Source organism: Physella acuta, unplaced genomic scaffold, assembly GCF_028476545.2.
Source record: "Physella acuta isolate Inbredline_101_S28 unplaced genomic scaffold, ASM2847654v3 ptg000576l, whole genome shotgun sequence".
Taxonomy (NCBI): domain Eukaryota; kingdom Metazoa; phylum Mollusca; class Gastropoda; family Physidae; genus Physella; species Physella acuta.
The window spans coordinates 2,304-55,893 of NW_026732095.1; the positions used below are offsets into that span (position 1 = coordinate 2,304).

The 53,590-nt window shown below is 37.4% G+C and overlaps 3 protein-coding genes across 6 annotated transcripts; all 3 read left to right on the forward strand.

The window, feature by feature from the left end:
- The first annotated feature begins 840 nt into the window (after window positions 1-840).
- Window positions 841-22,657, forward strand: LOC131946936 (mucin-5AC). The gene is made up of 34 exons (XM_059307986.1): window positions 841-1,051; window positions 1,407-1,430; window positions 1,659-1,743; window positions 2,309-2,415; window positions 3,392-3,476; window positions 3,588-3,700; window positions 5,068-5,079; window positions 5,263-5,344; window positions 6,201-6,307; window positions 6,488-6,572; window positions 6,680-6,792; window positions 6,924-7,100; window positions 7,465-7,549; window positions 7,729-7,850; window positions 8,666-8,722; window positions 9,977-10,061; window positions 10,337-10,452; window positions 10,873-10,920; window positions 11,274-11,327; window positions 11,907-11,991; window positions 12,620-12,735; window positions 14,272-14,295; window positions 14,644-14,728; window positions 15,523-15,638; window positions 15,904-15,957; window positions 16,655-16,687; window positions 17,087-17,110; window positions 18,046-18,130; window positions 19,302-19,426; window positions 19,851-19,898; window positions 20,510-20,591; window positions 20,788-20,909; window positions 21,774-21,803; window positions 22,451-22,657. Exons 1-34 carry the CDS (start codon window positions 1,012-1,014, stop codon window positions 22,549-22,551), a joined length of 2,727 nt encoding a protein of 908 aa, XP_059163969.1. The 5' UTR covers window positions 841-1,011; the 3' UTR covers window positions 22,552-22,657.
- A 1,349-nt stretch (window positions 22,658-24,006) lies between these two features.
- LOC131946942 (uncharacterized) lies at window positions 24,007-35,904 on the forward strand. Of its 4 annotated transcripts, none has more exons than XM_059307998.1 (3): window positions 24,007-24,029; window positions 28,495-29,023; window positions 32,469-35,904. In XM_059307998.1, the coding sequence occupies exons 2-3, from the start codon at window positions 28,769-28,771 to the stop codon at window positions 33,015-33,017; spliced, it is 804 nt and encodes a 267-aa protein (XP_059163981.1). In that variant the 5' UTR covers window positions 24,007-24,029; window positions 28,495-28,768; the 3' UTR covers window positions 33,018-35,904. The 4 variants fall into 4 exon arrangements, with proteins under 4 accessions (XP_059163981.1, XP_059163979.1, XP_059163982.1 ...); XM_059307996.1 differs by lacking the exon at window positions 24,007-24,029 and adding an exon at window positions 25,675-25,886; XM_059307999.1 differs by lacking the exon at window positions 24,007-24,029 and adding an exon at window positions 26,356-26,515.
- Window positions 35,905-42,682: 6,778 nt separating this feature from the next.
- Window positions 42,683-51,675, forward strand: LOC131946935 (uncharacterized). The gene is made up of 12 exons (XM_059307985.1): window positions 42,683-42,790; window positions 43,862-43,968; window positions 44,831-45,121; window positions 45,382-45,537; window positions 45,817-46,126; window positions 46,502-46,680; window positions 47,310-47,453; window positions 47,760-48,030; window positions 48,422-48,552; window positions 48,910-49,052; window positions 49,190-49,279; window positions 49,620-51,675. Exons 2-12 carry the CDS (start codon window positions 43,870-43,872, stop codon window positions 49,810-49,812), a joined length of 2,007 nt encoding a protein of 668 aa, XP_059163968.1. The 5' UTR covers window positions 42,683-42,790; window positions 43,862-43,869; the 3' UTR covers window positions 49,813-51,675.
- Window positions 51,676-53,590: the final 1,915 nt, after the last annotated feature.

Below are 53,590 nucleotides of genomic sequence, written 5' to 3' on the forward strand. Positions count from 1 at the left end.
ACACATATAAATACCTATAGGGAATATATGTATATATACATATATATGTTAATGTATACATAGACATAAATATCTATGGATATCTATGTATCTCTATGTATATCTATGTATATCTATGTATATCTATGTATATCTATGTATATCTATGTATATATATATATATATATATATATATATATATATATATATATATATATATATATATATATATATATATAGGCCTATATGAGGTAGGCAATAAATATGAAGAATTCGCTAATAGTTTTTATCTGTTCCTATATGACTTAACATTTCTTCCTGGTAATTCCATAACTGGTTACATTTCACACCTAGCTACTGTTCAAATAATTGCCTGATCTCCATAACCAATCATTGATCTATCGATCAGACCCTGTGCTGAATGTGTAACTATTGAACTCATCTCTGTGTCGAACTTCGATGAAACAGTACCAAGTTCGTTGCAAGTCCCCTCTATTTGGAATTCTCACCCATATAACAAATTGAACTAAACTCATCATCCTATATAAATATATATATATATATATATATATATATATATATATATATATATATATATATATATATATATATATATATATATATATATATATATATATATATCCCACTCTCCCACATAGACCTACAATGAATAAGCCACCCGTCCCTATAGATCCGGCACCTCCCATAAGCGTGACTAGAGAACCAACCCACACCCCACCTTCCTTGTTTTGTGGTGCCCCACACAAATCATTCCTATCCCATACACCCAAACAAGTCCGCAGCCCACTGCGTCTGAGACTGGTCCTACGTCATCATTACCCCGAACTCCTGACCAGCCTTTATTTGATTAGCTACGTCACACATCAAACAGACCTTGCATGACCTACCCGTTGCGACACACTAACGCGATACACTAAGTAGAAACACGCAAGGTAGAACTCAACTCAAAAAACCGCAGTAACAAAAGGGTTAATAAAGGAAATTAAAAACAAAATAGAAAATAAAAACAAGATGCTTTTCAATATTCTAGGACTCCTTCTTTTATTTAGAGGTAAGTTATTTTAATTTAAAAAATTGATTTGATTTACAAACGTAACCTGCCTTTATGTAAACAAAAATCCTGTTAAAATTTGAAATTAAAAATTAAGTGATAAAAAAGAAATTAAATGACCCATGAAGGTTTTCACTAATTAAAGAAAATCACGTTTAAACTTAAGCATTTATTTTTTAAATGTTACTTTTTATGTTTTAAATGTTTTTATTAAAAAATTTACGATCTTCAAAAATGACTGAACTTATATACGGGCAACAAGCCGGTGTTTTAGAGCATAGCAATTTAAGGAGTTTAATGAAAGAAAGTAAATAGCTTAGCTATGATTTATTTTGTTTATTTATTTCATCATCAGCTACCTTCGCCCAAACAACACCAGGTACGTCAGGTGGTTAACTTAACGGTACACATAATTAATTTGACTAATTACGCAAAATAAAATTAAAACCACAAACAATTTTAATATTAATAGCTTCTTACTCTTCATTAGACCTATTATAATTAAACATCAATTATGTTACCTGTGATAATTAATTAATTAATTAATTAAAGTTGCTTTTCTTGGTTTTTCGACCCCGTCACACTCCATTGCCCCCGCCTATCGCAGACTGTAACACGCAAGAACAACTTTGTATGGAAACCTACAGCAGCAACCTACAGCAACATGGCGACAACATCACACATGTCTGCAGGTAACGTCATACACCTTCACTGCTCGGTTTTTGTAGTTAGCAAACTTATTGAATTCAATTCTGAAGACGTCCTCTGTGATTTATCTCAAACAGCCTTTATAGATAAATAGTATTAATTTTTTTTTTAGTGTGTTCATTGTTTAAATTTTACAATACTAGATGAGCAGAAATCAATGCCGAAATAATGTGTAACATTTCATCCCAAGGGCTTGTTTATAATCTTCAGTTGTTAAAACACACGAAATTAAGTTGTTATAAGCAGCATGTTGAGTTTTAGAAGGTCTAGAATGAAAGCTTGGTTGTAGATGTAGTGTCAATCTAAGGAGTGCATGAGGTGCTTTACGATGCTAATCATACCATATAGGTCTTCGACAGCATTCAAAATATAATTGGAACGTACTAATAACCAAGACTACCCCCCCCCCCCACACACACACAACCCCCACACAGACACCATCACCAGCACAAACATATCCCAACTAAAACTCTGCCTGTGTTTAAAATTATTCCATGTAAATATTTAGCCTGGTGAAATATTTACATTTTCCACATATTTTTTTTCCAGCGGTCTGAAAGATTTTGTTGCATGTGTCAACACTATCACATGCAGGACGGAGGAATATAAAAAACAAATAATACAGCAGGGGAAGATGATACTAAGTGTACCGTGTCGTAAGTACTTCCTGTAGCACGGGGGTGGGGGGGGGGGGCAGTGGATGCAATAGGTGGGGGGTGGTTGTTTGTAGGTAAATTAATGAACTGTTGATGTAAAAAAACTAATACAGCAGAAAAAACAGAATCAAAAGAACTAAAAATAGAATGTGGGAGAAAGATTTAGAAGACATAAAGCTAAAAACAGGCTAGGTACGGCCGGCTGAGGTGTGTACGCATTAATACACCTATTAGATGCTAGTTTAAACAAGATGGCCGCCACTACGCAGATCTTGAAACGTTTCTGTTTGCTCGCTTCATCTAGGCGTGAGTTTGTGCAAATATTGAAATACCCGACCTAGATCTAGATCTAGCTACACACACGAACGAATCCGATAGATGTGATAGTGTGATAGATAATTAAAAGTTTTACCAACTGTCCATACACTTGTGATATACTTTAATTCCGATTTATTTTTTGTATGTGAGTTCATCTATTCTATTTAGCAGCCTAGACACTTAGGACACTCAACACCACTTGTGACTCAGGTTTATACTGAGGTTTATATCACACATCGTCACAAATAGCCAGACCCCCCTAAAATGACGTCACACCTCAGCCTACAACGCCCCCCCCCCCCCACTCAAAATTGTAGTTGAATTTTTTATTAAAACATCGATATTTTTTCCACAATCTTGTCTGAACTCTGTCAACATAGAGTATTTTAATCAATTCCTATTACAATTTATTAAAACCGTTTTCTAAAACGCGAAATAACGGCTGAAGCTCGTTTTCTTACATTGCTTTTTTTTTTTTTTGAAAAGTGTGACGTCACACCATCAGAACCCCCCCTCCCCCCATCCCCCTACGAGTGTTACGTGATTTATGGACGACTCCTAACTTCTTGATCTCCCGTGGTCTGAGTAATATCCAGGGGGACTCTTTCGTTTATATTTTTTTTTTTAAAGGCTAATTTTAAAACTTGTTTTTTTTTAGCTTGTTTTGAAAGCCAGGACCAATGTTTGTCAACATTCGTCGCTAGAGTATACCCACACGCCAACAACCAGACATTAGTCTGTAGGTAAGAAAACAAAGCAATAGTTTCTACATTCGTATACGGTGTTGATGTCGGTGTATGTAAAAACTACTGTAATCCTTCTAAAACTTTCCTTTCTCTATTGTATCCTCCCAGAGACGTGAGCGACTATGAGAAATGTTTAACTGGACTCAACTGTTTGTCGCAGGCAGAGATAAAGAATTTGGTCAACCAAACTCAGCAGCTGGTGTTGAAGGGGACAGTTTGTGGTGAGATAAAATGTTGAAGGGGACAGTCTGTGGTGAGATAAAATGTTAAAGGGGACAGTTTGTGGTGAGATAAAATGTTAAAGGGGACAGTTTGTGGTGAGATAAAATGTTGAAGGGGACAGTCTGTGGTGAGATAAAATGTTAAAGGGGACAGTTTGTGGTGAGATAAAATGTTAAAGGGGACAGTTTGTGGTGAGATAAAATGTTAAAGGGGACAGTTTGTGGTGAGATAAAATGTTAAAGGGGACAGTTTGTTGTGAGATAAATTGTTAAAGGGGACAGTTTGTGGTGAGATAAAATGTTAAAGGGGACAGTTTGTGGTGAGATAAATTGTTAAAGGGGGCAGTTTGTGGTGAGATAAAATGTTAAAGGGGACAGTCTGTGGTGAGATAAAATGTTAAAGAGGACAGTCTGTGGTGAGATAAAATGTTAAAGGGGACAGTTTGTGGTGAGATAAATTGTTAAAGGGGACAGTTTGTGGTGAGATAAATGTTAAAGGGGACAGTTTGTGGTGAGATAAAATGTTAAAGGGGACAGTTTGTGGTGAGATAAAATGTTAAAGGGGGCAGTTTGTGGTGAGATAAAATGTTAAAGAGGACAGTCTGTGGTGAGATAAAATGTTAAAGGGGACAGTTTGTGGTGAGATAAAATGTTAAAGGGGGCAGTTTGTTGTGAGATTAAAATGTTAAAGGGGGCAGTTTGTGGTGAGATAAATTGTTAAAGGGGACAGTTTGTGGTGAGATAAAATGTTAAAGAGGACAGTCTGTGGTGAGATAAAATGTTAAAGGGGACAGTTTGTGGTGAGATAAAATGTTAAAGGGGACAGTTTGTGGTGAGATAAAATGTTAAAGGGGACAGTTTGTGGTGAGATAAAATGTTAAAGGGGGCAGTTTGTGGTGAGATAAAATGTTAAAGGGGACAGTTTGTGGTGAGATAAAATGTTAAAGGGGACAGTTTGTGGTGAGATAAAATGTAAAAAGGGGACAGTTTGTGGTGAGATAAAATGTAAAAAGGGGGCAGTTTGTGGTGAGATTAAAATTGTTTCCTGTGCTTTCCGTTCCTACATAATCAAATCACTCATGTGATAATATCTTGAAAGCCTTGAATTTGGTACTTGGACTTTAAAAAAAAAATGTCCCCGAAAATATAACTTTAACAAGCTAACCTACATATTGCTATATATTTTAGACTTATCTGCTTAAATTAATTCAATGTAATCAAATTTTTGAACCAGATAAAACATTTTTAAAATAATACGTATCTTAATTGTCTTTTTATTTTTAGTTTATTGGAAAATAATTTTGCAAACAACTATTAACACATGAAAATAATCGATTTTTTTTATTTTTTCTCTCACCGATTACCAGCTGCTCAACCAGGTAATTTCTTTCATTATTTTTCCATTGTCTTTATTTACCTAACAAAAAAGTTTAGACTTAACCAACATAAACTTCGAAACAAAGACGCATTTGAATAGTACCTTTACGGGCCTGATGAATATAATGTGTGGTCAGTTGTATGTTTTAATGAGATTAAAATTACACATTCTATATTCAAAACAGCTTGCGATCTAGAATTCCAGTGTTTAAACACTTTGAGTGAAAACTTTGCATCACACGGAGAAGACCAGGCATTAGTTTGCAGGTAAAAATTTGGTAATCGATTCCATCATCTGCATTAAACACGACTATCAACTACACATTAAAATCGATTCTCGAATTTTTAATGACAAGTTATTTGTAGAAATTATTCCACCATTTTTACATTTACCAACGTCCGGAGATATTCAAGTGTTTAAACACATAGTTTTGTAGAAATAAACTAAACGAGCTGACCCGCTTCGTATCATACGCCGCTATTTAGTTGTTTTTTTTCTACTTTTCAGTAATTTATAATTTGTGAATTCGACAGTACCAATGCTGCCATTGAAAATATTTGCTTAAAAACACTACCCCCCCCCCCCCCCCACCCACGTGAAAGCAGCCTCCTCTTAGTTACCTCCTCTAAGTTTAAAATCGTTTCAAACTAAATTATCTGCCCCTAATAGCCGTCACCAAACCCGTCTCTATGATTGTAAAATGTAAACAGAGTGAACACCGCTCACCAGATCATGTGGGGGTGGGGTGGGGGTGGTAGTGATAGAGAGGAAGAGAGGGGACTGCAAAGGCGCGCTTGCAGCTTGTTTTCTAACTGATCCCAGAAGAGAATTATATATATAGATCCTTTTTAGATTACAAACTTCTTGAGATATTCAAGTGTTTATTTCATACAACAACAATATCAACTGCAAAACTGAAACAGTGTTTAAACACATAATTTTGTAGAATGGACTAAATTATTTTTTAATTCTAAACGTCCCGAGTTTTTCAAGCGTTTAAACACAAAATTTTGTTGAATTAACTAAATCTCTTTTCAATTCTAAACGTCCCGAGTTTTACAAGCGTTTAAACACAAAGTTTTGTTGAATTAACGAAATCTCTTTTCAATTCTAAACGTCTAGAGATACCCAAGCTTTTATTTCCTGTATCAACAATATCAACTGTAAAACTGAAACGGAGAAATCCTTGTTGATTAAACAGGGCAGAAGTCTTTTGGGCTTTCCATGTCGTAAGTACAGAATTTTTATTGACAGGTGGTTGGGTGGGTGAGTTTCATAAATGTGTGCGTGCGTGCGTGTGTATGTGCGAGTATGTGTGTGTGTGCGTGCGTGCGTGTGTGTGTGTAATTTAATAATAAGAGTAGCATAACAGACTGTTAATGTTAGTAGCTCTATATTCCTCTTTTCAGCTTGCTTGGATGGTCAAGACAAATGTTCCTCAACGTTTGCTACCGCCGTATACCCCCACCTAAATAACCAGACATTAGCTTGTAGGTAAGAGAACAAAACAGAATATTTTGTCACATACACATTATGTTGTAACAACAACATCGCCTGTATAAAGCTACTGTGTCTTACTTTCCTCTATTGTATCCCCTCAGAGACGTGAGCGACTATGAGAAATGTTTAACTGGACTCAACTGTTTGTCGCAGACAGAGATAAAGAATTTGGTCAACAAAACTCAGAAGTTGGCTCTAGGGGGGATCATCTGTGGTGAGGCTCAGCGCTTCCTTTTACATTAGGAAACTCATGTACAATTAACGACAGAACAATTTTAGTTTCGCTTATTTTCGTTTTACGCCGGTCTCGTAATAAATAGATTACTTCTCGTTTGTAACTTTCAGAGACGACAACACCATCAACAGCATCAACCACAACAACAACACCATCAACTACAACACCGTCAACAACATCAACCACCGCACCGGCAACAGCATCAACCACAAGAACAACAGCATCAACCACAGCAACAACAGCCACCACAAAGTCTCCAGGAACTACAACTAAATCTTCTGGAACAGGTAATTCATTTTAAATTGTTTCAACTACAATATTTTATCTTTATTCACTCAAAAAAATCTCACCAAACAAGTTTTACGTTGTTTCATATATTTGTATTGTACTGTGGTATTGTTGTATCATATATTTCTATTGTACTGTGGTATCGTTATGTCATATATTTTTATTGTAACATGGTATCGTTGTGTCATATATTTGCATTGTAACGTGGTATCGTTGTATCAGATACTTGTATCGTACTATGGTATCGTTATGTCATATATTTGTATCGTACTATGGTATCGTTATGTCATATATTTGTATCGTACTATGGTATCGTTATGTCATATATTTGTATCGTACTATGGTATCGTTATGTGTCCCCAGCATGCGGCACGGGTCCCCAGCTGTGCCAATCAAAGTTCGTTCAGGCTTTCATGTCCCACGTGACAACACCCCAGCTAATGTGCACGTGAGTACTGCCTTCCCTGCTCGATTTGCTATATTTAGCTTACAGATCTTTGTCTAATTGTCCTACCCTCCATGCTATGATCGGCTCTACTCACCTGTCCCTCTACCTCCCCACCCCACACCCTCCATTGAACGAGTATTACATGTGACCTCTGAACTCAAACCATGTGACTCTCCCAGAGACCTTAAAGATGTGGAACTTTGTCTGCGTGCTCTGGGATGTCTGAGCGAGACAGAGCTACGAACCATACTGGACCAAAACAAAAATCAGCTGATTGTTGGGGGCGTTTTGTGTGGAGCTGGTAGGTTTTCTGAGCTTTTTCATTTTATTCTTCAAACCAAACTAATTATTTGAATCTAAAAAAAAAATTGTTAGCGGTTTTACCTATGACAAAAACGTTCCCGTCCTTCGTCACTAAAAAATGTCTCCTGCTAAATTAAATTGTGTAGGAAAATTCACGAGTTTCTGATATCTTTTAAGCACAATTTGAGTTTCTGGTGGAGCTAAGATGTTCACTGTAGAACCAGCACAATTAAAAAAAAACACCATGGCTTAGTCATGTCTGTAACCCCACCCCATAAAATCCCACTTTACAAAAAACCCAACCCACACCCCCCACCATCCTACTCCACCATTCCCCCATTCCCCCACCCCACCCCACCATCCCCCCCACCCCACCATCACCTTTCCCCACCACCACCATTCCCCCACCCCACACCACCATTCCCCCACCCACCATTCCCCCTCCACCACAATCCCCACCATTCCCCCACCACCACCATTCCCCCACCCCACCATCCCCCGCCACCACCACCATTACCCCACCACCACCATTACCCCACCACCACCATTCCCCCACCCCACCATCCCCCGCCACCACCACCATTACCCCACCACCACCATTACCCCACCACCACCATTCCCCCACCCCACCATCCCCCGCCACCACCACCATTACCCCACCACCACCATTACCCCACCACCACCATTCCCCCACCCCACCATCCCCACCACCATTCCCACCATGCCTCTACACTTAGTAACCCCCACGCTCTGATAACCCCCCTTGACATTGCTCATATTAATATAACAATATATTTTTTTTTAAATCTCCAGATGGTAACGTGACAATCGTAAGAAATACACCACCACCAACAACCCCGTCAACTTTAGGTTGGTGTTCCAGAATATCGTGTGTGTGTGTGTGTGTGTGTGTGTGTGTGTGTGTGTGTGTGTGTGTGTGTGTAATTGTGTCGTGTCTTTTTGTGAAGTTATTGTTTTTTTTTTTAAATAATATTTAAGGCTGTAATAGGTGAGTCAATTTTTCGATAAGAGTAGGGGAGTGTTAAAGGATTTATTCCCATAATACCGCGTTTACACTTGCGACATGTATACTATACATGTCTAGAAAAAAAAATTCGCAATAAGTGAGTAGGCTCCCCTATTATCTTAGGCCTTATAGCAACGTTTTTTTTTCCCTTAAATGTATAGTATACATGTCGCAAGTGTAAACGCGGTATAACTTTTAAGCATCGACTATTATGAATGGTGTGCTAATGGAGGCGACCGAGTTCACTAGAGTCCTTCCATAAGACTTTTCTCGCTCGGGTCCATTTAGTTGGAACTAATGGCTTACAATTTTTTTTTCTTTAATTTTTCAGTAGAACTCTAACTCAACTGGGTAAATGCTAGTTGGGTGATGAGTAGTTTGCGTTAAGGGAGGGGGTGTGCTAGAATGTTACATAAAATAAGTGATTCTAGCCTATAGAAATGTTACATGGGGTAAAGTCTGTTGGAAAATATCCCGGTTTTTTTTATGTTTGATATTATGTGCAAGTTCCTCAAATAAATTAGGAAGAACTTAAAACTGTGTTTTTCTCAAACTAAAATTTAAACACTAAACTAAAATATGCCGAGAAATGTCTTTGACCTTCGTGGTCGAGCAATTTTAAATTGAGAATTTCATTGAATCAAGCAAAACATATATCTCCTTTTTTTCTTTCAATGAGAGGATTTGGTGCACATTTGTTTAGTATGAGAGGTTTTTGAATATGTCATTAAGCCATTTGTTTTTCTTCCTTATTCCTTTGATACAAAGCCTGACAATGAATTACATCAAGTCAGGGGCGTAGCGAGGGGGGGGGGGGCGGGGGGTGCGGACCGCACCGGGTGACACCATTTAGGGGGGTGACACCAAGGCAAAAAATAGCAAAATATAGAGAGAAAAACTCGAGGGGGGGGGGTGCAAATCGAAAGTTTGAGGGGGGGGGGGTGCAAATCGAAAATTTGAAAGTTTGTCCCTGGGAAGGGTCTCTATGCCTCTGGGGGGGTGACACCATTAAGTGCCGCACCGGGTGACATCCGACCTCGCTACGCCACTGCATCAAGTGACTAAAATATAAAACATTGCCCTTGTTTATTTTACAGCATGCAGCACGAAGAAAAACAACTGCGTGGCTAACTACGTCATGACTACTCTATACGACGGTTACAGTAACTCTTTAGTGTGCAAGTACGTGTTCTAGACTAGATTCTTGTGTACCCGGCCCAAACTTTGGTTCTACACCCCAACAGTAAACCTTCACTCTAAACACAACCCGAATCATGGGTCTGTCCCTAGCACTCACCCCAATCATGATGTAAGGTTCTACCCCATACCATAACCATAAACCAAGGCATTGTTGCACTTTAACCACGCCTAACCTAACCTAACAAAACCTAACAAAACCTAACTTAACCTAACCTAACCTAACCTAACTAACCTAACCTAACATCTTGTCCTACTAGAGCCCTGGTTGTACTGGCCGAGTGTATGGTCAACTTGGACTGTCTGAGTGTTGACGTCATGCAGGCTGAGCTAGACAGCAACTATCAGGATCGGAAGAACGGTGGCTATACTTGTGGTAGGTTTACTATTGGCTACACTTGTGGTAGGTTTATCCAATGGCTATATTTGTGGTAGGTTTATCCAATGGCTACCCATGTGGTAGGTTTACACACGCTTACTTCACACATGTAGTAATTTTTATACAGTTGCTCCAACCAGTGCTAGGTTTTTTAGTCCCGTTACAGCTTTTTGTGTAGTCTTACATGCACGTAACACTGGTTATACAAGTGCATCGCCCTCCCATACAGATGCTTATCATAAAACGAGTGCTTTTTATATTATCCAAAGGCTATTTGTAACCTTCTGTAGAAACCACTCAAATCTTTACTTTTAAAGTTTAAATGTAAAAAGTGTACTATAAATTTAGTTAATAAAAATTATAAAATAGTCAAGGAAGTTTCCTAATAAATTTCAAGAAAAATAAATTTCTCCTCAGATTATGTCACAGTTCCAAAGAAAACAATAACTACAACAACTATCCAGGGTAAGCTCTCCTATTCTGTTGTCCAATGCTTCATTCAGATTGCTGATAAGTGTATCGCTGAAGACAACGCAACAATATCTTATTTTAATCTACTTAGATATTATTTTTTTTAAAGTAAAGAACTCTTTGTTTTTATTTTTTTTAAACCGTTTAGTAAACTGATCTCTACATTAGAAGCCCAAACAAGAGAGGAGAATAAGTTTAGACTACAGTTTAAATTAGATAAAGCATTTCATAAAACATTGATAATCTGTACTAGATTACTTGTGTCATAATATTGTGTTGATATGGTTCTGTGTGCCATTAGCGTGTGCTAATTTGACAAATAATTTATGTCTCCCTTACCTCTACAGTTGACAAAACTACAACACCAGCCACTTTAACAACAACAGCCCCATCAAGTTTGTGTAAGTTTTTATGTTTACCATCTCTCATTTAGGTTGTTATTGTTTTAAAAAGTGAACATCACTGGCACTGTGGTGTGATACTCAAGTATCTTGCGGTACTAGAAACTGATTTCATTGACGTTCCGACCTCAGGTCTTCGTCAGATCTAACTTCACAAAATTCACTAATACATCAAAGTAGTCATCCATGTATGAGTCAAGAAGAGCGAAGTTGTAATTTATTGCATGTATATCTTGATGTTTATTGTGCTCGTCTACCTGATCTCCAGCCCACTATTTAAAAGTAAAGCCAAAATTTCTCTTTAGACCTAGCGATCCATGGAGCAGATGAAGTAGAGTTCATATGTTTCTTGACCTTGCATAAGATGGGATAGTGTGATCAGCACTATGCCCAGCCTCCTTTACTTTCCCTAACATAAGCCAGGTATCCATCAGAGTTGGATGGACGCCCTACATTCACAAGTCAGATCCGAGATTCAAACTCGAGACCTTCTGGGTTACAGCCAAACGTTCTACCATGTGACAACGCTGTCCCATAACCCACTTTCCACTGTTCTGTAAATATTTCCAATTTCCCCAGCGTGTAAAGTCGACACAGATACCTGCTCTGTGACGTTCCAGAAAAGTTTTTTTACCCACACGTCAAGTCCTCAGCTTTTATGTGGGTAAGTTTCCATTCTTTGATTGCTACAACTACACTAAATACACACGTTTCTGTCTTATGTGGGTAAGTTTCCATTTTTTTACTGCTACAACTACACTGAATACAATTTAACTGAAAAATATGATGCTGACCACATATGTATAAAAAAACATGACGCAGCGGTTTGATATGTGGTCCAACCACTGTAGTACATACTGCCAGGATTTTGTTTGATAAGTTTTATATATATATATATATATATATATATATATATATATATATATATATATATATATATATATATATATATATATATATATATATATATATATATATATATATATATATATTAAGTTAGACATAAATTTTTTTTAATGTAAAACTTATGACATTACGATGGTGCAAAGCTGGGGATATGATATTAGTTTTGTGTGAAACTGGTGACATGACATCACGATGATGTATGACTGGTGACATGACATCACGATGATGTTTGACTGACTACATGACATCACGATGCTGTATGACTGGTGACATGACATCACGATGATGTAAGGTAAGGGACATGACATCACGATGATGTATGACTGGTGACCTGACATCACGATGATGTAAGACGGGTCACGCGACCTATGCCTATATATGCACAGTGATCTGAGCACGTTTGAAGGATGTCTGAGATCAGCGTCGTGTCTGAGCGACCCCGAGCTGAAGAGTTTGGTGGGGCAGAGGCGGCAACAGGTGTTGGGCGTTGGCGTCAACTGTGGTAGGTTGCTTGTGGTTGTCGTCTGTAGTAGGTTGGTTGTGGTTGTTGTCTGTGGTAGGTTGGTTGTGGTTGTGGTTGTCAACTGTGTTATGTTCGTTGTGGTTGTGGTTGGTTGTGGTTGTCAACTGTGGTAGGTTGATAGTGGTTGTCGACTGTGATAGGTTGGATGTGGTTGTGGTTGGCAACTGTGGTAGGTTGGTTGTGGTTGTGTTCGTGGTAGTCAACTGTGTTAGGTTGATTGTGGTTGTGGTTGTCGACTGTCGTTGGTTGTTGTTTTGGTTGTCAACTGTGGTAGGTAGGTTGTGGTTTTTGGTTGCGGTTGTCAACTTTGGTAGGCTGGTTGTGGCTGTCAAGTGTGGTAGGTTGGTTGTAGTTGTGGTTTTGGTTTTGGTAGGTTGGTTGTGGTTGTCAAGTGTAGTAGGTTGGTTGTGTTGGTTGTGGTTGTCAACTGTGGTAGGTTGGTTGTGGTTGTGGTCGTAGTTTGTTGTGGTTGTCAACTGTGGTAGGTTGGTTGTGGTTGTGGTTGTCGACTGCGGTAGGTCGGTTGTGGTTGTCGACTGTGGTAGGTTGGTTGTGGTTGTCGACTGTGGTAGGTTGGTTGTGGTTGTCTACTGTGGTAGGTTGGCTTTTATTGTGGTTGTCGACTGTGGTAGGTTGGTTGTGGTTGTCGACTGTGGTAGGTTGGTTGTGGTTGTCTACTGTGGTAGGTTGGTTGTGGCTGTGGTTGTCGACTGTGGTAGGTTGGTTGTGGTTGTAGACTGTGGTAGGTTGGTTGTGGTTGTCGACTGTGGTAGGTTGGTCGTGGCTGTGGTTGTAGACTGTGGTAGGTTGGTCGTGGCTGTGGTTGTAGACTGTGGTAGGTTGGTTGTGGCTGTGGTTGTAGACTGTGGTAGGTTGGTTGTGGCTGTGGTTGTCGACTGTGGTAGGTTGGTTGTGGTTGTGGTTGTCAACTGTGGTAGGTTGGTTGTGGCTGTCTACTGTGGTAGGTTGGCTTTTATTGTGGTTGTCGACTGTGGTAGGTTGGTTGTGGTTGTCAAACGACAAAAAACAGTTCTATAAATAGTTTAATGGAAGTAATACGTAAATGTTTATATCAGAAATTTAATCTTAACATTATGTCTACATTACTTTATAGTAAAATGTTTGGGAGTCATCAATAAATTACGACATGTCTTTCAAAATAGCATTTCTTTTTCAAAATATTTACTCAACGCGGTCAACTGTATGCTGATCCATTTTAATTACTTTTACACAGAAATTCTCAGTATATCCGAATAGCATCTAAATTTAGCTACAACAAATGAATATTAAATTAAACGTGTCACGTGACACATTCTGAATCCCCATCACTGTTCTCTGCCATTGCCACAAAAGTCTAACCTCCTCCCTCCCCCCCCTCCCCCCCCCCCCTCCCATACTTGTCTAGAAGAATAAAATAATTTACAGACTGCTCTAAACATTGTATTTGAATCAAACTGACTTACGTTGTAAATATTGTAAAGCTGTTTTCAAATGTTTTTTTTAATTTTTCCTCAGGTGGTGTGCCAATTAGTGCAGCAGGTAATTACAAACATGTATAACATTTAGTATATTAAAAAGCTTTTAGAAACTTTTGTTTGGGATATGCTTTCTATTCCACCATGGTAGCTATTGATAAAATAGTATAAGTATAGTGCAGTCCCTTTATAATAGGTCTAGTACAGTGAAAATGAGTGTTAAAACATTAGGTGCTTGTGTCGATTGTTTCTTGTTATTTTCCTAAAGGTCATGCCATAAATTTAGTGCTATTGTTACTGTCCTACCCAGCATGCCAAATGTTATGGACCTGACTGTTATTGTTTTCATGTTGTCCTACCTAGCATGCCAAATGTTATGGTACTGTTATTGTTTTCATGTTTTCCTACCCAGCATGCCAGCGACTGGAAGAGACCTGTCTAAACAAGTTTATCTTAGAGACGTATCAAGTCGGATACAGCAACGATCTGGTCTGTGGGTGAGAAAAATCGTTCTAATTGTATGCTAATTTATTCAGAATTTTTCACGGTTGAAATTTTATGTTGGTCACGAGCTGCGATTAAATTATTTAAAATGTTGAAGAGAGTGTGAATATTATGAGGTTTTTTTCAGCTGACATCGATCATTTTTGTTGTTACAAGAGCCTTGTTCTCTTGTAATCAACTTCTTTAAACCAGAGCCCTGTTTACATTTAATCACATTGAATCACCAGAGCCCTGTTTACATTTAATCACATTGTATCACCAGAGCCCTGTTCACATTTAATCACATTGTATCACCAGAGCCCTGTTTACATTTAATCACATTGTATCACCAGAGCCCTGTTTACATTTAATCGCATTGTATCACCATAGCCCTGTTTACATTTAATCACATTGTATCACCAGAGCCCTGTTTACATTTAATCACATTGTATCACCAGAGCCCTGTTTACATTTAATCACATTGTATCACCAGAGCCCTGTTTACATTTAATCACATTGTATCACCAGAGCCCTGTTTACATTTAATCACATTGTATCACCAGAGCCCTGTTTACATTTAATCACATTGTATCACCAGAGCCCTGTTTACATTTAATCGCATTGTATCACCAGAGCCCTGTTCACATTTAATCACATTGTATCACCAGAGCCCTGTTTACATTTAATCACATTGTATCACCAGAGCCCTATTCACATTTAATCACATTGTATCATCAGAGCCCTGTTTACATTTAATCACATTGTATCACCAGAGCCCTGTTTACATTTAATCACATTGTATCACCAGAGCCCTGTTTACATTCGCCCAATGTCTAGTGGACATGGACTGTAGATCTGACCAAAACATCACAGCCAGCATTAGAGAGCAGCAGCAGGATCTAGTGACCAGGAATTTCAAATGTGGTCAGTAACGTCCAGCCACACCGTATTTTATGCTCATTTTTTTTATCTTACTGACACTATTGTGTTGTGTCACAATGTTTGTGTAGATAAACATTCACAAATATAATGCTGCGTGCTTTTTCTTTAACACTAATATAGAATATAATTTTTAAGTAGATTGAATTAAACTATGTTTTAATCTCATTATTTAATCAACCTTATGCATATTTTCACCGAAAGGATTTACAAGTTTATAATCCTATAATCCCCTTTTTGCTATCACCAGCTAACTTCTCCCTACCGCCACGTAGTTTAACTTTGGCCCCATCAACAAGTTCAGGTGAGTTCTTTTATACAGCATCTCACTGGAAACTTGATTGTCCTTGTCCTGTTCAAATATTCTACAACATCGCACAACATCGTTCTATAGCATCGTACTACAACATCATTCTACTACATCATTCTACAACATCATTCTACTACATCATTCAACTACATCATTCAACAACATCATTCTAGAACATCGTTCTACAACATCATTCTACAACATCATTCTACTACATCATTCTACTACATCATTCTACTACATCATTCTACTACATCATTCCACAACATCATTCTACTACATCATTCTACTACATCATTCTACTACATCATTCCACAACATCATTCTACAACATCATTCTACTACATCATTTTAGAATATCGTTCTACGTGATTCTACAACATCATTTACAACATCATTCTACAATATCATTCTAAAACATCATTCTAGAATATCATTCTACGTGATTCTACAACATCATTTACAACATCATTCTACAATATAATTCTAAAACATAATTCTAGAATATCATTCTACGTGATTCTACAACATCATTTACAACATCATTCTAGAATATCATTCTACGTAATTCTACAACATCATTCTACAACACTATGGTACATAATTTTGAATTATGATTTAACATCATTTTACTACAATCTTGCACCCTAATACATGTAAAACATGATGTTTTTTTTTATTTATCCCACAGTTGCCACTTCAGTAACGACAACTCCATATTATGGTAAGTTAGTGTGTTTTTATATACTTGTGTGTCTGTGTATGTGCGTGTGTGTATGTGTGTGTGTGTGTGTTTCTAAATATTGTTCACCATCGGTCTATAACATTATTCTCTACCATGAATGTAAGACATGATTGTACCACATCATTGTACCACACCATTGTACCACATCATTGTGCCACATCATTGTACCACATAATTGTGCCACATCATTGTACCACATCATTGTACCACATCATTGTGCCACAGCATTGTAGCACACATTGTAACACATCATTGTACTTTACATAATTGTACCCCATCGTTGTACCACATCATTGTACCACATCATTGTACCGCATCATTGTACCACATCATTGTACCACATCATTGTATCATTGGAATTTTTGTTTTACTCAACAGTCAATACTGCACTACCAAATGACGGTAAGCTATTGTATGGGTGTAAGCGTGTCTGAGTATGTGCGTGTGTTGTGTGTCGCTCACTTCCTTTTTCGTCAAACCTCCGTCCTTGTGTCACCTCTCTGTCATGGTGTCACCACTCTACCATGGTGTCACCACTCTGTCATTGTGTCACCCGTCTGTCTTTGTGTCACCTATTTAGGATCTGTTCTGGTATTTAATTAATTTACCACACTCACCTGCTTTTTAATATGAAAAATTCTCACAATATACGTTGTCCTGTATGTTTGGAGACATTTGCAACACAACTCCTATTATATCATTTCAAAATTTTCTCATTTTCGGTTTACAATTCTAAGTGTATTAAATACAACAAATTATCAATTAAGAGTTTACCAATGGTAACAACTTTCCAATTGAGAGTTCACCAATAGTATCAACGTTCCAATTGAGAGTTCACCAATCATATAAAATGATCAAATGAGAGTTCACCAATGGTATCAACTTTCCAATTGAGAGTTCACCAATGGTAACAACTTTCCAATTGAGAGTTCACCAATGGTACCAACTTTCCAATTAAGAGTTCACCAATGGTAACAACTTTCCAATTGAGAGTTCACCAATGGTACCAACTTTCCAATTGAGAGTTCACCAATGGTAACAACTTTCCAATTGAGAGTTCACCAATGGTACCAACTTTCCAATTGAGAGTTCACCAATTGTATCAACTTTCCAATTGAGAGTTCACCAATTGTATCAACTTTCCAATTGAGAGTTCACCAATGGTAACAACTTTCCAATTGAGAGTTCACCAATGGTACCAACTTTCCAATTGAGAGTTCACCAATGGTAACAACTTTCCAATTGAGAGTTCACCAATGGTAACAACTTTCCAATTGAGAGTTCACCAATCATATAAAATGATCATTTGAGAGCTGACCAATGGTATCAACTTTCAGATTGTACAAGAAGTATTTCAGCATGTCTATCCAATTATTCCAACGGCGTCTTGCTACACGACAACAACAACAGCCTCATCTGTAGGTGAGATCAACATTCGTGTTTGTCACAAGTCTGTTCAATTACTTTCATTTGTCACAAGTCTGTTCAACTTTCATTTATCAGAAGTCTGTCCAATTACTTTCATTTATCACAAGTCTGTTCAATTACTTTCATTTATCATTTCAACATTTAGCACACGAATGTTTATTTGATTATCTTATTATTGAAGCTGATAGTCAAGTTAAGACAAAAATACTGTTATACGCTGAAAGTGTGAACTTTGTTGAAAAGTCTGTTTTCCTTTTTCTTATGTCTTACATGTATCGGTCATATGGTCACATGACCTCTAAAACTCTATAAATAAATTAAACTACAGATTGAACTGGTGCGGACGCCAACTCAAAATATTGAGTTTTAAAAAACTGACTTTTTTTTCACTCTCTTGTATTCCCGCATTAGAATCCGAGTATAAAGGTTACATCGACATGTATATTTTTTTTTAACTTTTACATGTATGACCCTAACCCTTTATTCTGGACATAACCCTAACGTTGTAATTAAACATTAGTATCAATTATTTTTACAGACTTTAGTTAAAGTGAAATCTTATAAACCTGTTTTTAACTTTCTCTACTGTAGCTGTTTCTTACAGATTCAGTATGCGATGGCTTCTAAGACAACGCAATCATATTTTAGTTTCAATTTCAAGACATAATTTATTCAATTAGCTATAAAAAAATAATTTAAATGTATTACTATTGACAATAACAGAAGGATTAGTACAAAGTCCATTTTGATGATTCGAAACAGTTGATGCTAAAAATAAAACACTCTACTGCCGCATGATTTCTTAGTAACTAGATCTACTAGAGTTTGTAAGCAACCATTGGAGTGGGGCGGGTGTCGATTTAATTAACAACGATAGAATTTTAAATTTCAGTGCCGACTTTTTTGTTGAAATTAGGTTGGATTTTTTTTTCAAAATGCAGTGTATAGTTATATACATTATGTCTTATTGACTGTTCTCACTTAATCAAAAAAAATGCACAAAACATTCAGCTTAACATCTTCAGCTATATATCGTCAGTTAATAATATTTGTACTTGTTGTTTGGAGAGCTTGGCATAAAGATTTCTATCAAAAAATGCATTTCATTATTATTTTATATTACTTAAAATGAATGCAGACATTCCTTTTATTCTTGAATTTGTAGAGATCTGACGTCTTTGAGAACCTGTCTGAGTGCGGTGAACTCATCTTGTATAAACACAACACGCATTGAACTGTTGGTTGATCAGAGCCAGCTGAGTCTAGAGATGAAGGGATTCACGTGTGGGGGTGAGTGAGGTGGGCTCACATGTGTGGGGTGAGTGAGGTGGGGTGACATGTGGGTGGGGGGGGGGGGGGGGGGGGTAAGTCAGGTGGGCTGACGTGTGGGGGTGGGTCAGGTGGGCTGACATGTGTGGGGGCAAGTGAGGTGGGCTGACATGTGTGTGGGTAAGTCAGGTGGGCTGACATGTGTGGGGGTAAGTCAGGTGGGCTGACATGTGTGGGCGGTACTTATACTCTGTAATATGTACAATATATATATATATATATATATATATATATATATATATATATATATATATATATATATATATATATATATATATATATATATTTATTTATTTATTTATTTATTTATTTATTTACTGATTTATATTATATATTTATTTGCTTATGTATTTACTTATTTATATATGAATCTATCATTCAACAGAATCGAAAAGGTCTACAACTCCAGCTGCACCAGTCAATATTCAAAACCGTAAGCAAAACAGAGTTATAGCCCATCATTAACAACTTTTCTTATCTCGCGATTTCCATTTACGTGTATTCTATTTTTAAAACATCACCAGAAAAATTATTTCATGTACTCAACTTTGAGGGACAATTGCTCGTATGCAAATTAAATCACTACATTATTCAAAAACAATATTAGCTGTCTATTAAATACTCCAAACTTTGTATGACTAGCCACTGTTCATTGTAAGTGTGAGTGATTTTATACAGGTTGAAACTGAAAGTAATGCTACTAAAAACTAAACCTTGAAAAGTAATTGTACTAAAAAGTAAAAATAAAATCGGTAACAAAATGCAATCAGCCCTACAAGAGGTAGGTAGTCAACGGTGCAGATGAAGCAGAGTTTACCTGTTACTGTTGTAGTCAACGGTGCAGGTGAAGCAGAGTTTACCTGATGATACGAGATGTAGTTGTTGGAATAAACTAAAAATTAGCCAACACTCCCTTTAAGTAGTCAACATTGCAGATGAAGCAGAGTTTATCAGGTACTGTTGTAGCCAACGGTGCAGATGAAGCAGAGTTTATCAGGTACTGTTGTAACAGATGTTGTAATAAGACTGCCACTTGTTCCTCAGCCTGCAAGACAGGTGTTCAAACATGCTTCAACAGATTCCAGACTGCCCTTATAAACCTGAACAGCGTGTCTCTCATTTGCGAGTAAGTTGTCAAATTATTTACAACGACTGACATCACATTGTTACTAAGCAAAAGACGAATCTAAATATAATCACAGCCTGGTTTCATAAATATATATGAATGTATCTGTGTATATATATATATATATATATATATATATATATATATATATATATATATATATATATATGAATGTATCTTGCACCTTATGTTCCAGCTACACCAACGTATATCTCCAGTGTATATTCAACCTGAATGGGTGTGGCTACAGCACCACCTACAGAGCCGCCATCATCGATCAGACACGTGATCAGCTCAAGGCCAGTAACATCAATTGCCGTACGAGTCAATTTTTATTTTATTTTTAGTATGTCTCTACACTCTAGATACGCCACTGTCTGTCTCTCAACACTAGATACGCCACTGTATGTCTCTACACTCTAGATACGCCACTGTCTGTCTCTCAACACTAGATACGCCACTGTATGTCTCTACACTCTAGATACGCCACTGTATGTCTCTACACTCTAGATACGCCACTGTATGTCTCTACAGTCTAGATACGCCACTGTATGTCTCTCAACACTAGATACGCCACTGTATGTATACATTCTAGATACGCCACTGTATGTCTCTACACTCTAGATACGCCACTGTGTGTCTCTACACTATAGATACGCCACTGTCTGTCTCTCAACACTAGATACGCCACTGTATGTCTCTACACTCTAGATACGCCACTATATGTCTCTACACTCTAGATACGCCACTGTATGTTTACACTCTAGATACGCCACTGTATGTCTCTACACTCTAGATACGCCACTGTATGTCTCTACAGTCTAGATACGCCACTGTATGTCTCTACAGTCTAGATACGCCACTGTATGTCTCTACACTCTAGATACGCTAAAGAAGACTTGTTATTCAGACATTTCTTCATTATGAAGTAGGCCTAGATCCTAGCTAGTAACAAAATGCCCAATATCAATAGGTAAAAATTTGACAACAGCAGCTAGAACTTGTAGAAGGGCTTAATTTAACTGTGATGACTGAGTTTGTGAAAAAAATTATGGGAATGGAAAATGTGTTCTTGTGTGAAGCCAAATTGTATATTTTAACATTTAGCATTTAGTTTCAATATTTTAAAAATTAGACAATCTCACTGAAATGTAATTATTTTATTTACGTTTTTTCCCCCAGCTTTCCTTTCACAAGATAGTGGAGCTAAGAGTGAGTTTTTTCTTGTTGCATGAATACATTTGCTTCAAATCAATATGAGATTTTTTTTTTCTTCCTCTCTCGTTTTATACATTTTTTTTATTTATTTTTTTTTTGTTAAGAATGATGCATAACAATTTTTTTAAAAACGTAAATAAGGCTTCATCAGTGGCGTAGCCAGGATCGTCTCAAGGGGGGGGGGGGGGGGGGGGGTTCCAATTTTTACCCGGGGACAAACTTTCGATTTGCACCCCCCCCCCCTCAAATTTTCGATTTGCACACCCCCTCCTCCAATTTTTTATTTGCATCCCCCCTCAAACTTTCAATTTGCACCCCCCCCCCTCAAACTTTCGATTTGCACCCCCCCCCCCTCAAACTTTCGATTTGCACCCCCCTCATACTTTATATATATATATATATATATATATATATATATATATATATATATATATATATATATATATACCGAGGGGTCTATGGGGGGTTATGACCCCCCCCCTGCCTACGCCACTGGGCTTCATGATGGTTTAAAAATGAAGATGTAGAAAGTAATATTCCCCAATACTAAGTTTAACTGATTCCCAAAATGTATGTTTTAAAATATATTTTTGATGCATGATACTCTAGCCACTGTCAAAAATTGTTTCATAATTTTGCAGATGTTTATTACAACAGCCAGCAATCAAGCCTGATGTGTAGCCGGTCTAATTTAATGATTATTGCCTTTGGAGTTCTCATAAAATTAATCTCAATCTTGTGATCAACACCTAATTATTTCTTTGCTGCTTTTGGTCTTTCTCGTTAAAATTATTTAAAATTTTGTGATAGCAAAAAATATTGTTTACATTAAAAATGTTTGGTTGATTTTTTGTCTCTTTCGTTGAATAACTTTTTTTAATGAAAATTTTTAAAACAACTTAGGCTACAGATTTTGACAACCCTGCCTATGGCTACACTTAAGTATGAAACAGAAACTCATTAAATAATTCCAAATTTTAAAAACAAATATTTTTTCTGCCATGTGGCAGTTGAAGTAGAGTTCATCTGACATCGACACATGAATGTATAGTGCGATCCACATTATGTCCAGCCGCCTTTACTTTCCCCATAATCAAGCCAGGTACCCACTAAAGCTGGGTGGACTCTGTGATGTCTTAGAGACTGAACTCGAGACTTTCGGGTTGGTAACCGTGCGCTCGGTATCTCGACCACACTGCCCCAAACAACAACATGCGGACTCTATTTGGGTTACATAAGATACGATAACAACAACCAACAACATACGGACTCTATTTGGTTACATAAGAAACGATAACAACAACATACGGACTCTATTTGGTTACATAAGAAACGATAACAACAACATACGGACTCTATTTGGTTACATAAGATACGATAACAACAACATACGGACTCTATTTGGTTACATAAGATACGATAACAACAACATACGGACTCTATTTGGTTACATAAGAAACGATAACAACAACATACGGACTCTATTTGGTTACATAAGATACGATAACAACAACATACGGACTCTATTTGGTTACATAAGATACGATAACAACAACATACGGACTCTATTTGGGTTACATAAGATACGATAACAGCATTCTTAAAACATTGTATGCGTGTTTTAATTATTATGCACATGTCAAGACTAATCTCACATTTTCATCATCGCTTCTCACAATATGCATAGCAACATTTTATTGGTGAGCAGTGTGAACGCATCATAGATCACATCAAATTATATCGCTTCATAGATCACATCAAATTATATCGCATCGTTGATTCACATAAAATTATATCAAACGACAGATTACTATACGTTTTTCAAATGCAACCAAATGGAGATATGTGTAAAGTTGTATTACTGCTCTGTTGTTTTTTATTCATGTAAAAATGTGTCAATGATATCAATTTACATAACTGCTTTTCATTATGACTAAATTATACGTTACATTAGCTGTTTGTACAAGAATAGTTAGGCACGGGCTACCAATCAATTAATTAATTAATTAATTAAAATATGCAGGCCTACTCGATCTACAACGTGTGTATTCTGCTCTCGCACGCCTCTAGAAACAGAAAGTAAAGGGTAAACTGAACGCAATGTTTACAAACATTCAGCCGTGACGTGGAAATGTGCGCACTACGTCACCAGCGCCTCGCTTTGAACGAGAGCTTCGCCGTGCCGCGACAAACAGCTGCCACACATGGCGTCTGGGTCGTGTGAGTTACCGTCTGTTCACTTTGCTTTCACTGAAGTGTGTGTGTGGGGGGGTGTGGGGGGAGGGGGGGGGGGTTAACAAAATTCTAACAGCAGCTTTGGGAAATAATGTTGTTTTTCGCACGGAGGGTCAAAGTGTGAAAATAAAGCATATCAAATTGCGGGCTGGTGGGATTGTAAACTGGAGCTTAGTCAGCTTGTTTTGTGTTTGGTAATGGCAGCTAATGGTGGAAATTAGAAATCTCGTTGGATTGTATAATTATTTTTTTTAAATGGGTGCAGAGTTATTAAAACATATGATCATACAAAACTTTGTTTTGTTTACTTTTTTTTTGTATCACGTTTTTGCACAAATTCAATGTATTTATTGGTTATTAATATTTTATGTAACTAATCTAGATTTGTAGACAAAAGTGTAGACACATTTTTAAAAAAGTTTCCCTCGTTACCGTGTGGTAATATAATGTAAATTTTAACAGTAATCATAGCACCCCTCCCCCCTCCCGCGTTTATCGCTTCCTCCCCACGAACGAAATAGAATTTTATTTTAAAAATATATTCTTCAATCAGTTTTCACGCACCCCGGAAATTTAAGTCCGCCCCACTTCCCCGGAAAAAAATTGTCTCAAAAAAAACACTGCTGATCATAACATAAATCTCCCAAAGGCCCCCCCCCCCTTCCAAGAATGTGACATCATTTATGGACGACCCACCCCCCAGGAATGTGACATCAATTACAGACGACCCGTGACATATAATCCTACAAATGTAACGACTGGTTTACTGTACTGCTGTCCCTTCTAAGACCAGCCGACCGGAAGTGGACACAAGTTATAGGTTATTGCGTCATAATAAACAGTAGCTTCCTACAGTACAAAGATAATTACAAGTAAAAAAATTAGCGTAGAACAATTAGTTTTACCCGTTTACATAAGAGGGTACAAGCTTGCCGTTATGGTGAAAGTATATCAACATCTGTATGTAACTTTAAACCTAACTTACCTCCTCCTTAATCTAAATTATTTTATTTTTTAACGAATTCCTAGATCAATCTTATGAGAGACACTCAAGAGTTATCGCTCATGTTGTGTGGTTCTTTCTAGTGGAATTGTTATAATAATTTATTACAAGTGCCTTTGTAAAATGAAGTAGGCCTATGCTGTAAATCAGAGTTTCTTTCAGGCATCTATTCGGGGGGGGGGGGGGGGGGGGGCTCCGAACGAAATGAAATTTTTAAAGAAAATATATACTTTTCACAGTGACCGCTTCCCCCCCCCCCCCAAAGAGAGTCTAACCCCCCCCCCCCCCCCCCCGGGAGAAAAAAGTCTGGTAGAAACACTGCTGTAAATTTGATTAGAAATGAAACGGAGGAGTATTTGTTAAGGTGGGGGTGGGGGGGGAAGGTCTAACCCACCCTATCATCCCCACCTTATTATTCACGCACCCGGCGCATGTGGGGGTGGGGAGGGGGTAGTCACTGAAGCAACCATTACAACATAGCTAATGTAAAAAAAAAAAATTATATACAACCCTGCACCGTGCATCGCATTGCCCGTGACCTCGGCCAGAATTTTTAAAAAGTAGGCCGCAGTCGTGTGCGCGGGGTTAAAGACGAATAATACATTTATCTGACATTGAGAACTCCAAGTGTGCTGTCTGCTACGTCACCACTGCACGCTCGTGTCGGGGGGCCTACGTCACAGCTGCACATTCGCCAGATAACGAGATGAACACAGTTGTCTATGCGACCTTCTAGCCGGGGCTAAGCTTTTATTTTCTTTGGATAATACATTTTTAAAAACATAAAAAGTTGGATTTGCCGAAAGAGAAGAATTACTAACGAAAGTAGGGCGTGCGAGGTAATTTTGTGTTACGTTACATATATAGTATAGAGTCTATTAATATATAACATTATTAGTATTACATACGTAAATTAGATCTATCTGTTATTAAAAATTACCGTTACATCGTATTTACTTATATTGTATACACACGCATACAGTGAATTATATTAGTATTAGACTAGATTAAAGCAAACAAAGATTCTAAAACTAGATAACAAAAACTCTTTATACTACAGTGTTACTACACACTGTGTTTGTTATTTAAAAAATTGAAGAGACTAGATATAGATCTAGTAGTAGTTGTCTAGATCTAGTAGTGACTAGATTAGAATAGATTTTAGATAACGGCAAGATATGTAACAGAAGGAGAATCTAGCATGAAGATAATATGTAAGTAAGGCAGATAACTGCTGCATACGATAAGAACCCACTGCAGATATTTCAGCGTAAAGAAATCAGTGAATGTTTAAAGCAGAGTTGATTGGGTGATATTTTTCCCCTTATGCTCCGTGCTTTATGATTTTGTCGAACGAAACATGTGTGATCTGCTCTTGTTTAGTGTCATTCAGCGGCAATCCACGTCAGTTGGAGTCAGTTACTGCCCTTTACGTACTGTGTGGGAAGTTAGCGGCTAAAAATAAATTGTAGGTCTAGATGCGATGTTGAAATATATGCTGTGATAAACTATAGATATACAGTGTATAGAAGATTCTTAATTCGGATGGGTTTTTTTTTATTTCAACTTAAAAACAAAGTAAGTCTAGATGTGATGTTGAAATATAAACTGCAAAAGACAATAGATCTACATAGAATTTAGATATAGATCTAGAGTCTATAGACGAGTCTAGATTATGATGTTTTTTTTTTTAATTTTAATTTAAATTTAGATTTTCTTATTAATAAATGTGTTCTTAAACTACACTACCCACATATTTAAGTGAAATAGTGTGAAAATAAAGTTACATGTGTAATTAGTTGCAACTGTTAAAATTCGTGTCTACATCGTGTTTTGAAATAGGAATTAATTTTAGCTATTTTGTGGTGCAGCATTTTTCCCCAGGAAATTGTGCATTATGCAGCTTGGTGTGTTTAATATTGTGTGGGGAAGGCTGGGTTTGTGGTCAACTTGAAACAACAGAAACATTGGCTGACATTAGGTGGACCTACAGCTGTTGGTGTCGTCCCTCGTAGGTCAGGGCGGGGGAGGGTGGGTGTTATCTAAAACTCGACTTGTAGGTCACACCACACTGAATAGGCTACACATGTGTTCAAGTCGTTAAAATGTGTGGGGATTTTGCGTTCTGTTCCCCGTAAGCTCGCAATTTTTTTTTTAAATGTCAGTATTCGGTCTCAACAATCACATGTAATGCTATAACGCTGCTATACTAAGTATAGTATGCATATATTTGCATGTATTAAGATATTTTCTTTTTTTTCTTTTAATGCGTCAACATTCTTGTTGTTCTTCAATGATGTGGATCTGTCAGATATTTTGTTAGTTATTTTTTTTTTAATTTATTTATTATTTATTGGTATGCGGTAAAAAAAAAGTTGAATTGTTTTTCCTTAAAATACTATTTATTTCTTCATTACTTTTTGAGCTAAATGAGGTTCATTGGTCAAATGTAATCTCTATAATGCAAAACATTACCTTTTATAATGTCAAAGTGTGCCTTTTCCCACACCCCTTCTAATCGTCACTCCTTGTCACACCCCCCCCCCCCACTCCTCATCTTTCTAGAGTGACGCTATTTATAGACTGCCCCCATTGGTTAGTAACATTGTTTCTTACTTTAGGCAAATGTACTAAAAAAATATTTTATTACTTGCGACTATTGGCAGCCCCGAGTAGCGTTGTTGTTAAGTTTTATGGAGGCCAATAATAATGTAGTGGGAATTTTAAGGTTGTTCAAAGGCCCGATGCGATATATATCTGTATATATATATATATATATATATATATATATATATATATATATATATATATATATATATATGTTTGTGTGTGTGTATATATATGCCTTACATCTATACCAGGCATACAAACAGCCTTTGTATGACATAAAAATCCCTGATAATTTCCATTCTTGGGTACCGTATAATTATAATTGCCAATTGTAAAAAGGGGGAACCCTTATAATTCTCATCCAGGGCCCCTGGATAATTGTCATATAGGAACCCATTTAGTAATTTGTTATCACCCCGGGCCCCACTGAATCGTGAGGTTTCAAGTTAGGAATTTAGAGTACAGTTTAACAATGTCGTTAAAAATGTTTATCATCAGTTGATTCACCACTAACCTTCATCAATTTCGTATCTTCTTTGTAGAAATTAACCCTAGTCTAACCCAATACCAAACTTAACCCCATTATATCGTACGCTGAGTCCCATGTTTTCGTTCTCAGTGTTTTTCCGGTCATTTTCCGGATGAGAGGGGGCAGGGGGGAGCGGACACTGGAAGTATGTATTCTGTATATGCTATTTTGTATATGGATGCTATATACTTTGGAGTGGGGGGGGGGATGATACCCCCCAACCTCGCCGCCTCCAAGTTTTGCATGAAAGATACTGTTCCTCCTAATTTTGCTGAGAAGTCATGTGGAAACTTTTTTTTTCGTTTCAGATTATTTCAATCACGATAATAAGATGTTGACATGCACTATGTGTTGGTCAAGCTGACCCAGCTGTGTTGGTCAAGCTAACAGACCTGTGAAGTGGTCAAGCCTAAAGGACCTGTATGTTGGTTCAGCTAATTGACCTAGCTGTTACATCTAGCCATCTGATCTGTGAATTGGTCAAGCTAACTGACCTAGCTGTTACCTCCAGCCAACTGACCTGTGTGTTGGTCAAGCCAACTGACCTATCTACCCAATGGAGCTGCACTGACCAGACCTAGGATGGTGTCGGTCTATGAGAACCAGACTCAGCCCGGCCCCAGACATGACCAGATCAGGAGCCCCGAGGACGAGGGGGAGGGGGAGGAGAGGACCATCACCATCTGCATCAGCCTCTCCGTCGTGGCCGTCATCTTCTGCGTCTGCGCCATCATGTGCTACCGCGAGGTCAGCAGACGACGCAAGGAGATGCTTATCTTTGAAGAGCACCTCAGAAGGGAGGTAATCAAACGATCGATCCAGATGAAGCTAAAGCAGGTGAGTGTTATCAGGCGGAGGTTGCCTCCCCTTGACGTGTTGTCTGTATTTTTAATAGTTTATCAGTTTCCTCCCTTCCCCCCTTGTCTTTGAATACCAGACTTAAATTTCCTCTGGTGAGCACACTCTTTCACCCCCCCCCCCCTCCCCTATTCGTCCTTGGTTTAAATCTTCCTGTCCTCATGCTAAAAATATATTCACCTTTCAGTTCCAAATAGTTAAGTATGATAACAGCGGTGTCTATTGTTTTTCCAAATTAATAGACTTCAAAGTTTTTATACAGTAATTTTCGACTGGTTTCTGGAAAAAAAAAATTGAACATTCTCGCGGCGTAGGTCTGCTTTTGTGTACTCGTGAATTGTTGTAGCCTACCTGCAAGTGTAGAGGGGACAAACTGCAAGTGTAAAGGGGACAACCTGCAAGTTTAGGGGGGAGGGGGCAACCTGCAAGTTTAGGGGGGAGGGGGCAACCTGCAAGTTTAGGGGGAGGGGACAACCTGCAAGTTTGGGGGGAGGGGCAACCTGCAAGTTTAGGGGTGGGGGAGGGGACAACCTGCAACTGTAGGGGGGGGACAACCTGCAACTGTAGGGAGGACAACCTGCTTCCCTGCAGCCCATACTGCTCTTGTGATTGATGCGTGCGCCCTCTCTAACACATCAGGTGTATGACCTTGTTATCACGAGGTGATGACATTTGCATAAAACGTTGTTTTCACGAGTACTACTGCAGTCTAAAGTATCACAAACTTAACATAGACATCTGTGTGCTATTTAAATTATTATAAATACGTAGTAGAAATAATTCATAAAACGACTCTTGACTTAATAAAAAAAAACTTGTGCCCGTCAGATCATGTGAGAACCAAAGCCAATAAAACATAGGTGGCGCTGTTAAAATGCCAATGTAACATTTTTCTTCGAGCTAGAATTGTGGGTTGTTTTTTTTTCAAAACAACCAGCTGCTTGATTAAAAAACCTCACGGTATTGTTTGTAATCCCTCTAATGTTTGTAATCCATGATCTATTGTAGTAATCCTTGCTCTAATGTTTGAAATGCCTGCTCTATTATTTTTTATCCCTGCTGTGTTGTTTGTAATAACTACTCTATTGTTTCATTCCTTCTCTTTGTAATTCCTGCTCTAATGTTTGTAATCCCTGCTCTATTATTTGTAATGCCTACTCTATTGTTGTAATTCCTGCTCTAATGTTTGTAATCCCTGCTCTATTATTTGTAATGCCTACTCTATTGTTGTAATTCCTGCTCTAATGTTTGTAATCCCTGCTCTATTATTTGTAATGCCTACTCTATTGTTGTAATTCCTGCTCTAATGTTTGTAATCCCTGCTCTATTATTTGTAATGCCTACTCTATTGTTGTAATTCCTGCTCTAATGTTTGTAATCCCTGCTCTATTGTTTGGGCCTACTGCCAACAGGTAGTGTCATAAACGCTACCAGCGGCAGTAACTCTTGTCTTACCTGTGGCAGACGACAAGTACTCTCGCCTAGACATGTTATCGACTGTCTATGGCGTACGCGAGGGTGTGTTGGGTTACGGGGGAGGGGGGGGGGGTGGGGTGAGGAGGTGTTGGGGGTGTAAATTATAATTGCTCAGTTTCGAATGTCATAAAACCCACAGTTTTACGTTCTTAAAATATGTAGGGCTTATATAAATAAGCATATATATATATATATATATATATATATATATATATATATATATATATATATATATATATATATATATATATATCCCACCCCTCATGACAAAATCCTGACTACGCCACTGTTGACTGCTATTCTTCTTTCGCTGTCTCGCTCTCTAGTGGCAAAACAACGGCGCCACATCACGTCCTGCTGAGGCAAGGATTAACTCCCATCAGACGAACATTGCAGGTTTTTTTTATAGCTCTCAATGATCACAATAAATGGCTTTTAAATATAGGGGGCATACTGTGAGCATACAAAATGTACTCAAAGATGTTGTAAAGCTTACTTAAAGCTTAATCACATCATGATAATAAAATTGTAGAATAGCAAATTAAGTAAAAGAGTTTGTATGAAGCTAATTGTGTGTAAATAGAGCTACCAAAACGGTGTGGACAGCTTGACTTGATCAGCACGGTACAAGTGTGCTAGAGAGCTTATATTGAGCTAAAATGAGCTGCCGACACGAGACGTGAATTAATGCGGAGCAGCTGGGCTGTACGTGTCACAGCTGTGGAATAGGGAGAAGACTGACACAACGTCACGGAACACACCAGTATCGACGTCACAGAACACACGACTATTGACGTCACAGAACACACGACTAGCGACGTCACGGAGCACACGACTATTGACGTCACGGAACACACGACTAGCGACGTCACGTAGCACACCAGTATCGACGTCATGGAGCATGCGATTATCTACGTCACAGAACACACGACTATTGACGTCATGGAGCACACCAGTATTGATATATGAAATAGCCTTTAATTACCTTGATGAATTAATTTTTTATTTAAGTGGCCCCAGCATGTGGAGCGATTTGGTGAAATCACAATTCTTCTTATTCAAACGTGACCATTGGAGATTTTCACCCTTAGTCCATGCGCCCCACACAGTGAGTTGTTCACCCATAGCCATGGCACCCCACACACAGAGAGTTGATCCCCCTTAGTCCATGCGCCCCACACAGTGAGTTGTTCACCCATAGCCAAGGCACCCCACACAGAGAGAGTTGATCCCCCTTAGTCCATGCGCCCCACACGGTGAGTTGTTCACCCATAGCCATGGCACCCCACACACAGAGAGTTGATCCCCCTTAGTCCATGCGCCCCACACAGTGAGTTGTTCACCCATAGCCAAGGCACCCCACACAGAGAGAGTTGATCCCCCTTAGTCCATGCGCCCCACACGGTGAGTTGTTCACCCATAGCCATGGCACCCCACACAGAGAGAGTTGATCCCCCTTAGTCCATGCGCCCCACACGGTGAGTTGTTCACCCATAGCCATGGCACCCCACCCCACACAGAGAGAGTTGATCCCCTTTAGTCCATGCGCCCCACCCCTAGACGGACGTCAAAATGTATATGCCCCACACCGTAACGTCTCACACCAGACCTCTCTCTTAACTTACACGTCGAACGGTTTCCTTCCTTATCTGTTTTGTGTTGTTTTTTTTTGTTTTTTTTTGTCAGGAACTTATAAGAGCTGGATGGGCTCATGATTGTTGTAATACTTTTATCCTTTGTTGTTTTCATTTTTGTTTATTTTAGCTTATATTGTGTCAACTGTGTTTTGTCTCTGTATTTTGATCCGTTATATCCCAATGTTCTGAGTTGTATCATTAGTTTGCTTCTTCCGTTTATTACTTCATCATTTTAAATCTCTAACTTGTTTCGTTTACGTGATGATACTTATGTTTTATTCCCGTCTCACTTTTTATTTTACCACTTTCAGCTACAGCAGGCTGAAGACTCTGGATCCTACCGCGCCAAAATGGAGGAAAAAGTCCCCGTTGTCACCTTCAGCGACGTAGTCCAAATCAATCCGGCTCTAACTCCGGCGCATTCAGAAGAGGATCTCTTAGAGAAGCCGGCCCACATCCCGGCCCGCCGGAACTACAGCCCGCCGGCCCCCCGAGCCCACCACTACCGCCAGCAGCGTGTGGTCCACCCCTACCAGAGCTACTACAACAACATCGTCAAGCTCCAGCCGCCAGCCCGCGCCAAACCCAACTCGCGGCGGGCGCAGAACGGGTCTCCACACAAGCCCATGCTCCCCCAGGGCTCGCCTTCTATAAACAACCACCAGCACACTAAGCAGACGAGCAACGGGAGCAGCAGACAGTACCTCCGTGATGACATCTCTCAGCACCCCCTGGGGATGCCCCTCAAGGAGCCTTCCACTCGTTCCTTGTACACCTATTTCAGACGTGTTTTTTCCCGCCAAGAATGTCCCAGCAGTGTTCCTGAGCTGACAAAAACCACGACCATTGAGCTTCATTAAATAGCTCGGAACTAATCTATTTATGTTTGGGATTCTTCTTCTGGATGACCTAATATTGTGGACTATGCTGGAATAATTTATCGATTTCATGTGCTTTTGATTTTCTTTACGATCTGGTTTCACGGCGAGAGAAATTGTGTTGTTTATTTCAAAATTGGAATTATTCACGGAGTTTTTGTTTGCATTGTAATTTGACAAGTTCTTTGAAATATTCGTCAGAATATTCTGAATTTACAAACGGTTATATCGGCAGTGACTATAAAATAAAACAGCTTAGATAAAAAAAAAACCTTAATCTAATTTCAAAAGACCAATATGGTTCGCTCAGGAGGGTAGTATATATATATATATATATATATATATATATATATATATATATATATATATATATATATATATATATATATATATATATATATATATAAGCTCATGATAATATTTCTATAATTCAGCTGCTGCTGTGGTGTTTCCACTTCATCTGTCGGTGCTCTGAACTAAGATGTTTCTGGGTTTTATGTTGCTTTTCTTGATGCGAATTGTTTTAACTAGACTGAAGTATGGCAGTTGGGTGGGTAAGTGGCTGTTGTAGCTGTTGGATGGGGGAGTGGCTGTTGTAGCTGTTGGATGGGGGGAGTGGCTGTTTTAGCTGTTGTTTGAGTAACTGACCTACTTGAACCACAGAGTTAATGGCAATTTGTTTTCGTTTGCTTACCAAAGAGATGCATTTATTTACATTGATGTATTGCAGATAGGGCTGCTACATGTATTAATGGGCTAAAATGTCCTATGTTCAAATGAAAGTATCATTAAGCCCCCTGTTAAGTTATATGTATTATTTTTTATAAAAGTATTGTGGCAAGATAATATATTTTGGTTATTCGAGTTGTTCACATGCTGGAGTAGATGACCTGTGGTGTGTTATCAATGGTGCAGCTACCATTTGTGATGGTGCAGCTACCATTTGTGATGGTGCAACCACCGTTCGTGATCGCGCATGCATGTGTGTATCTCAATGGCAAGCTGCTTAGCGAAATAAATATGTATCATAAAATGTTAACTTTAATTTTTAAAACTTTTTTTTTTCTTCGTATAAACATACCAGTTGCTGCAATTGTTTTTAAAATGAAAATTGAACGTGTAGTTTTAAGTCTAAACAACCACAGCCAGTTATATAGTGGAATAAAGTTCTACAGCGGATTGTAAAACAGCAAAGTCTATTATATCTACAGACGTTTTCATTCATTGAAATGTCTTTGCTCATCCAAAGTGACAAACCGGGACAAAGGCAACTATACACAAAACAAGCTACTCGTTGTCATACCAGCATAACTTTCAATAACCTGCTGATCATTGTTGCTTCGGATGCCGGCACAACTCTCAGGAATGTTTCTTATTCCTAAAGTATCTGACCCGACTTTAATACGAGTTGACCGGAAATGACATTTTGTCCGCTGACAAAATGCGGCACGGATCTTTTTAAATTTGTCTATAACATTTAAAAGTACAAATGTGTAATTTCTGTAAAAACTGTGTTATAATCTTGTTTTGTATAAAACTGATCTTAATATGTTACGACTGATACACTTATCCCAACCATATTGAATTATTTTGGTTGTGCCTTTTGCGAAAGATATTTTAGATAGCCTACGTATTTCTATCTGAATATAAACCACGTGGTACAACAAACTAAATTATAATTGTAACTATAGTTAATGACGTGTGTTGTACATTAACAATGTTGTTACAAGCACCATGCGACTTGTTCAAAGCTGTTACTGTTAACTGTTTAAAATAAAGTTACAATAATATTAATATTCGGTCTTACCATATAAGCTTATCCTTACCCAAAGATGGTTCTTCTACCTCACCCCCCCCCCCCCCCTCCCATTCTCACCCTCCCACACAAATAATTCATTTTTAATTTCATGCTAAATGACAAGAGTTTCTAATACGTTTTTACTAGTGTAACGTTTAGAGTTAATTAATATCCCTCAGTAAGGAGTTATACCTTAACTCCCACACCCACACACACACTTGTAAAAACACCACACACCAACCTTAGCTTTAAATCGTACATTCCTTGCCTTATGTTCACTGCCTATGTGTGTGGCCATACATTAAGCCATATTGCTGCAGTCCGCTTTGATCATTTCCATGAACAATATAGATGATATTGTACTCGATTGTTTACGTAACCTTCGCTCAACATTCTGTTAACTACGTCATCATCACCTAGACCACCGACTTTCTTTTAATCACAGTGCCGGATAAATTAACCTCATTCTGGTTCCTTTGTCTTTCTTCTAATTTTCAAAAAAGTATTTTCATTTCTTTTAGAATTTATTATCTGCCAACACAATTTGTTTTGCGGTAATAAATTGTACTTTTACAATGGCTGTTGTTATCTTTAAAACATTGTTGGATTGCACTTTTTATTTTTGTTACTAGAGTCTATCCTTCCAGTGCATTGCATGCATAATTTTAGTTTAGTTTCGTATCTCTTTGGTTGCTTTCTTTTAATGAGAATATTGTTAAGTTTGGTTTTATATAAGTTTGGTTTTCATTTTAAGTAAAACAGTATTTTCAGAAGTAAAAAACGATTGTAAATTAAGTATAAATAAACTTTTTTTAAAAGCTTCCTAAGACCAAAGATAATATTCTTGCACTGTGATTACTAGATTTTTAAGTCGTAGTTGTTTCCCCTGTTTGTTTTACTACACGTTGACGTCACCATCAGATGACCTACTAAACAGTGCATCAAGACAACACATACGAATGTGTAGCAGCTATACCTATAGTATTCACTCTTTAACTTTGATTAAATTATTCCCTTTGTTTGTTGCTTATTTTTCAGATGAAAATGTTACCGCTCAAAAAGAAAATAAAGTGTGTCGGTGCCCTGTCAAAACGGCCCGGGACAAATCGGCCCCGTCAAAACGGCCCCGTTAATACGACCCCGTCAAATCGACTCCCGACAAACCGACCCCGTCAAAATAGCCCCGTCAAAAGGGCCCCGACTTATTGGCTCCCGTCAAATGGGCTCCCGTCGTATTGACTTGCGACATATAGGCTCCCGACAAATGGACTCCCGATATTTAGGCTCCCGACAAATGGACTCCCGACATATTAACCCCTGACAAATAGGCTCAGGACATATTGGCTCCCGACAAAGCGGCTCCCGACATATTGGCTCCCGACATAAGGGCTCAAGACAAATGGGCTCCCGGCAAATGGGCTCACGACATTTTGGCTACCGACAAATGGGCTCCCGACATATTGGCTCCCGGCAATTGGGCTCCCGACATATTGGCTTTTGACAAAATGACTCCCGACATATTGGCTCCAGAAAAATGAATGATATGACCACTATTGGCATAAAAGTAACCATTGTGTCCTACCTCCAATACCACCATAACCTCTTTTTAATGCCCGAATGAAATTATTTTTTCATGAACCAACATTAAGTCACAAACAAATCGAGCCCTTAACAGCTAAATTCCACCAATTCTAAAGTTTTGATAATGTTTAATTTACAACAGAAAAGATCTGTTGCTTAAAAGCGAGCAAAGAAGTGTAAATGTATGATATACATGATGTTAACATGATAACAGCATTTTGTTTTGATAACCTACAAGCACAATGGCGTAGCGAGGTTGGGTGTCACCCGGTGCGGCACTTAATGGTGTCACCCCCCCCCCCCAGAGGCGTTGCGACCCTTCCCGAGGACAAACTTTCAAGTTTTCGATTTGCACCCCCCCCCCCCCCCAAACTTTCGATTTGCACCCCCAGCCCCTCAACTTTTTCTCTATATATTTTGCTATTTTTTGCCTTGGTGTCACCCCCCTAAATGGTGTCACCTGGTGCGGTCCGCACCCCCCGCCTCGCCTTCGCTACGCCTCTGCGTTAGGTTACAGAGGAGTTAAACGAAGAGATCAACTTCTACTTACGATGGATATTTTTTAATATATAAATATTCTGAAGGCAACATTTTGTATTTTATATGTCCTGATTTTGTATTTATACTATATTATTATGCTTGCCTACTACTGCTAAAAAGTTTATTTATAGGCTGATTCTCTTAATGTCTTGCACGACAAAGTGATATAGCCTGTAGTGTTATTATAACGATTGGGCTCTGTTTGACCCACAAACACTGAATCCCACTGCCGAAACGGTGGGGGGGGGGGGGGGGGGCTTTTTGGAACTTTTAACCTTTTTCTTTTTTAAAATTATTTATATGTAACAAATATTAAAATTCCATTGTAAAAGTTTTAATTTTTTATGAGGGAAAAGGGCCCCTATGTGCCTTGGGCCCCCATGCCTTGCTTACGCTAGCTTTACGGTAGCTACGCCACTGTGTCAGTGGTCCTTTTGTCTGGAGCCAAATTGACAGGAGCCTTTTTGTCGGGAGCCAAAATGACGCTAGCCTATTTGTCGGGAGTCGTAATGACGGGGGCCGTTTTGTGGAGAAACTAAATGGCGGGAGCCTATTTGTCGGGAGTCGTAATGACGGGGGCCGTTTTGTGGAAAAAACTAAATGACGGGAGACTATATGTCGGGAGCCAAAATGACGGGAGCCTATTTGTCAGGAGCCTTATTGACTGGAGCCCTTTTGTCGGGAGCCTATATAACGGGAGCCTATTTGTCGGTAGCCTAAATGACGGGAGTCTATTTGTCGGGAGCCTATATGACGGGGTCCATATGTCGCTGGCCCTTTTGACGGGGCCGATTTGACGGGGTCGTTTTGTCGGGGTCGTTTTGACGGGGCCGTTTCGTCATTGGCCGAATTGACGCCGCACGAGTGTGTCATTAGGTTAAAACTGTTTGTTTGTTTACTTTATATTGCATCGACTGACCTAAACACCTTTCCAAGACCGTTATACAAGGATTTGGGTCAAGTCAAGGTCAATCAGACATGTTTTCATTTCTCAATTAGCCTATTTAAAAAAAATTAAATTATTGTTTTTATTTTTCCGTTAAAATATTTAAATGATTACACTTAACCTAATAACTATTATTCTTTACACGGTCAAATTTTAAGTTGCTAAATGCTGCTCGAAAGACTTAAAATAAAAATTCGACCGACTTGAAGAACGTGCTAATGGCAATCGAAAGTTATTTTTAGCAACATTTCCTACGGAGACTTAATCGGTGCCTTTAATGAAGGTTGCATACAAATGAACATCGACAGCCTATGGAGGGTTGCATACAAATTAACATCCACAGCCTAAAAATAACTTGTCCCCGATTTATTTACCAAATCAATTTTTTATAAATATTTTGAGTCTAGGGTTTCACCGTAGTGATAACAGTTACACGGTCATGTAGAAGTTGGTCACGACAAAAAATGCTTTTAATAGACTTTATGTATTTAAAACAAGTTAATAAAAAGTCTAGTGACAATTTAAGCGCAATTTCCTTAATTAATTTTTAAAAAGATGTGAAAAAATGATTAGGCCTAGCGAAACAAAACCTTGTAATTGTAACTCCCTATCACTCTCATATAAATTATAAATAAATTAATAGCGTACAAAAATAACGTTTGAATTAATAAGTTAAAAAAAGACAACTATATTAACCTATATCAACGGAAATAGTTTTATTTTAACGAGTAGGCCTACAAGATGCTCAGTTTAAAATATCATCCTAGGCCTACACGATGCTCAGTTTGAATAATTTAAAAAAAATTTTGTAACCGAACGAAAGGATATTTTTGAAAACTTTCTTCGGCAATATTGGTCTAAATTATGGCAGGAATCGATTGGTAAGTCGCTAAGTGGTCTGGTTGCCGAGATATGGAGCAAAAACTGCATTTGTTCGAGGTTTTTTGGCTTTTCCGGGAAATCCAGGAAGGAATTCTGGGAATATTTTTGGCCTATGTTCATCCTCGGAACTTGCTTAACATATTTGCTTTTGGAACTAGTCCTCGATATTGCTTCGTTGAGGAGGAGATACGACTTAAAGCTGCGCACATCCATCCATCCATCCATCCAGAAATAACGAGTTAATAATCGCAATTGTCCAGTATGGAAATTGCGCTAAAAAACTAAATCCCTCAACTTACAAAGGAGAATTTAAATGACCATTAGGCGCCGACTTTGCACAGCATAGACACTGCACCTAATGAATCAATTTACGCATAAAACATGTACAGTAGATTTTATGAACATGCTGTTGCATGGTATTTAAATTTACTTTTTAATAAAGAAAGTATGTTAATTAAAAACCTGAAATTTGTTTTTAAATTTGTGTAGATTTAACAAAAAAAAAACGACCTAGATAAATTTAAAAAAAACAACCTGCACTGTATTGTCGATTTATATTTTTTTTAATTAGTTTTTTTTTTGGACAACAAGACCTATAACTATAATATTTTATAATTAGCCGTTATTTAACATAATATCAACAACATTTTAATAAAATAAAGAATTAATGTGTATATAGCTATAATCCATAATGGAATAGAATGAGAACAGTGTTTCTTTCAGACTTTTTTCTCCGGGGTGGGGGGTGGACACCGGTAAAAGAAGGCCCTATATATTTTCTGTATAGATTCTATTTTGTTTGGGGGGGATGCCTGGAAGAAACTCTGGAAGAGAATAGCTGGATGATTGGGAAATGCTGGGATAAGTCAGTTTAGTTTTTTGAAATATATTACAGTTAGTTTTGTTCTACTAGGAAGATTGTTCCACGAACTGGCAATCGGAGAAGGTAAAGCTAAGCAAGCCATGTGTGTATTTAGTTAACTATCGGTATCTAACACACACTTATTTAAAGAAGATTCTGGGAAAAAATGTATATGGGATGGGTAAAGTAAGACGACGATTTTATTTTGTGTTGTAAGAAAATAGATCATCTGATAATATAAACCACAACACAGACGCTCCCCCCCCCCCCCCACACACACACCCAAACCCATTCTATCATTTACCAGTTACCCAGCCTAGAATTTACTGGGGCATATGTTGCACAAATGAAGTGAATAGTGTGTGTTCGGGTGTGACGACGTAATAGTGTGTACGTGTCATCCTCAGCTTTCCGACATCCGCTAGCAGCAACAAAATGGCGGGGTGCGACATTCGGTACCAGAACAACCGACCCATGAGACAGGCTGACGGTGAAATGCGCCTAACTAAAGAGTTAGCCTAGCCTGGGTTCTAGACAGTCTCCAGACCAATAGATTAGTGATATAATCTGATATTAACGGCTCACAACAGAAGATTATGGAGATAGCCTGGTTCTAGACAGTCTTCAGACCAGTAGATTAATGACACAATCGATACTAACGGCTTACAACAGAAGACTATAGAGAAAATAAGTAAAACGTCCACAAGGACAGTAATAAATTTAAAAAAGCAGAATTAAAAAAAAAATTTAACAAAGGACAGACATACCATAGAAAATAGGCAATCAGTAAGAGAACCCGATGGGACCACAACTTCAGTGCATAGTCTACCATGAATATTCGATGCAGAGGTGTAGCGAGGGGGGCGGGGGTGCGGACCGCACCGGGTGACACCATTTAGGGGGGTGACACCAAGGTAAAAAATAGCAAAATATATAGATAAAAACTTGAGGGGGGGTGCAATTCGAAAGTTTAAGGGGGGGGGGTGCAAATCGAAAGTTTGAGGGTGGGGGTGCAAATCGAAAGTTTGAAAGTTTGTCCCCAGGAAGGGTCGCTACGCCTCTGGGGGTGACACCATTAAGTGCCGCACCGGGTGACACCCGACCTCGCTACGCCACTGATGCGATGTAACCACCGTATGTTGTATAGTAGGACGTACGTATATGCCGAGTTGTACACATGAGCATAATTGAGATAGATGAGACAAGCCATTTGACTACATCTTCTATAGGTAGTTATCGTAGAAGATTCTAAAGCTAGTTAAATTGCATGTTCAGTGAAAATGTATAGGTTTATTGTAAACGATTTTTAAAGTTGTTTTATTTTCTACTGATTAGTATTTAGGTCTTATATACAGTGTGCGCCCTGATTATAGAACATAAAGTATTCTCATGTTATTTGAGATGCACTTTAATCTTCAAACACTATCCATTCTCTGTAGCAGCAAATATTTAGTAGATCACCACAGCCAAAATTATCCAGAAATCTCTATAGGAGCATGCATCAAAGTTCGCCTTAAAGTATCCAGAGATCTGTATAGCAACATGTATCCACAGTTGGCCATAGTTAAAGTATCCATAGATCTGCATAGCAACATGTATCCACAGTTCGCCGTAGTTAAAGTACCCAGAAATCTCTATCCTACACGACCGGTTCTTGGTGCATACGATCCTCTAACTTCGTGACAACAGCTCCATATTTAAGTCTGAAGCTATATATACCAAATGTTTCGAAAAGTGGAAAAGTTAAGAGCTTAAGGGTTATCTAATTATCTAAACAGATTAATAATATGCTGGAGTTGTTTTGTTTTTTTAATCAAAGGTTGACACTGAACACGATGTATCAGTCGTGGTGCTGTAGAAAACTTGCATAGCTAAGCCAAGAGCAGTGCTTCTTCCAGACTTTTTTCTCCGGGGGGGGGGGGGGGGGGGGCACTTGATATTTCGAAGTAAAAGTTACGTATTTGCAATTTTGCATGCATCACATGTATTCTTTAGGTTGAGCATAAACATTAAGCTGTAAACCTAGTTGTAATTACTTTTTTAGCGCAATTTCCATTCTGGAGAATTGCGTTTATTAACCCGTCATTTCTGGATGTATGAATGTATGAATGAATGGATGGATGGATGGATGGATGGATGGATGTGTGTCCGCAGCTTTAAGTCGTATCTCCTCCTCAACGAAGCAATATCGATGACTAGTTCCAAAAGCAATTATGTTAAGCAAGTTACGAGGATGAACATAGGCCTTAAAAATTCCGGGTTTCTTTCATGGATTTCCCGGAAAAGCCAAAAAACCTTTTAAAAAAGCAGTTTTTTGCCCATATCTCGGCAACCAGACCACTTAGCGACTTGAAACTTGTACCAATAGATTCCTGCCATAATTTAGAACAATATTGCCGAAGAAAGTTTTCAAAAATATCCTTTCGTTCGGTCACAAAAAAAATTTTGAATTAATTAAAATTTGGACCGAATTAGTAAGCATATTTATCCAACCACACCACACGCGTCATCACGTTCAATTGCTGCGCCATCACGTTCAATGGCTGCGTCATCACGTTCAGTAGGCGCGCAATGGTTTTTAGTCATGTAACTCTATTGTAAATAAAACATGTAAAATACTGAAATTTTTTAAAATAAAAAACGTTTTAATAACTAACCAATGGTTTTACTAACCCTGCTCTTGATTTACGCTACGACAGAGCTATTTTAAGTATTTTTAGATAACATAAGGAAATTGCGTTTAAATGTCACTAGACTTTTTAATTAACTTGTTTTCCATATTGCCAGCGCGTGTAAATGTATTTAAAAAATTAAGCTTCTAGTTTAGTTTGTAAAATTTACTAGTTTAGTATACTATAGTTATAGAAAACTAGATCTATAGATCAACTTAAATTCTAAATTAAATAAGCAACTTATCGATAATTCTTTCTTTTCGATATTTGTTTTCTATTTATTTTGAATAGTTTTCATCCTCTTTTATGTAGAAAAATATATTTATGGTCTTCCGTTTCAATTGTAATCGTGGCTACTTTTGCTTTCACAACCGGTGTTGTGTTATTGAAGTTCGAAAACAAATCAAAACAGATCTAGATCTAGAGATCTACTAAACTTACTTAATAATTCTTCACTTTGGTAAACTAGTACCGGTAATCTAACTTCTGCATTCAGTATTGCTATTTTTTATACTATTGTTACACAGTTCACACTTGAAATTAATGAAATTAAGGGTCAGTAACACAGTTTCAAGCCGAGTTTGATGTTGAGTTGATGAGTTTGAACTTGAGCTTTCGTTTTGAGTTTTGATGGTTTGCCTTTCTAATTCTTTCACTCACTGTTGCAGTTTACTAGATAATAATGTAGGCCTACTAAATTATTAAACTGTTAGTCTGATGACATAACCACACCTCCATCTCACTCAGTTTTTTTGGGCAATTTTCCAAGTTGGGTCCACACCATTCTGGCTCCACGGCTCCATCAACTGATCTTTTCTAAATCAGAGTAAATCTGCTTTGGTCTAGATCTACCTACTTTCCTTGTGTAATTTATGCGTCTAGTGTGGTCTGGTGATGTTCTTGTTCTCAGCTACTAACTTAATAAGTTAAATACTGTATACCCTACAAGATCTAGAACATATGCTAACTCTTAAATCTTAATAAATTGGCTGATACTAGATCTAGCCGGAATAAGATGCGCATGTGCATGTGTTTACAACCGCAGAACCCTAACACCAACCCTAATCCTATCCCTAACCCTATCCATAATCCTATCCCTAACCCTAATCCTAACACTAACCCTAATCCTATCCCTAACCCTAATTCTAGCCATAGGTCACTGCGCATGCGCAGAACTATCTTTTGCCGACTAAGTGGAGACGTTGGGGAGAAAAATCTTCTTCGAGTAGTCCTTCGTAATAAATTCTAGTTACTATATTTAGATCTCTAGTAGCAGGCGATTAGAATGTTTGGTAGGATTGCATTGATAAATTTACCTTGATTAATAATTAGCGATTGGCCTATTTATGACTTTTTAGGTTAACCTGCTTGCTTCTGATTAATCATTAGAGATGTTGATACGTTGCTTTATTTTGGAACCAGTGTTTTTACATAAACAATATTTCTTTGGCTGTATTAGCTGTAACATATCTTATCTTCAGACATTTTTTAGTTTAAATATTTTGGCTTGTGTTTTTATAATGATGACATTGGTTTCCTTCATAGACCTGTCAATGGGAAATGTTGAAGCCCATGACTTTGCTCCAGTCAGGGATGATGAGAGGAAAATTCTCAACCTCAGCAGAAAAGTGTCTCCAAAACAGTATGTAAAGGTATAAAAATCATTCATCTTTTAAAACTATTGTATTAACATTGTTTCAAGGGGTCGGTGTGGTTGGGCGGGTAAAGCTGATGGTTGCTTAACAGAAAAGTCATGAGTTCAAACCTTCAGGAAATAAGGTTTGAAACCTGGGGACAGTAACCCATGTAGGAGGTGCCTTGTAGTTTTTTCTTGGATGGACAAAGGCTATGGAATCAAATCCAGAAAGAATAGAAGGCTGAAATTGGAACTAATTGTGTATAATATAATTACATGTATTAAGACATTACATTAAGAACAATGAAGTAAAAGAACAGTATTCACTTTTCTATAAATTATTAGTAAATAATCCTAATGTGTTATACTATTATCAATGTGGATTATTCATTATGACATTTATGACTACTATTTAATACGAGCCAGCCCTCGGCATATCATACACCGCTATTTAGTTGTTGTTTTTTCTAATTTTCAGTAATTCATAATTTGTGAATTCGACAGTACCAACGCTGCCACTGAAAATATTTCTTTAAAACACTATCAGTTGCTCGTTAAGGACGATAACCCCCCCTCCCCCTTCCCCCCCCCCCTCCACTTAGTTACTACCCCCCCCCCCCCTATGTTTAAAATCATTTCAAACTAAATTATCTGCCCCTAATAGTCGTCACTAAACCCGGCTCTGCTTGTTAACATTAAGCGTGAACCACAGCTCACCAGACCATGTAGGGGTGGGGGTGGAAGGGAGCGCGCTTACAGCTTGTTTTCTAGCGTCTCCCAGAAGAGAATTATATATATATAGATTTAATACAATAGAAGTTAAACTTTTCCTTTTTTTCCAAAATATAATACAAGTCTTTTATTTTTTAATACTTTAGCATCTGCAAGGAGAGTTCCATGAAGCTTGTCTTATGGAACTACCATGGCATATCAGAGACTCTGTTTCCCTGTATGAGACCATGACAGTGGCTTTCAATGCTCTGACAGAGCTCCCTGTGGAGCTGCCCCTGCGTCTGCCACACTTGAGCTTCCTTGACCTGAGCCACAACCAGCTGGAATCTCTGCCAGAGAGTTTTGGCCTTTTGTTCCATTTGAAGGAGATTTTTCTGCAGCACAACAGACTCCTAACACTGCCTGAGAGCTTTGTTCATCTTGTCAAACTGGAGAAAGTTAGTATTGCTCATAATGTATAAGACCCTAGGTGGCTTTAGTTTTTCGGCACTATTTATATTACTGAACTGATACAAACTCCTCTTTTATATGCTAAAAAGTTTTACTGTGTCAAAAAACCTGGCAGTCAGTAGAGTTCACCTGTTTCTGTATTATTGGATATGTATCACATAATCTATCTTTTATTTTTAGCCAGATATATCACATAATCTGTCTATTATTTTAGCCAGATATATCATAATCTAACCTTCATCTTTAGGCAGATATATCCCATAATCGTCTACGACAGCTGCCTGATAAAATTGGGACCATGGAAAGCCTTGCTCGGTTAAACTTGATTCACAATAAATTAAAAGAGCTCCCTTTGTCATTTGGGTCTCCCTCCTCTCGTGTTTGCCTTCTACTTGTCCATCAGGTGAGTTTTCTGTAAATAATACTTTAGAACTATCTAAAACTATCTAATATTCAATGGCATTGGAAATGGAATTAATATTAATTACTAGTTATGAAGTAGCATCTTTTGTTGTGTTTTGTTGTTAAATAGTTTTTCTCTTTATTTTCATTCATTTAAATTTTCCTATCCATTACTAGTTGAATACATGAATTAATTTTTTTGATATGTAAATAACTTTGATGTATGTCTAGAATCATGTATGAATTTTTTGACATGTAAATAACTATGATGTATGTCTAGAACCGTCTGGAAAGTCCCCCTCAAGCAGTTTGTGATGAAGGCTCAGCTTCTACCCTGGAGTATGTGAAAAAACAGTACTGCACAAACTGTGAAGAGTTCCCTAAACTACCCAGCATTTCACTGAACCAGTTTCCTCGCTGCTGCAGCAATAAGTCAGAGCCGTCCGTCAACAACCCTCACTCCGCCCAGATCCAATACATTCAGGAGCAGACAAATACTTCTCACACAACCAACAGGATTAAGGCCCCATTGTTACCGCCCCTGGAGGCTTCTTTGCTTACACCATTCCAGTTGCAAGATGCTGTCATAGGTAATGGAACTAGAGATATCTTTAGTAAACTATATTTTGATGGACTGACAAGTTCATGATAACTGGCATAGCTGATGTAACTTAAGATAATTTTTGTAAATAATTTATTTGATAGACTGACAACTTTACAATAACTAACATTGGAACTTGAAATAACTTTAGTAAACTATGTTTTTAATAGACTGATAATTATAATAATTAACATACTAATAGAATTTGAGATAATTTTAGTAAACTATTTATTATAGACTGACAGCTTTATGATAACTAACATAAATAATGGAAGTTTAGATAACTAAAATTAGTTGAATAAAATACTAAGTAATGATGTTTATATGCTCACAACAGACTGATTTTCAAACTTCTATCTGAAAGGTTTAATATACGGGGCCGCCATAGGTGACGCCATTGGGGTGTCTTGCCGTTGGATGTCTGATGATGAAGTTGCTTTTCATTATGGAAGCGAGGATGATTTAATTTATTCCAAAATTGTTCAAGATGAGCACAGGGTGTTGTGGAGACAAGGGGACTGGACATCCAACTTTGACCAGTTGGTGAGGCTTTCGTTCCTTGTCTGTTCCATATATATATCCAGTTCCAGTATATCTGCCTTTTGTGTGTCTGTTCTTCCTAGTCACTAAAAATGCACATCTGTTTCACCACAGTTTCATCTTTCAGGTTCCTGAATACTTGGCATGTTATTATTGCGTTTGTTGATGTAATAACTGCATACTCTTTTGGACAACAGTTTTTTTTTCTTTCTCCCTAATTATTAATGCCCATCACAATATCAGATAGTTAGCCTGTACTGATAGTTATGTTAATGTAACATTAACATCAGCTAGTTTATATTTTGTGTAGTGATAGTACACAGATGCCTTATTTCATTAATCTAAGTGCCAATGTTATTTGTATAAATGCTTGTACCACTTCATAGAATTCTTCAGCTGTAGCTGGGCTACTGTAAACCATGACATGTTTGTTTACCTTGAGCCAGATGCTGTAATACTGTAAACATCAGATGTTTGTTTACTTGATGTTTATATCTGTACTACTGTAAACCATGAAATATTTGTTTACCTTGAGCCAGATGCTGTAATACTGTAAACATCAGATGTTTGTTTACATTATGTTTATATCTGTACTACTGTAAACCATGAAATATTTGCTTACCTTGAGCCAGATGCTGGTGTTGGAGTCCCTGGTGAACTGGGCGGGTGTGGTGGATGAGCTGGAGTTTGCCAGACGTCTACAGACCTGGTCCAGACATGGTTACAGGGAGCTGGGGGACACGGCCGGCGTGATGACCAGTGACACACTGATAAAGGTGCTGATAATACTACAACATCCTCTATAGCCTCACTTTTAAAAACTCAGTCCATGTTTTAGAGGTTTATTTAACTCTTCTCTATTACAGCACAAACATATCTTAAACTAGTATGGGAACACAATTTTTTTAAAAATATTTTACTTCTGACATTGTTTACTAAATTTTAACAATTTTGGTTACTGTAAAATGGCTATGATATTTTCTATAACTCTAGCCCACATAACATTACAAAATAAAAATAACACTGTTCATGTATTAATTCAGACACTCATGGGAAGTTTATTTTTTTGTTTACTGTGCTAGGTTGTTTCCCATGACAACTTCACCACTGACCCTCACGGTGTGTCCAGGACAATCCTACAAGAAAATCAAATCACAGAAAATGGCACATCATCAAAAGCTGACACGCCAATTCTTCCGCCATCACCCTTGCCAAGATTATCATCATCATCCTCATCTTTGTCCCAGCTGTGCTTACAAAACCACTCTGATGTTGCACAGAGGCTTGTCTACATTGCACCCTGTGAGAAGTTTGGAGAAGATAATGGAGCTGTTGTCAGGACAGCAATACTTGGTGAGTTATCGTCCTTGTAAATGTATAGTTACCTATCCTAATTTGAGTTACTGCTCTTGTTTAGTTAAATTATTTCAAATATTGAGCTACTGTCCTTGTTATATTGCTGTACTTGAAGTTTTAAGTTAACTTTACAAACTTGGCAGTCCATTAGGCAGATGACGTAGAGTTCCCTGTTTCTGTGAACTTGGTATATAAAGGTACTTTGTGGTAAGCATTATGCCCAGAATTCCAGAGCTAACTCTGCCTCTATTGTGCACATCAAACAGAATTTAAAAACAGTATGTAAATAGAGTATCGCATAAATAGATCTCAGTTGCAAGATTGACAGAATTATACCCCTGATATTCTGTGTCTAAATTTTTCTATGAAGACCTATCTCCTTTTGCAGGAATACCAAATTTCCATGAGCTATCTGAGGTGGAGGGGAATGCTATCAGAATCTGTAGGACAACTCACTCTGATGCAAAGTGTGTTGCTAGCTGTGTGTTTGTCTCCCTTCTTGTGGCTCTCTTGTTACAGGTACAGTAACAATCTTGTCTCCCTTTTTTCAGTAACATAGTTGTCTCCCTTCTTGTGTCTCTTGTTTTCAGTAACATTTTTGTCTCCTTTGTGACCATTTTGTAAGAGTAACAATCTTGTCTTCCTCTTGTTATTATAAAAATGTTTTCTCTCTTCTTACAGTAACATTGTCGTCTCCCTTCTTGTCACCCTCTTGTTATTCTTAAATAACAACATTTTTGTTTGGCCTACTCACATAGTATGGTCTGATGTCAGATTTTCACAGTCTCTACTTTTGTTTTTATTACATAGAACAAGTTGGTGGATGTCTTACCAAATGAAAATGTCTGAATATGAAATTAATGTCTTTTGTTTTAGGGCAAGTTGATAGATGTTGAAAATAAAATGAAAGTCTCTGATGAATATTTAAATCTAGCTTTCTCTATGGCTGCAATTCATTTACCAAATGAGAACGATAAAAAGGAATTTCTTGAGCTGAAAAATACTGCTTCATTTTCTAGGTCAGTCGATGCTGCTTGAAATCTTTAAGTGACAATATCTTTTACTTGTTATTTAAATTGATAATTGTCGCTTCGTGTTAGCTTATATTTATAATTTTATCAGTACATCAGTAAAACTTATAAGATTTTTTTTTCAGTTTAAACGCTAAAGATTCTCAATGTATGAGTCACACGTATAAGCCATTACAAGCAGCCCTGCTAGCTCTACATTGGAAAGAAGACTTTAGGTAAAAACATTTACTACATAGTAGTATCAGAATCTGTAGGCTTTTTAATAATAAAATTATGTTAAACGACTTAAAACTGAACTACTTTTATAATACTTATATGAAATCAGGTTTAGATAACACAACTGCTTTGTGATATTAATTTAAACAAATTAGTTCTCTCTTAGACTTTATGGTCTATGGTACTCTAGCCAACTTCTTTCCCTGATTCAAATCGGCTACCCTTTATAGCTGAGTGGACCAGAATTAACTCAAAATTTGTGGATTAAATGTTCTCAACCACACTGTCCCATGAACATTAATTTTAAAAAGTTCACCATAATTGTTTCATGTGTTGCAGGTCTTTCATTACCAGTCTATCAAAGCTGGCTGGAGACAGTAGCAGCAACGCATGTGTTGCTGGAGCTATTTTAGGCTGTCGAGTGGGCTACGGACATCTCCCCCAGGTGTGGGTGGAAGGCCTGCGCAGGCAACAAGTCCAGTGGTTAAACACAAAAATCAATCACCTTCTAGACATCATGGGCTCACCATAACAAAAGATCATCTTCTATACATCATGGGCTCACCATAACAAAAGATCATCTTCTAGACATCATGGGCTCACCATAACAAAAGATCATCTTCTAGACATCATGGGCTCACCATAACAAAAGATCATCTTCTAGACATCATGGGCTCACCATAACAAAAGATCATCTTCTAGACATCATGGGCTCACCATAACAAAAGATCATCTTCTAGACATCATGGGCTCACCATAACAAAAGATCATCTTCTAGACATCATGGGCTCACCATAACAAAAGATCATCTTCTACTTATCTTCTAAACATCATGGGTTCTCTGTAACATTGGTTATTTTTGTTTCCTGGTTGATACTGCAAATTAAATGCCTGTTGTCTTTTAAAGATCTTCCATTTTCTAAAAATATTGGACATAATTTTTTTTAAGAGTTATAAAAAAAATTGTAATGCAAAGTTACTTTTTTAAAAAAAAATCCTTTATGAAGTATTTTTCGTAGAAGAATTAAAATGGTCAGTCTTACTATGCTTTATACAAAAATATAACACAAATATTAATTTTACATTAATTTCTGATTACAGTTTAAGAGAGATTAAAATAAATTATATCAATAACTAAAATAGGAAATTACACTATAGAAGACATTTTAAAAAATAGAAAACATATTTTAGGTAATCATATTGTTTTACAGAGACATATCGAGAACTTGATTTTTTTTGTATGCAGGTAAATTTATGAATACTCTAGAATAAAACCATGAAAACTTAAAAAGTGCTAAATTTACAAACTAGATGTTTTATTTTTTATTTTAATGCTAACACAAGTTGTGCTGTTTACTTTTTATATAATTATATCTTTAATGTAAACTGTATAATAGAAAACTTCACTTTTATAAACAGCTCAAAAATAGTGACAGTAAGAATAAATGTAAATGATACATACATTTATTTTATTTACTTAGGGTTGTGTCTTAATGTGTAAATGAAATGTATATAGGAAAAAAAAACGTAATGTATTTTAGAGTTGTTATTTAGACAGCTGAGTTAGTGCTGATCATTAAAGTAGTTAAGTTAAATGTAGTTGATTAGTTAATTTTTTTTTTAATTTAAGTATACTCTACATTGTTGTTTTATCAGTGCAATTCTAATAATTATTTTAAATAACTTACATATTGTTATAAGCCCATTAGGATATCATTTGTTAAAATTTAGTTTACAAAATAAAATTTTGAATAATTAAACTGCATAATAGTATTTAACAGAAATATTTTATTTATGTTAATTTTAAGAAGAATTGATATTACTGCTTATTAGCCTTACATTGTAGTAAAGGTTTATCTGCATATCAGTATAACAAAAATGAATACTTGTCATTGATGAATGCAAGCAATGTTCCACATCTTGATAAAAGCAACATATTGGGGTTTTATTAACCATTCAGCATATACTATTGCTTTTATTTACATATGATAAATTTTTTTTGGAAATGAGTTATAAATGTTTATTAATTTTAAAACAGTTTTGCCAAAGCAACTTAATCAAACATAAAAATTGCTCATAATATTTTATAATTTCACCACCCCTTCATTTATTTGCTTAAAAAATTGTCACAAGATGTTATTGTATTTTACTTTACCATACATTTATCATCCATTAAGATTGTGATTTGTTAAAGATGCTAATAAGACTAACATTTATTTATTACTATAGTGATGTAAATTTAGAGTAAACAATACTCTAATGAAGCTGTGATATGATATATTAATGGATATGTTATCCTAAAAATGTATTTTATTCATTTTTCTCCATGACGTAATATATTATTATAAAATTTTAAAAATTATCATTCAAAGGGAATAAAACATTGCAAATTTGATTTCATGTCTTGATTGTGAAATTGCGTGTGTTATTATTAAATCTGTTGCTGTTAATGAAACACTTTTCAAAAATATACCAAGCAATTCTTGTCTTATATTCCTAAATCTATTCAAAATTTCTTTCTTTTTTTTATTATTATTTTATTTATACAGATAGATAGTAGATATTTAGGTAACCTATAAATGTGTATTTCAGGTTGACATTAACTTTCAGAATGTAAAACTATGGTTTTATATGTTCAAAATTTATAAACTTGTTAGTATTGAAAGTTGTCAAGGAGTCGGCATGGTTGAGTCAGTAAAGCTCATGGTTGCTAAGCCGAAAAGTCTTGAGTTCGAACCCTCGAGCAGATGAGGCTCGTTAGCTGGACTCTTCTATGAGAGACAACCCCAAAATCAAACAACTGCTGCCTTGTAGTTTGTTCTTGGTTGGACAAAGGCAAGGCTTTGGAAGCAAATCGAAAAGAAAAGCTGGATGACATGGCTCATAACCAGTTGACACATATACTTAATTATGTTGGAGGGGATCCGTTCCAATACTAAAATTAAGAACAAAGAAGAAAAAAGCTGTCACAAAAGCACAATATGATTGATATGCTAGTACTATCATAAAGAAAATAGATTGAAATAAAACTCTAAAATTGAGTGTTTCAAGTGTTTGGAAGTGAGACTAGAGAATCAAAACTCTCAATCGGACTTTAAAACTACTGGGAAAATAATAGCTCCTTGTCAGAGGCGTCGGTGGCAGGGGGTGCACACCGCACCGAGTGACACCGTTTACGGGGATGACACCAATACAAAAAAAATAGCAAAATATATTGAATAAAAAAGCTTTTTTCAGTTCAATAAATAGTTAGAGGTAAAAAGTCTTTTAAGTACAAATTGACAACATGACCTAAACATGCAAACTGTAGAGAAATCAATGTTACATCCAGCTGTATTAATAACCGTATATAGAAAAATATCGATAGTATTAACTGTGAACACTCTAAAGTTATTAACAGGGCAGGGGTGGTGGACAAAGTTAATAGGTGGATTAAAATAATGTGAGCACAAATTGAAACTATTCGGTAAAATCGGAGGCAGGTTTCACCAATATAGCAACAAATATCATACATCCACAACACCCCTAAATTTACTAGACCTATTTATTTAAAGAAACATTTACTTTTTTACATCTCATTTTTTTTTATAAATTTGTTCTAGAAACGCAGACATTAATATCACATTAATATCAATAAACACCACCACCTCCACCTTAATGTCGTCACATAAGTCACAACTCTTTTAAGGTACATGACGTCATTTACGGACGCATCTTTTTTTTTTTTACAGGAAAGGTGATTAAAATAATAATCACTGGACCAGTAATTCTTCCAGACTTTTTTTCTCGAGGGGGGGGGGGGGCACTTATTTTGGGGGGGGGGGGGCGGGCGGGGGCGGACACTGTTGAAATCATATATTTTCTATATAAATTCCATTTCATTGGGGGGGGGGGGGGGAGAATTCCTTCGGGGGGGGGGGGGGGGGGGGGGGGGGGGGCAGAGTTTCTTCCAGGCATCTTTTCGGGGGGAGGGGAAAGACCCCCCCCCCCCCCAAGAAATTTTTTTACCGCCCCTCCCCCAGAACGAAATGAAATTTATATAATTTATATAGAAAATATATACTTTTAACAGAAAGTCTACCGCCCCCCCCCCCCCCCGAAAATTTCAAGTGCCCCCCCCCCCCACGGAGAAAAAAGTCTTGAAGAAACACTGGGGGGGGGGGGGGCTGGAAGAAACTCAGGGGGCTAAACTCAACTTCAGAATCAAAATTAAACCCTAAACTCTACACTCACTGAGTGTTAAGACAAAAATTATATGAATAAATAAGGAGTCGTCTACTTGGTCTAAATATATTAATATTAATAACGTC

Bases quoted from the DNA above. Each gene is read 5' to 3' on its own strand.
- LOC131946936 (XM_059307986.1), top strand. From the start codon at position 1,012: ATGCTTTTCAATATTCTAGGACTCCTTCTTTTATTTAGAG. The intron at 8,723-9,976 runs GTTGGTGTTCCA...TTTATTTTACAG, and splicing joins AACAACCCCGTCAACTTTAG to CATGCAGCACGAAGAAAAAC. The intron at 17,111-18,045 runs GTAAGCTATTGT...ATCAACTTTCAG, and splicing joins TACTGCACTACCAAATGACG to ATTGTACAAGAAGTATTTCA.
- LOC131946942 (XM_059307998.1), top strand. From the start codon at position 28,769: ATGGTGTCGGTCTATGAGAACCAGACTCAGCCCGGCCCCAGACATGAC. The intron at 29,024-32,468 runs GTGAGTGTTATC...TACCACTTTCAG, and splicing joins TCCAGATGAAGCTAAAGCAG to CTACAGCAGGCTGAAGACTC.
- LOC131946935 (XM_059307985.1), top strand. From the start codon at position 43,870: ATGGGAAATGTTGAAGCCCATGACTTTGCTCCAGTCAGGGATGATGAG. The intron at 43,969-44,830 runs GTATAAAAATCA...TTAATACTTTAG, and splicing joins CTCCAAAACAGTATGTAAAG to CATCTGCAAGGAGAGTTCCA. The intron at 48,031-48,421 runs GTGAGTTATCGT...CTCCTTTTGCAG, and splicing joins TGTCAGGACAGCAATACTTG to GAATACCAAATTTCCATGAG.